General features: G+C 40.9%; 1 protein-coding gene, 2 long non-coding RNA genes and 1 other non-coding gene across 5 annotated transcripts; 3 read left to right on the forward strand and 1 right to left on the reverse strand.

Annotated features, from left to right (window-relative positions):
• Positions 1–2,222: 2,222 nt before the first annotated feature.
• IL12B (interleukin 12B) lies at positions 2,223–18,422 on the reverse strand. 2 transcript variants are annotated; one of them, XM_002816140.5, is made up of 8 exons: positions 17,869–18,422; positions 14,115–14,202; positions 10,486–10,761; positions 9,822–9,939; positions 7,744–7,958; positions 6,182–6,339; positions 4,129–4,260; positions 2,223–3,549 (listed from the first exon to the last, which is right to left on the reverse strand). In XM_002816140.5, the coding sequence occupies exons 2-7, from the start codon at positions 14,200–14,202 to the stop codon at positions 4,129–4,131; spliced, it is 987 nt and encodes a 328-aa protein (XP_002816186.1). In that variant the 5' UTR covers positions 17,869–18,422; the 3' UTR covers positions 2,223–3,549. The 2 variants fall into 2 exon arrangements, with proteins under 2 accessions (XP_002816186.1, XP_054412141.1); XM_054556166.2 differs by lacking the exon at positions 14,115–14,202.
• On the forward strand, positions 5,486–5,611 carry LOC112133635 (U4atac minor spliceosomal RNA). Its single transcript, XR_002915264.1, has one exon. It is a non-coding gene; the product is annotated as a U4atac minor spliceosomal RNA (small nuclear RNA).
• Positions 18,423–18,918: 496 nt separating the features above from the next.
• On the forward strand, positions 18,919–36,152 carry LOC103890763 (uncharacterized). The gene is made up of 3 exons (XR_008525589.2): positions 18,919–19,474; positions 20,211–20,432; positions 35,065–36,152. It is a non-coding gene; the product is annotated as an uncharacterized LOC103890763 (long non-coding RNA).
• Positions 36,153–40,827: 4,675 nt separating this feature from the next.
• LOC134761451 (uncharacterized) lies at positions 40,828–57,181 on the forward strand. Its single transcript, XR_010140064.1, has 2 exons — positions 40,828–41,745; positions 49,840–57,181. It is a non-coding gene; the product is annotated as an uncharacterized LOC134761451 (long non-coding RNA).
• The last annotated feature ends 3,767 nt before the right edge of the window (positions 57,182–60,948 follow it).

The raw sequence follows: 60,948 nt of genomic DNA on the forward strand, positions 1-60,948 counted from the left end.
GTATTTAATGCTACTGAACTGTACACCTGAAAATGGTTAAAATGCTACATTTTATGTTATGAATATTTCACCACAATAAAAAAAGAAAGAAATATGGATCTGTCTCTCTCACGTGTCAAGAAATCTGGGGTAGGTAGATACAGTGGTTGGTTCAGCTGCTCCATGATGCCATGAGGGTCTGGAGTATGGCTTTTTTCTTTTCTTTTCTTTCTTTTTTTTTTTTTTTTTTGAGACAAAGTCTCACTCTGTTGCCCAGGCTAGAGTGCAATTGTGTGATCTCTGCTTACTGCAACCTCTGCCTCCTGGGTTCAAGTGATTCTCCTGCCTCAGCCTCCCAAGTAGCTGGGATTATAGGAGTGTACCACCATGCCCAGCTAATTTTTGTACTTTTTTGGTAGAGACGGGGTTTCACCATGTTGACTAGGCTGGTCTTGAACTCCTGACCTCAGGTGATCTGCCCACCTCAGCCTCCCAAAGTGCTGGGATTACAGGCATGAGCCACAGGCGCCTAGCCTGAAGTCTCTAGCTTGAGTTTTTGCATGATGGCTTTCATGCTGGGCACAAGGTGTCCTCTGAAGCTTCTCGAGATTTTTTTCTGCTCAAGAGAGGAGGAAGGAAGGAAAGGGTGATACTAGCCATGGCTCTGTCTTTCATCAGAAAAGCCAAAGCCTCTCAGCAACGCTCCCAGCAGAATTTTCTTATATCTCATTGGCCGGAACTCAGTGTTTTGGCTCTGCTGGGCAACAAAGGTGGCTGAAAAAGTGGTCGCTAAACTTACCAACATTTAGAGCTGAAGAGGGCATCGGGGAGAAAACAGTTGGGAATGAGTATTGATTGGAAAACCAGCAGGCTGTTTCCAACACCCTGCTCAAGGTCACAAGTCTGTTACGTAACCATATTTGGGACTAGAGTCTGCTCCTCTGATTCCCAGTCCTGAGATCTTTGGCTTAGACATTTAATACATTTTGTAGTGGCTAGATTTACAATAAAAAGGACAGTCCTAGAGACTATCTTTACAGAAGAACAACTCTGCATTGCATGCACTGAAATTAATCGAATGCTAAGAAGTCATGTCGCAAAAGCGCTGGGCATGGTGGGAGCCAGCACATCTCAGCACGGCCCCAGGATGGCCAGAAATTTGGGGAAAAGTCCTAGTTCTCAGTGCTTATGAAATGTGATTAGTTATTTATTTTTTAAAAATCTGGTTAGTGTTGTTCATTAAATGTCCGTTAAGTACTTTGGTAACTGCAGATGAAAGACCTGTAGGGGGACAAACACTTGTTATTAACAACTATATACTGTCAAGTGTGGGCTTATAACACAGGACCATATGCTCCAAAGGTTGGTATAGAATGACAGAAGCCACCCACCATTCCTCCAGGCCAGGAGCAGAGTGGCATAGGGCTCCAGGGGACACTGAAAATCAGGAATGTAAACAAACACCCCTATTATAATTACCCTGCCATTGCAAGGAAGCCTGAATGTGCACACTTGGATTTTTGGCATAGCAGGAAATTGGACTGCATTCCCTCTGATCCCACCATCTGCTCCTTCCATGGGAAGCACCAAGGGGAATTTGCAGGCCCTGCCCATTCTTTAGCCCAAAGTTGGCACCCTCTCTTCTCTGATGAGTTCCTGGATGGTACTGGGTTACACAGATCCTTCTTTTTCATTCAGGATACCATATATCCTGAACATTTTAGCATGTAATGATAGTGAAGTTAACTTCTCATCCTGTCTTATAAGCAGTGTCAGGAGTGGGCACTGTTTGGGAGACAAAATGCAAGGCTTTTTGAAACTTCCCAACCCTGAGGGCTAGCACATGTCCATATATATGGCAAACCCTCAGTAAATACTAGAGCTGGACCTAAGAGCTGAGATGTCCATGGCTGTACCAGGTTAGAGTTTTATTTCATGATTCTGGGGATACCAGTAGAGTCGATTCCAGGATAGAGGGTGGAATAAGTGAGAGCATCCACCCCTAAAAAAGGCACAAAGCAGTTCAGTGCCCTTGCAAAGGACCCTTCCTTGTCAGATTACAGGGACATCCCCTGAGCTCAGGAAGACACTGACTTTGGAAATACTATAAGGGGAAAGAGCAACTCTGCAAAATTTGGAATGGCATCACTTCAAGAAAGGGCAATTCTTAAATGATAGGGGAAAAAATGCACCCCTGGTAGACTTGTAAGCAGAGTACTCAAATCAGCTGAGAATGCCCAAAATATGATTACAAAGAAGAGTTTTTATTAGTTCAGCCTCAGAATGCAAAAATAAATAAATAAATAAACAAATGGAAAACAAATGTAATCACTTTACAGAAAGCACATACATTACTTAAAAGTGGCACCTTCATGGAGCCATATTTTCTGGTCATAATTGTGTATCAGGTTCATTCATGCTAATGAGAAAGGGATTCCAGATTTTCATTGCATCTGTCTGCTTCTCACATGGCTGTTAAGAAGCCACCTGCCATTCTGACAATTTCATGTCCTTAGCCATAACTACTTGTCCTCTCTCTTGAATCTTAGGATCTTTTTGCCTTCCAGACACTTATGGTGTTTCTGTGTCACCCTCCTGTGTATTTTAGAGAGGTGGGGGTGAGAACTGCCATTGAAGCTAAAGCTGAATTTTAATTGCAATCTTTTTTTTTTTTTTTTTTTGAGACAGGGTCTCATTCTGTCACCTAGGCTGGTATGCAGTGGCACAATCACGGCTCACCGTAGCCTTGACCTCCTGGGCTCAAGAGATCCTCCTGCCTCATCCTCCTGAATAGCTGGGACCACAAGCATAAGCCACCATGCCTGGCTAATTTTAAATTTTTTGTAGAGACGGGGTCTTGTTATGTTTCCCAGGCTGGTCAATCATTTTTTTCTAGCCCTTTAAAAATTCAGGCATCCAAAGATTAAACTTGCTTAGAAGTGCAAGTGGCCCTAAATTGCTTTATCAACACCATCTCCAGGAAGTCTTCCCAGACATGGGAACTAGCATCTTGTTCTCCTGGATCTTCTCAACAGGTTTGCATTGTCAGGTTTCCATTTAAGTATCTCTTGCGTTCCCATCCATCACAAGTATATGATGGCGCTGGTATCAAAACACTGTGTTCTTCCTGATTGTCATAAAACTGATGTACTCGCAGCCTTGCTTGAAAAGTTGTCAGTATAAATAAAATTAAATTCACATTTTGCATAATAGGGACTGATCCTGATGGATCGGGTCATGAGAGTATGAAACATTCAATACATCCTGGCAGACAAACATTAAATAACAGTAATACACTAATAAATACATAAATTAGTTAAATATTTAAATAGAATGAAGGCCCATGGCAACTTCAGAGCTGGAAAATCTATACATAAATTAGCGATTGTTTCAATGAGCATTTAGCATCTAACTATACAAATACAGCAAAGATATCATTGTGATCCTGAAAAAAAACTTTTTAAAGCAAATCAGATAGAAATTATCTTTTTGGGTCTATTCCATTGTGTCTTTAAACATTTTGCTTAATATCTTCCACTTTTCCTCCAAATTTTCATCCTGGATCAGAACCTGGAAGAGAATGCCAAAAGTTGATGTGGGGTGACATTGCAACAGCAAACTCTTATTTCTCACAACATATGATCCTAGGCAACTGGGTTTCAGGGATTTCATGCCAGAAGGCCCAGGCCTTCCTTATGTGGCCTGGAATTTGGCTGGTACCATGCTTGCCAGAGGCTTTCTTGAGAGTTTTCTTAAAATAATAACTGATTGTGTTACTTCCTTGCTGAAAACCCTTCAGTGGGTTTCAGGGCCCAGGGCCCCCAGAACAAGGTTCTGAGTACTGTAAGCTTGCAAGTCCTCCATGCTCTGCCTCCTGGCTACCTCTCTCTCTTCTTTGCCTTTCTCTTTAGGAGGCCAGAACCCAGGTCTGTTTTCTTTCCTGCAATATCCCTGTGGCCAGCACAGTGTCCTACATAACACAGGCACCAAATAAATATCTGTTAGTGAATAAATGTATATTTCTGATTCTGGCAACTGGGTGCTGGCAACTCCATCCCCCTTTCCTCTCCAACACAGCCCCCAATCATATCCCTGCATCCAGGTGCACTGAGAGTGCAGGTCTGGGCTGGGCTTTGAGGGCCTGCTCACCTAACTGCAGGGCACAGATGCCCATTCGCTCCAAGATGAGCTATAGTAGCGGTCCTGGGCCCGCACGCTAAAGTTGGCATTTTTGCGGCAGATGACCGTGGCTGAAGTCTTGTCTGTGAAGACTCTATCTTTCTGCAAAAGAGAAGGAAAGCTGTGAAGGCCCCTTGGCAACATAATCACAGGGTAAGCCAAGCCTATTTCTGCAACACATACTCTCCTAAAACAAGCCCATCTTGGTCTTAGGGCACTGTGCTTGTAATTCACAGGGGCTTGCATAGAAGTTGCACCACCTACTGGCAGACACTCCACATGTAGGTGCAGCTTTTGTACTTTGTAAGCCCTTGAGGGAGAAATCGTTTGGCCCAGCTTTCATGTTTCTAGCACAGTTGTCTTGCCTCAAGACCCCATGGCCAGTCACCCAGTCCTGAGCTGATGGTGAGAGAGAGACAGATTTGCTCTAGCCATCCCTAAGATATTGAGAAATACCATATCCTGATCATTTCATCAGAAAACTTGCCTTCAAATCCTGGCACTGCTACTTAATAGCTGTGTAATTTCAGGAAAATGTCTTAGGTTCTCTGTGTCTGTTTCCTCACTTATAAATAGGGATAACAATAATGCCTACTTCATAGAATTGTAGTTCAAGGTAAAAATCACGTCAAACTCTTAGCAAGTCTTTAGCACATAGGAAGCACTCAGTATCACCTATTAATCATACAGATCTTAAATAGGGAAAGTACTTGCCAAGATGTAAAATAATATTTAGGTAAATATCTATTCCAGGATAGCCTCCCCACCTAATTTTTTTCCCAGAGAGTAACTAGCTCACTGAATTTCTACCACATGCTAAATGCTATGCTGAATTAGGGCTTTGTCCAGTGATTTTAAAAGTAGGGTGAAAGGAGTCTGGGGCTGTACAAAAGGGCCTCTGGAACCTTGCAACAGGCAAAGTAATTCTGCTGTAAGGCAAGGAAGCTGGGAAGCCAATATCTTAGCCTCTATAAGTGTAGACATTCTGTTTAGTAAAATAATTTTATAATATCTGGAACAGCCAGGAGCTATCCATTTTGGGGGCGATATCTCTTGCCTGTTCTATCATTCATTACATGCACTCAGTTGAAACAACAATTTTAGGCTTCTGGAGCCCAGGTTTCCTCTATCAGGACTAATTCTGAGTGCCAAGATCAATGACCAATATCAGAGGTAGTGGAGTGGTTAGGTGCATGGCCTTTCTGTCTGGCAGATTGAGTTTCTGTCCTGGTTATGTCATTTCCTAGCTGGGTAACCTTGGGAAAGTCACTTAACCTCTCTGAGTCTTCAATCACTTGTGAAATGATGATAATACTACTGGCTACCAACCATCCTTTTCTTGGGGTTGGGCTACTGTCCAATGAGCACGTAGTGAGGGCAGTGCTGCTAACACCTACACAAAATTCCTGCATCAGCTACAGCTTTGCTTTACCTTGCCACAGTTTCTGGAAAAAAGGAAAGCCTGTTTTCCACAAAAAAAGGGGGTTAAAAAAACAAGAATAACATCAGCTACCTTTGTTGCGTTAATTTTGTAGATTAAGTGAAATAAACATGGAAAACCCTTGGCACAGCTCTAGACACATAGAAAAGTGCTAAGAAAAGTAATTATGCATCACATAATAACATTTCAGTCAAAGAAGGATCACATATATGACCAGTGGTCCTATATTGTTATAATATTGTATTTTTGCTGTATCTTTTCTGTTTAGATATACAAACCATTGTGTTGTAATTGCCTACAGTATTCAGTACAGGAACATGCTGTACAGGTTTGCAGCCTAGGAGCAATAGGCTATACCATAAAGCCTAGATGTGTAGTAGGCTATACCATCTAGGTTTGTGTGAGTACACCATATATGTTTGCACAATGATATAACTGCCTAAAGATGAATTTCTCAGAATGTATCCCTGTTGTTAAGTGATACATGGATGTAGTTGTTATTATCATCATTCATCTTCTCACTTTATGGTGGCCCTCCATAAAACTGACCAAGGAATATACTGCACCTGAATCACTTCTTACCTTTTCTCTCTTGCTCTTGCCCTGGACCTGAACGCAGAATGTCAGGGAGAAGTAGGAATGTGGAGTACTCCAGGTGTCAGGGTACTCCCAGCTGACCTCCACCTGCCGAGAATTCTTTAATGGCTTCAGCTGCAAATTCTTGGGTGGGTCAGGTTTGACTGTGGAAGAGGATAAACACGCTTTATTCTCCTAATAAGGCTTTGGAGTTCAGTGGTTTTGGCTTATGATCTCACTTGCACCTTTGATCAGCTGTGAGTCCACTGGATAGTTACTTAACTTCTGTGAGCACTTGGCTGGCAAATGTGAGGCACCTCTGCCACAGGTGCTCACGCTGGTGCCTTGGGAAGGCAGTCGTTATCAATGGCCACATCTCAGATCCACATTTATTGCAGGATCTGAGAGATGCTCAGAATCCTCATCACTGAACAATCAGATGGGACTGCACAGTGAGAAGACCTCTACTTTAATGGTTATGGGCCATGCATTGAAGGACAACCCTGTCTGTGCTAATCCCTCACTTTGCACTGAACATGGAACTGAGCTGAGCCTCTCCCTGGGGATGAGATGATAGATTTTCTATTTACTGCCCTTTCTTTTGTCTTTTCATAGCTTTTGGTGCGGACATGTCTTGGAGCAGTTATAGTCCATTGTCTCTATGCTCAATTTGCTTGTTTATTCCATAAATACTGAGCACCCATTACGTTCCAGCCACTGGACTATGCATGAAGGATACAGCAGTGAGTTTCACAAAGACTCCTTCCTCAATTAGGTCTTCTAGATAAGAGGAGGGGGAGATATGCTAGGGTGTGTGGTTGGGCTCTGTAGGCCTGGCACTGCTCCACAGAAAGATCACGGCTCCTAGCAGGTGCTTCATAAATATGCTTCCCTCTGCCCCTAACACAACTGACGTCTTTCCTTTTGGTGTCAGCTAAACGTCACCTCCTCAGAGAGGCCTTCCTTGGCCACCCTATGTGAACGAGACCCCACCCACCAAGTACAAACCCTCCATAAGTTTTGAAGCAAGTTCTCTGGTTCTATTACACTTTATCATGTTGCCTGGTCAATGAATAAATAGTAAAGGAAATGACTTACGGTGAAATCCCTATCTGCCAATTAAAAAAAATAGATGTCCATTTTGGAAGAGTTTATATTCTAAGAAAGAAGTCCCTTTTCAAATGCTAAGGAAAGATTGGTTAGGAATAATTGCCATTAGGAGGGAAGCCCTGGTTCTAAGTATGAATATTATGCTTGATTAGGCTCTGGGATTCATCATGGAAACTATCTGGCAGCTGAATCAAAGTGCAGCAAAGAGCAGCTCTAGTGGAGTGGATCTGGATTTGAACTGCTATCTGTAAGATCTGAGATCTGAGAGCTGTAAGATCTAAGACTCAATTTCCTCTTCCTTAAGACGCAGATAACAGTATCTACATCGTATTTTGTTTTTGGATGCAGAATAAAAGAGATAATGCTTGTCAACCACCTACCCCAGTGCATGGGGCATTGTGAACATGTGACAAATAGTATCTTTCCTTATGGAGCACATATAATCATCCAAAACTCACTGATGTCCCTGATGAAGAAGCTGCTGGTGTAGTTTTCATACTTGAGCTTGTGAACAGCATCCACCATGACCTCAATGGGCAGCCTCTCCTCAGCAGCTGGGCAGGCACTGTCCTCCTGGCACTCTACTGAGTACTCATACTCCTTGTTGTCCCCTCTGACCCTCTCTGCAGAGAGTGTAGCAGCTCCGCACGTCACCCCTTGGGGGTCAGAAGAGCTGAAGTCAAAGACAGAAATTAGCCTGTGTTACACATTGGGAAGAGAGTTCCTAGTGATTGTAGCCAGTAAGGCAGGTAAGGCCTCAACTGTTGTCTGAGGACACAGTTTCTCCAACTGGGCTGATTTCTACCCAGAGGGTAAGAAACTGCCCTCCCCAGGAGAAAAAGCTTAAATTCAAGAGCACTTACATGTCTCTGGACTAAATGAATATGCGAGTTTTTGTTTGTTTGTTTTAGATCTAGAATCTCTGATTATTAAACCCCCTTGTTAAAAACTTAAATTCATTTTTTCCCATTTTAATTATAAAATCAATACACAAATCAGTACACACTAATTATAAAAGTAAAGATGATAAAGATCCATATAAAGGAAAGAAGTATATGTCTCCTTCATCCTTAACTGCTCTCCGCAGGTATAAGTACTAATAATAGCTTGTTGTATCCTTCCAGACCTTCCTTTTTCTTTTTCTTTCTCTCTCTTTTTTTTAAGAGAGAGGGTTTTGCTCTGTCACCCAGGCTGGAGTGCAGTGGTGGAATCAGACCCCACTGTAGCCTCCAACTCCTAGGTTCAAGTGATCCCCTCCCTCTGCCTCCCGAGTAGCTGGGACTACAGGTGTGTGCCACCACACCCACCTAATTTTTTTATTTTTAATATTTTCTGAGATGGGGTCTCACTGTGTTGCCTAGGCTGGTCTTGAACTCCTGGCCTCAAGCAATCATTCTGTCTCAGCCTCCCAAAGAGTTAGGATTTCAGGTGTGAGCCACTGTGCCTGGTCAGAACTTTTTCAATGAATATTCAAGATAATTGTATATCCGCATTATATATATATATATTATATATATATATATATGTACACACACACACGCATTATATATATAAAATCCATGTTATATACATCTCCACATTATATATATCCACTATATATATTTTACTTATACATATAGATTTTGTTTTTGTGAAGTAGGATCAAATTGTATACATATGATTATGTAACCATCCTTTTCCCCTCTGAACACATTATGGGGAGCTCTCCATGACAAAACACATGGGTTGGGTTATCCATTTCAATGACTGCACATTAAGCAAGAGTATAGTGCACCATGTTTTATTTAACCATTCCTTTGCTGATTATGTCTTTATGCACTTGGAGAAACATTTCTTTAGTAAGCATTTTCCTTTTAAAGATGAAAAAGTGAGACCCCAATGCTTAAGTTACTCAGTGAAATAATGGTAAAGTCAGGATGATCACCTGGGGTTTGCTTAGGTGATGATTAAAGTAAGCCACATGGGGGTTAACACATAGGTCTTGTATTTATGGAAGTTGCTTTCTTACGGAAAGTCCAAGTGCATTGGACCAACAGCGAACTTCAGATTAGTGGTGTCAGCAGAAGTAAAAGGAGTTGAGGTGGCCCTGGGAAAATTTTGGGAGGCCTCATCAAGTTTTTGAGCCTGCTTCAGGGCCCCTAAGATCTACGCCCTTGAGCTCTTGTTTTTATTTTTGACTCAAGGTGCAATTTCGGCAAGTCATTTGTAGCTTTGAATTCTCCTTTTATCCCTTTCTTTGGTGCTATGAGCCTTCAGGAAGTATGGCCAGGCAATTTGGATGAGTGAGTTCAAACACAGCAGAGACTATTCTCAGTTCCCAATAATATCCTGCCCCAACACATATATTTATTCAAGCAATCGGCTAAAATCTCCATGTTCTTTCTTCAATGTAGACAAGAAAGGGCAGTGGAAAAAATATGGGTTTGACTTTGCTTTTCCCCTTATCATTAACTGATAGGTCACTGAGAGGTTGCCCTTAATTTCTTAATGAAATAGTTCTAGCAAAATGCTGAGAAACCAGAGCAGTTTCACTCACCCTCTGCTGCTTTTGACACTGAATGTCAAATCAGTACTGATTGTTGTCAGCCACCAGCAGGTGAAACGTCCAGAATAATTCTTGGCCTCGCATCTTAGAAAGGTCTTATTTTTGGGTTCTGGATTTGAAAAAAACAAAAATTCAATATTTAGGAGTTTTTTGCAGGAAGGTTTTGATTGTGATGAATCACAGGTCACCAGATGGTACAGGGTGAAGTTCTTCCATGCGTTCCCTCTTGGGTAGCTCCATAAGGATTGGGAGCGTCCCAGTGGGGTGCTGATTCTGCAGAGTACACTACACACCTAACATGCCTGGCAGAGGCATTCATTTTCTGAAGGCTATCACCCCAGTGCAGAGTGATACACTATTGGTTAATTTCCATTAGTCATTAAATAATATCACCACTATTTAAAGAAAACATCAGGCTAAGCATTCAGACTGACCATGAAACTCCCTTAATATGAGATTTTGTTGGTTGATAACCCAAAGGGTCCAGGAAAGCAAAGGAAAATGGAGGTTAACATCAATTAACATCAATAAGATACTTGATGTTAATTCATTAACTACACTTACCATGACTTGGCTTTTCAATTTGTTGTTGTTGTTGTTTTTAACCCTTATGAGCGAAAGAGAAAATTGATACTATCCAAGGGCATAGAATTACCTTTCTGGTCCTTTAAAATATCAGTGGACCAAATTCCATCTTCCTTTTTGTGAAGCAGCAGGAACGAATGGCTTAGAGCCTCGCCTCCTTTGTGACAGGTGTACTGGCCAGCATCTCCAAACTCTTTGACTTGGATGGTCAGGGTTTTGCCAGAGCCTAAGACCTCACTGCTCCGGTCCAAGGTCCAGGTGATACCATCTTCTTCAGGGGTGTCACAGGTGAGGACCACCATTTCTCCAGGGGCATCCGGATACCAATCCAATTCTACGACATAAACTGGAATGCACAGGAAGTGGAGAACTAGGCTGTAAGCTCCAGGAACTCTGGGACTGTGTTTTATTAACCCTTTGGGCATCCCCATTGCCTAAACACAACCTTGTTTACAACAAGTATTTGGCAAATGCTTGCTGAGATGATCTCAAGGCATTAGACCCTTCTTGGGCTCAAGGTCATGGAAAAGAGAAACAGAAAGTTTTATAGCTGCCATCGACTCATTGACTGGAAGGCTGCCTTTAATAGTAACCTTTGATTATTTAGCAGATTGGAAACACCTTAATATACCAAAAACTGCAAACAGCACAAGACTCTTTGCCAAAGGTCTGGGGGAGAGAAACTTCCAGCACAATTTCAGTTTCATAGAGAATACGGCAGGGTACAATATTTAGCAGAATAACATAGTGGTTAAAAGCTCAGGGTGTCGAGAACAACTAACCAAGACTGTAATCCTGTCTCCACTAACCAGCTGGGGGATTTGGAACAAGGTATTTATCATGAGCCTCAGTTTCCTCCTCTGTAAAATGATAATAATAACAGTATCTGCCATACATTTGACTGAGGATTAGATGAGAAAAAAAAGCATGTAAAGTACTTAGCACAGTGTCTGCCACACAGTAAATTCTGTGTTAGTTATTGTTACTTATAGACTGAGGAGTCAGCCAACTGTACAGAGAAACTCTCTTAACAATTTTCCATGGATATTTAAGGATTTAGTTCCCTCTGTTTTAAATCACCAATGGACATTTTCATTCTCTCTGTATTATTATTATTATTATTATTATTTTTTTTTTTTTATTTTTAGCTATCTTACACTCTTATGAAGCAGTCCAGTAGATCTTAGTCTTCCCATTTAATGAAGAAGGGTACTGAGGCCAAGGATCTAAGCATGGTCACATCAAGTCAGAAGTACAAGGGCTACAGCTCAGACCTTCTGTCTCTTGGGCTTTGCAAGGGATGCCTAATGCTATTGTCTAAACCAGCCTTTGAGGAATGGCTTAGTATAGTATTTCAGAGTGTGTCATAGCAAAGCTTCATTCATTTTTTTTATCCATGCATAAATTATTAATTGAATAGAATTGTTTAATGTAGTAGTTCCCAAAGCATGATCGATGAAACACCATCAGCAGCATCACCTGGGAATACATCAGAAATGCAAATTCTCAGCTGCTGAATCAGAAACCTTGGGATGGATTTAGTCATATGGTTTTTAAGCTCTCCACTTGGTGTTGACGCCTGCTCAAGTTTATGAGTCACAGTGGTTGAGAGCCTGGATTTTGGAGTGGCAGAGGCCTGGATTTAGAAGCAGCTCTAGCCCTTGCTCCAGTCTTGTGGCCTTCGGCAAGACATTAAACTACTTTAAGCCTCAGTATCATCATCTTTAAAATGAGAAAAATATTAGCCCTTGCTTTAGAAGGTGGATATGTGGATTATATAAGCTCATTCACATAAGAGCTTAACACAGTGCCCTTACATGCTTTATAAATGGTGGTTCTTGTTATTGGCCTCCGGATGTAAAGCATTGTAGAATATAAAGTTTTCACTTTACATCAATCGGATTATAAGGACTGAATGGATAACAAAAATAAGAGGTCAAAAGCATTTGGGGTCCAACTCTGGGGAAATGATTAGCTGTGCTGTTGTAAAACCATGTGGCACTTTTGGCTTTTTCTTGTTTTTTTTTGTCCCCCTGACACCTGAACAGCATGGTTACTTTCCTGTCCCAACTGAGGCTCGGAAGCCCTAGAAGACATTTGCTCAACAGCAGGAGAAACAGCTGCAGGAGAAAAGCTGAAGAGGAGCATCAAGAACCTGGCACTTAGCTTCACTGCATCGTCTGCCCTCCTAAGTCACACCTCAGAGAGTTTCTCACACTGATTTTCTGGAATTTCTGTGGTTTACCAAATCAGAAGTCACTAAGGGGTCAAATTTGCCAGGGCCAAGGTTCCTGAGCTCGCTAACAATCCTAGGGTTGGAAGGGATCTGCCATATACCCCTGGCTCAGGCCTTTGCCTTTACTTAAGAGAGTGTCTAAATCTCTCAGACTCTCATGGAGAAGGGGTGGCTGGATTCTGTCTTCCTAAAATTCTTGAGAAGACAGGAGTGGTCCCAAATTTCTTTCAGGTACCCATTTCAAGATGGTACTCTCCAGAATATCAAAAGATTATTTCTGATCATCAGCTGAAATATTTTCATCCTTAATTTATGTCCATTTCCTCTTATTCAGCTCTCCAAAGACCTGGGAAAAAATTACTTCATGTCCTTGTAAAAATGTTTTCACAAATTTAAGTGCACCAGGTTTGAAGCAAGACAGAATTGGGATCAAGTCCCTGTTCCACCCTTACCAGGTATGTGACATTGGGCAAGTTACTTAATCTCTCTGGCCTCAGTTTCCAACATCTGTAAAATGGGATACAGACAGTCTCTACTTCATATGGCTCTTGTGAGAATTAAGTGAGACACTGCACTCAATAAACATTAACTATTATTATTATACAATTAAAGATCGTAATTGCCAACATTATGATGTTAGCTTCAGTGATAAAAATCTGAGGGTCTTTCAGGTACAGCCAATGGTCAGAATGCACATTTACTGAGAGTGAGATGCTAGAAGGATGGGCAGAACTCCTTATTTTACCATTAACTATTCTATTAGTCTACTAATAATTTTTACTGATCATTGAGATAATAAAAAGTATCTCTTGAATCATGAGAGATATTTTAAACAACCAAAATAGTAACACTAGCTGACATTTACTTTCACTTTACTATCTGTCGAGTTGTATTCTGCATTCATTAACCCATTAAATAACCCATGTGGTAGGCATCCACTTTGTAACATCCAGTTTACAGTTGAGGAAATTCAGGATCAGAGGTGACCTAGCTCAAAGTCACATAACCAGTCATTGACAGACCTAGGACTTGAACCCAAGTCAATGTGAGTCTGAATCCTATGCTTCCTCCAAAGTGCTTGGTCAGAGGTAAGTCATCACAGTGCCAACTGAGGGGCCAGTATCATGTGGTGGAATGAGAAATGAACACAGTTGTTATACTTTGCAAATCCTCTACTTTGGAATTTTAATTGTGTGAAACAGCTGGTTTTTAGTAATACTGGAAAATATCATATGTCTTTTTACACCGTAGTGTACCAATGTCATCCAATGTGAAAACCAAACAATATAGATACCATCAAGGTGGAAAAGAGAGATATGGCATTGCATTTTCCCAGAGTGATGGCTTTCTCTAGAGGACCCAGTGCATGGTTGCCCATTTAAGTTTGATTTCCCACCAGTGGCTGCCCAAGAGTCCTGGCTTAGAAGTGGGGCCTCCACAGAGAATAATGAGAGGCTGGTTACCATCTTTCTTCAGTTCCCATATGGCCACGAGGGGAGATGCCAGAAAAACCAGGGAAAACCAAGAGATGACCAACTGCTGGTGACACATCTATAAGAAGGGAGAGAAGCAGGGGGAAGAGAAGGAGGAAAAGAGAAGGAAGAGGAAGGAAAAAGAGAAGAAAGAATGTCAATAATTCTTGTCACCTTTGCGAACCATATACACATTCTAGCTACTTTTTTTTTTTAAATAAAATCTTGACTCTCCCCTTTCTTCTCCATACTGTCAAGCAAATACTAAGTAAATTACAGGAGTTCTATGGCAGTCTGTGGGGAAGAACATCTCCAAATAGAGAACCATAGGTTATTTGGGGCTGTGGAGCTGAAAGAGACCTAAGGCAAGCCATCTGATACATTCCTCTTATTTTTAAGATGAGAAACTTAAAGCTTAGAGAAGGAATGTGACTTTCTGGATCAACATCTAGCAGTTGTTTATTTAGTGCTTACTACATAAAGAGCACTGGGCTAGAAGCAGTTGAGAGAGAAAAAAAGGGCTTACCTGGATCCCGCTTCCTAGGAGCAAATACTTTTACTCAATAAATATTTATTAAGTCAGTGTGTTAAATGCCTCCCTGCCAGCTGGGGAAATGAGCCACACATCTGTATCACTGCAGCACAAAGCAGTGTGTGCTGGAGCACCCAGAACTGAAGGACTTGGGTTAGGGACAGGAAAGGTAATACAGAGGCGAACTTTCAAGTTTTGGCAACGACCTGGTCACCAGCCCTTGCTGTAGGGGTTTAGCTTCTCTTGTTTTCCAAGTTCAAAGATTACTCTCTCCCACATAGAGAACCTAGTGGTTCTAAAATTTGAGTGACTGTCAGGATAATCTGGAAGCACTGCTACAACAGACGGCTGAGTCCCACCCCCAGAGTGTCTGATTCAGCAGGCATGAGGGCCTGAGAATATGCATTTCTAGAAAGTTTCCAGGGGAAGCAGATGCTGCTGGTGCTGAGACCACACCTTGAGAACCACTGGTTTAACCCATGTTCAGGGTCCAGAACCCCTGAAAATCAAAGTGTTCATTGGGAAAAGACCACAACATATTAATATATCCACCATAAAATAATGAAATGCATAATTTTATGTTAAATCAGCCACCATCTGATATAGAAACCAGTCTAGTTTAGTATCCAGGGTTTATGAAAATCTTCAGATTGCAAAAATTACATGCCACTTACAAATGAGGTAGAGATGATTATTGAAACATTCTGAAACAACTCCATTCACCTTGCAGAGCACCATGGTCTGGAGGAAAGTGGTTCTGAAACCACTGTTTTAAATTATGTGACGGGCAATGCTCAACTGTTTCAGTCAAATACCTTAAAAATGAGCATTCCTGGGTTGGGTGACTGAATATTGACAAATCACAGCTTTGTCAGAACTGCTGCTAACTCTAGGGGGACCTTGCTATGTACTTTATTCCCTTATAAAGTTTGTGAGTGGCAGAGACAGGACTAGAAGTCAAGCCTTCTTGGACACTGCTCAGTGCTGTCACCACACCATAGAGTTTTAGAGGCATGGCTATCACTTCAGTCTAGGTTATGACTGTAGCAAAGTACTAGCTGGCACAGGGCACCGGTTAGTACATTCACAGGCTTGAAGTTAAACAGACACAGGCTTGAATTTTGGTCCCACCGCTCATTTGCTGTTGAGCAGTGGGAGCAGCTTGTTGGCCAAGTTACTCTCTGAGCCTCAATCTCTTTGTCTATAAAATGGACATAATACTTATCTCAAAGGCTTGTTGGGAAAGGCAATGAGATAGCATATTATAGAAGGCAACCAATAACATATTAACTTGAACCTAGAGGAAGAGGTAAGGGAACAATTTTATATATCATGGTTAGTCAAGAAAGTCATTCTAGGCAGTAGGGAAATGCACACAGAGGTACTGCAATTACATGGGCCTGTAAAACCCAGAGGCTGGCACACTGGAAGGCAAACAGTAGAGATTCCTGGCATCTCCTGGTGATTTCTTTATACCCACTTAAGCTGAGGTTTTCCCACTAGCTGTGTGCCCAGCACTTCCTCTGCATGCCTCAGATGCATTTGACAATCTCAGGTGAACTGCACTTCTGGGTCAAGGGAACCCTGGTCATGGTTCTAAGAAACAACTCCCATTTTAGTATCACCTACATTTGAAACCACAGAGCACTGTCCAGGAGAGGTGATGGTAGTGGGTCACCTCCTTTGGCTCTCTGGCGGATCGGCTGATACTAGGGAGCTCTATCCCTCAGCCCACATTTCCTCAGCATGGTAAGTTTGAGAGTCTTGAGGATTAAAACAAATTTTTGTGTGTACAATTTCATAAGTTTTCTAAACTCTTGAAACCCTTGCATGAAGGACAAAGGGACCCCATGTTACACACTCCTACTTCCTGGGGTATGCTAAGGGCTTCCCAGCACTGGTGCCAACATCAGCATGCCAATGATGCTTGGGTAGGCATCTCTTTTTTAAGTTTTGTTTGTTACCTTTAATTAGAAAAGGGAGTTATTATTAAAGAATAAAAAGATAATAGTCACAGATGGCATGGGTGGCACATGCTAAGATCCCTAGTTTGAGGGCCAGGCAGACTTCTAGAACTGTGTGACTCTGGGTGAGTCACTTGGCCTCTTTAAACCCCACACTCCTGATCTATAAAATGGGCATGCTACTGTGGTAAGGAGTTAGTGACATAATTCACGTAAAGTGTCATGGTGCCTAGATGAAGTCAGGACCCATTATTTGCTCCCCTCCTTCCATAACATTTACTACAATGGCAACAATACAGTGTCTTCTTTACTGTTTGTCTTCTCTGCCACACTGAGTGAACTCTCTTATGCCATGGATCATGTCTATCTTGTTTTGCACTTTACCCCCAGAGTCCAGCACAGAGGGATTCCATGACTTATCAGTAGAATGAAGGAATGTACGGAAATCATACAATTTCAGATTCCAGTAAACTAAACTCTAAGAGGTTACCCACATTCCATCTAGTATCTTGAAATTCCTTGTTTGAAAAAGTGGGTCATCACCTGGGGTTTAGTAATCCCTTTGTTAAAATGACATTGTTGTTGCACACAATTTTACCTGGGCAAGTATCAGATACCAGTACAGTAAAGGTTAACCTTTTTTTCCCCCTTCTCACAGATTTAAACTCTTCAGGAAGCAATAATAGCTTTTTATTTTTTAAGTGGGGCCAAAGTTAGTTAATCCACAAGAATGGGGAACCCAGCTATCATTTTGGTTGATATCACAACTGATGACCAAGACCATCACAAATATGGGAGCAAGTCTGATTTGTAACATTATTATAATTATGAATTCAATTAAGGAATGCATGAACGGCTTTTTAAAAATTTCAATAGTAAGGCAGGCACCACTCACTTTAGCTCTATATAATCCTTTAACTGATGGGCATTAACATTTAGGAATATACTTTTATACATCAATACACACCACTTCAAAATAAGATAAAACAAACATTTCCATAAACTATGCATACACACAGATCTTGCTATACAGTTATTATTAGTTGACTTTTAAAATGGACACTGTACATCAGTCCCTAAAGTACTAAGTTTTCTCTAATGTTCCAGCAGGTAACTCACCAGGGGTGCTTCCAGGAATCCACCAACTCCCTGCTGCCAGGTGCTGGGGTAGCACACTAACGGTTTCTACACCTGGACAGCTGCAGGCCCACAGGGAGGGGACGGAGGCAGGGGCTTGGGAAGTGCTTACCTTGCTCTGGGCAGGATGTAGAGTCCAATGGCCCTGAAACAGATGTTGTTTCTTCTGCTGCTGTTGCTGCTACTGGAGCTTATATACTCTACTTCTTTCTGATGGAAACTTAAACTAGAAACTGACTTGTTGCAACATTGAAAACAACTCTCAAAACCTTCTGGGGGAATTTCAAGTTCCTTTTTTGTTTGTCTCTCTCTGTGTGTGTATCAATAACGAGGAGGGAACATAGACATCAAAATCCCAGGTAATGAACTAAGAGGAAATGACTTTTGGGTGGGGAAAAAGGAAGGAGATGGAGATGCTAATTTCTTTGGGTTTACATCATGGCCAAGGTGCTTAGAGACAGCACTAGGCAGATTCCCTGGGTTCCACAGATGGAGGAAGAAGGAAGGCCAAGGGGCGGTCAGACGGGAGGCTGAGTTCATGTCAGAATGGAACAACTGTATGCCCGAGGGATTAAAAGCAAAATCCTGGTTCTTCCCAAGTCAGAGAGGATGAGATGAAGGGCAAAGGGTTTAGTACATCTGGGGCACCTTCCTCCACATTAGTCCTTTAATTTCAGAAACATACTATTTACCACCCATCTTGGCTCCATGCACCTCTCCTCACATTCCCCGAGTGGGAACACACGCGTGCACACACACACCCATGCACATTTCATACAGACACAGCCCTGGGGAGATGATAAAACTGCGTGTACCACTAATAAGACTCAAATATGTGCACATCCTGTGCTCATAGGTACTCGCTCATAGTGGCGGATGGGAGCAGAAAGTGAAATACCCTCAGGGAGGCATACAGACAACCACACTCAAGGCACCCCCACTTAGGCACCCAGACTACATCTTCTTTTCATTTGCACACAAATCTATGGCCCTAGGGGCTCCGTGCAGATGCACAGGAATAGCGGAATAAAGATATCTCTCGTGGTGGAATTTCAAGTTGCTAAGAGGTATGCAAAGGTGTACACCGGTGTGGACCCCCCCACCCCCAGCCCAGTCTGCACGTGAACAGGAACACGTACCTGCACGTACACCAGGTACACGCAGACAGATGCGGGCCATCCCCAGAGCCGCCGACAGAGGTCGCTGCGAGACGGTACCCGCGCCCCACAGTCCACCCGCGCCTCGGAGTCCCCCCGCGCCCCGGAGTCCACCCGCGCCCCGGAGTCCACCCGCGCGGGTCCACTTCTCCATCCCTGCTCTCGACCTCGGCCCCTGAGGCGGGGGAAGTTCCTGGGGCGGTGGCTGGGACCAGGCCGGGTTTTAGGAGGGCGGAGATTTCCGGGCTAACTTTCCTCGCCGTCTCAGCGCGGGAAGGGGGAAATGGGAAACCCGGGCGAGAGCAGCGGAGCTTCCCAGCCGCACACTTCCTCCCTCCAGCCGTTTGTCTCCGCAGGGGAGGGCCCTGGCAGCCAAGCCGGCAGCCCCACTGGTTATCCGACCTTGTGCTCTGGCGGGGGGTGGAGACCTTACATCCAGCTCAGAGCGCCTCCTCCCATCCCCTGTGTCCTCTAGGCCTCCCCAGACTTTGCCTTTTAGCCTTCCAGTGAAACAAGTTCTGTATCCAAGATATACAATTAAGTGGACAAAGCAGATTGCAGGTATGTTTTTTGTATGATACCATTTATGGGGTGTGTGTGTATGTGTGTAAGTGCACCTGCACTTTTCACAACTGGTATCTCAGGCATATGTAACAACTGGGGGAGGGGCTTTTTGTAAACATGTATTAATTTCCTCCGATCCATCACTAAAGTGTACTGAACAGAAGTTGACGTGAAGTAGTTTCACTAATTTATTTACAGTGGCTGCACCACTGCAGATGAGTCCTTGTGCCCCCCCATAAATAAATACATGCATAAAATAAGACAAGTAAGGTTCAAAATGACACAAATATTTTATTCATGTGTTCATAAAAGCACCTTCAAAATTAGAAAAAAACAACTGTAACGTAAAGTCTCAATAAAAATCCAGCGCCAGTTATGCAAAAGAAGCTTCGAAGTATGCCCTCATCCTCCCTTTTCCGCTCAGATTGCAGCCCGAGGGCTAGTCCTATATGAAAGGGCCCCCAGTGTTCACCTCCACCTGGGACAAGTAATAGGGTTTTAAGAGCATGGGCTCTGGAGTTAGAGAGCTGGCTACCCGCACCTGCAAGTTACTTACCTTCGTTAAGCCTCAGTTCCTCACATCTGTAAAATCGGGTTAGTAATAGTACCTGATCTTAGGACTGATGTGAAGATTAATGAGATATGATGGGATGCATTTAAAGCAGCATCCTGGCTAAATGTTTAATGAATGGCTGCTTGCACTTATTTATTTTTTTATCCTGTCGTGTCCCAGAAAGTCTTTTCGTAGCTCACAAGGGGACATCAAAGATGACAAAGAGGAGTGGAAGAAGACAGAGAGAATCAATGTGAGGAGCCTGGAACAGGGCTCTGAATTGTCTTCCCACAATGAAATCACTTGGCTATTGCTGAGCCACGAATTTGACTCTGAGCATCTAGGATGAGAAAGAAGAAATGGCACCTACACCATCTCTGCCCCTCGGGACTGACTATTTTGGTAAGTTCAGTTCACCCATGGAGGAAGTGGTTCTCGTACTTTATCTGCATGTAACAACAAAATTCAGGTTCTTGGGGCTGATGCTCGGAGATTGTGATTCAGATCTGGGATGGGGCTCAGGAACCTGCATTTTAACAATGGAGGTTCTAATGTGGTCATTGGCAGGTTGTTCTAATGTGGGGGCCACAGCCCACTCTCTGAGACAGGCTGTACACTTGTATTCCATTGCCTGGAGATAAAACCTATGCTTCACTCATCTCTGGACACCCTGCATGGCCAGCCAGCATTCTGGTAATATCAGCTGAATGCCCATTGACCTGATTTTGGAGAAGAGGTTTATCAACATGTCCCACTTCACAATCCAGACCCTGACCCCAGGCAAAATGAACTGATACACATAAGCTTTCTATGGCTTACCCTATGGGCGAGGAAGGTCTGCTGACAAACAGAGGGTGTGCTGAGCTGCAAGGTTAATGTGACTGATGATTAAGCTGTGAGATGGAGGCAACCCCCTAAAAACCAAAAGTAACTTAAAGAATTTTTTTGGCCACAAAAACTTATTTTCTCCTAGAAGAATGCTTTGATCATCTAGTACACATTTCAAATAAAGGAGAAGCCATGTGTACTTATAAAAATTAAAATCTTTAGAAGATTATATAAGCAATACATGCATGCATGCTATTGTAAAAACTTCAAACAATACAAATGTACATAGAATACAATGTTGAAGCCCTGATTCCTGTGGCTTCCAGAGGTTACCAGTGCCAGCATTCCTGCAGAGCTTCTCAATGCTTTTCTATGTATTTATATCTATCTGGCCATATAAATGGGCTCATACTATACATATTGTTCTGCAAGTTGCTCTTTTCTTGCAACAGTCTATTTTGTATTCAGTCGCTTGCAGTGATTTGCTAGAGGTCACTTGAACAGATTTCACGTCTGCATCAATTAGCTTGCCCTGGGCTTAGTTTTCCAAGGAGCTCTGCAGTTCCAGGCATCAATCCACTAAGGACTGATAACATCTGGGATAAGAAAAGACTATCTTGTCCTGTTGATGTTCTTAGGAGCAAATAATTTGCCCTACAAACTCCATAGCCTTTTCACGAAGTCTCGCTTATCACCTGTATACCACTCCCTGACAAGGAGAATGGGCTTATTACAAGGAAAATGATAGACAAGGCAGGTTTGCCCTACTAGGTGGAAAGTGGTAGGCCATTGAGAGTCATGAAACCACCCTCACAGGGTTGACAAGAATTGCATGCTGGGTTCTGGACAGAAATATAGTTATAATTAAGCATTGATTAGGTTGCACGTTGGCCCACTTCCTTGTTGCTCAAAGTCACGTAGCACTAGATCCTGACCATTTGCATCTGCATTATTCCTGCAGATAGGATTTCTGACATTAGGGTCATAAGACTGTGTAGGAATTGATTTGTATCCCTATTGTTCCTTTAGATGGGATCTCTGACATTACAATCAGAACGCTTTTGTTTAAGAATCACTTAAGTTGTTTTTCAGGTCCCCAATTCTACCACATTTCAGTTTGAAAACCCCCACAAAGAAAGGGGATCAGGTTGAAAGTACAGCTTCACCCTGTCCCATGACTTCACCATGCACTCTTCAACCAGTCAACCATCTCCAACACATCGGCCCACTCCCAAACTCTTAAAAACCCTAGCTCCAAATGCCACAAGGAGATAGATTTAAGGTTTCTTCCTGTCTTCTCATTTGGTGACCCTATGATTAAACCTCTTTCTCTGCTGCAATCTGGCCTCTCGGTGTATCGACTTGCCGTGTGCAATGGGCAATGAACCTATTATGGATACAGTCACATGCGTCTGTTACGTGAGTACAGGTGATTTGTGTGGCCAGTGAAGTGCAGAAATAGGGCAGTTCTGTAGATAATGAAAACTAAGTCTTCTTCCCCCAAATGGTCAGTTGCTTTTGAAGGGATACTTCTAGCCTAGGGGTATGGGAAGTAGCTTCTACCTCCTGCCTCATACATACATGCTCTTACCAAAAAAAGAGTGGAAGTGTCACAGCAGATAGTTAGTCAGACATGAGCAGGGCAGAAGAGGGTCCCCCCTCCACTCCCTGCCCACCACCACCAGGAATGTCGGGCAACCATCAGGTGAGGGTCAGATGGTTATTAAACTGTCTCTCTAAAATAATAATTGGTCACAGCTGGTACCAGGGAAAGGCAGTCGCCCAATAGATAGAACACCTGAAGCTGGTGATCAGCAGCTTCCTGATAAGATCTTAGGAGTTGGGCGAATGGGCTCAAGCATGCGCACTAGGAGGGAAAATGGTCAAATTTAACTGGTGTATGAGCTTCTTCTAAGAACACTCAACTGGTAAGGGAAGAATGCCTCAAGTGAACATGCGTACAATTTCAGTAAACATACTGCGTATGTGGCCCCTCCCAAGTGCTGGCAGTCCACTGTGCATGCAGGCAGCCCACTCCAAGGGAAGAATCAGGGGAGAAGGGAGGCAACCCCCCAGAAGCATGCCAGCATATGCAACCCCAAATCAAAGGTTAAACCATACACTTGAATCTCTCAAGTCACCCTGCCTCTTCCAAGTGTACTTCCTTTTGTTCCTGCTCTAAAACTTTCTCTTTTTTTTTTTTTTTTAACTTTTTTTGAGACGGATTCGTGCTCTGTCTCCCAGGCTGGAGTGCAGTGGCGCAATCTCGGCTCACTGCAACCTCCACCTCCTGGGTTCAAGCCATTCTCGTGCCTCAGCCTCCTGAGTAGCTGAGATTACAGCTACCACGCCTGGCTAATTTTTATATTTTTAGTAGAGATGGGGTCTCATCAGGTTGGCCAGGGTGTTCTCGAACTCCTGACCTCAAGGGATCCACCCGCCTCGGCCTCCCAAAGTGCTGGGATTACAGGCGTGAGCCACTGTGTCTGGCCTCCTGCTCTAAAACTTTCTAAATAAACTTTCACTCCTGCTCTAAAACTTGCCTGGGTCTCTCACTCTGTCTTAAGCCCTTTGGTCAAATTCTTTCTTCTGAGTAATAGGGACAGGAGACAGAGAAATTCTAGACAGAAAAGGGTGGGGGTCTTTGGCAAAGACCCACCCTCAAGCCTGGTGCTGCGGCCCAAAGTGAGAACATGTATTGCTGTTTTCCCACTCCAATTTTGCCGTTTCCCAAACCACCCATGGCCCACCCTGCCCCCACATCCTGCACCCATTAAAAACTCCAGGCTCCACTGGCAGAGAGCAGAGAAGGGGAGGAGAGAAGAAGCAGCTGAATGCTGGAGAGAAGCAATTTGACTTCAGAGGGATGACTTGACCGCAGGACTTCAGGGGAAGTATACCTTCCCGGTCCCTCCCCTTTCCACCTCCCCTTCCTGTGGAGAGCCACTTCCACTGGCAATAAAATCCTCCACATTTACCACCCTTCAATTCGTTCATGCAACCTGATTTTTCCTGGACACCAAACGAGATCTCAGGTGCCACAGGTGAGGATGCTAAAGGCTGTCACACTGACCCTCTGCCCTTGCAAAAAGGCAGAGGGTTCACTGAGTTGTTAAACACTTAATCCAACCATGGATAGCAAAGCTAAAAAAGTGCACTGTAACATATGTCCTCTGGGGCTCCAGGGGTCATGGGTACTCCACCCTAGATGCTGCTGTGGGGCCTGTACAGAGTTTTGGTCCTGCCGGTGCCGAAAAGCATTTGCTCTGGCTCCTGCACCTGCTCACCTGTGTGCTCCCCCTCCCATGAGGGGTTGAGAACTGTGGACTGAGTGAGGCATTCCTGTCACGAGGACTGCGAAGGGGTCAAGGAAAACCTCATGTTTCATGAGGAGGCAAGAACTGAAGTTAGCTCACCACCACTAACATACTTTGGTGCCACGTGATTTTGGTGCCACGTGACTTGGATACGTTCCCTAGTGGTAACAGAAAGTTCTAGAGCACAAAATTTAACAGTGTATATGTGAGTGGTATGAGGGCGAATGATTTTTGTTTTCTTTTTAATGATGTCTTAAATTTTCCAGAATGTCTACAATGACCTTGTATTACTTTTCTAATCAGAAAAAAAGAAAAAAGTTACGAAAGAAGAGATAAGTGAAGCACACACAAAACACAGAATATGTAGTGCATCAAGAATTTGTGTTTTATAATCTGACAGACCTAGTTAGACCATAGTCCATATTTCAAATATAACTACATGTGCTCATAGCTGAGAACCTTCTCCTGGGATGGATGCAAGTTACCAGGTCACTGCTGAAATGTACTTTTATGGATGGTGATGAGGAAGCATCTGTTTTAGGTGTGGTATTTCCTGGAGGCAGAAAACTGCTTGAGTTAGCTCATTCAGTTTTTCAGTGGCCCTTCTAATACATGTTTTGTTTTGTTTTAATGCTCTGCAAAAGATTCCTAGAGTGGAAATTGCCTTTGCAAAAATTATAACAGTGAGAAAATTATGACAGTGAAAGGGATCTGACCTAACTGTCCCCATCTTGCTTCTGGGTATCTTTGCTCATTCCTGGTTGTGGGCCAAGCTAACTTTGGGAGAAATTTAATTAAATGATAATGGCCCTTCCCAGATACTCAATTGCCCTTGTAAAACTAATCAAAGACCACCAAGTTAGGAGGATGAGAGGGGCCTGAATTCTGTTAGGAAGTATGCCTAGCCAGCCATTACTTACGAGGTATAAAGATTTGCAACTTCCCCAATTACTCCAGCAGATAACATCACTATTTTAGAATCTAAGACTGGCCTTTGGAGATGTCTTTTCAGGTTTTTGCATTTCTGACCACCGGATGGGCCCCACCCGGAACCGACTCAACACAAGAAGACAGTTTCCACTCCCTATGATTTCATCTCCAACCCAACCAACCAGCATTCCTTACTCCCTGGCTCCCTACTCACCAAGCTATCTTTGAAAAACCACTGATCTCTGAGCCTTCAGTGAGACTGATTTGAGTGATAATAAAACTCCAGTCTCCTGTACATCCAGCTCTGTATGAAATAAACTTTTTCTCTGTTGCAACTCCCCTGTCTGGATAAATCAGCTCTGTCTGAGCAGTGGTTCAAGGAGAACCTACTGGGTGGTTAGAATCAGCTTCACTTTCAAAGGGCCTACGATGTCCTCATTAATTTCTTCCCCTTCAAAGACGACTCTGATCACATGTTTACAATATCGTCCTTCCACCCTTGGCCCATGATAAGGGCAGAGGGTGATAGATGCAGTCACTACTGAATTTCATTTTCCCAGTGGGCATTTTTGGCCTGCTCAACTGGACTGACTGCAGAGCAAGTGTTCCACCTTGACCTTGATTTTGCCATTTGCATATGGAAACCTTTTTTTTTTTCCTTTCTAAATGCAACTCTTTGGTAATCCTAGTGAAAGAAATGGGTGTGTGGGCAACTGGAAGGAAGTGGGTGCGTCCTAGGTTGTAGGATTGCTGAGATGTAGAAATGCTTATGCTAGAAATGTATGAGAACAGTTGGTCTGGTTTTGCTGTTAGTAGAGACAGGTAGAACAAGACAAGGTGGGAACAACATGGAGTGGGCAGATGTTTGTGGTGAAGTCCTGGCATCTATTGTCTGAGGGTCCCCTATCAACATCAACTCCAACCAACAATTATTTAATATTAACCAGCACCCCCTGCATTTATAGGATGAATTGTTAAAGCACCATCCAATAAAGTACATTCCTGCTGCTACTCACCCTACAGCACATAGAATTCTCCTGGAGAGAAATAGATTGACCAAAAATCGGGGCCTGCAATTTGGAGAATCTTCCATTGTGACAGTTGATTTGGGACTCATATTTAAGGCTGCATTTGTTTCTCCATTCACAGAAAATTTATATTAATATTCATCAGGCTTTTATTGTATCTTGTTCTGGAAATCTGCTCTGGGAAATAACTATGACCCCTGGTCTTCTGCCCTGTCATTTTCTCTCTAATTTTTGACTTTGAAAATTTATCTATCTATCTATCTATCTATCTACCTATCTATCTATCATCTATCTATCTATCTATCTATCTATCTATCTATCTATCTTTATTCTTGATGGTACTTTAAAAAAGTAACTCATGCCTCTAGTTTAAAATAAACTATGCTGGGCATGGTGGCTCACACCTGTAATCCCAGCACTTTGGGAGGCTGAGGAGGGAGGATTGTTTGAGGCCAGGAGTTTGAGATCAGCCTGGGCAACATGGAGAAACTCCACCTCTACAAAAAAAATTTAAAAAATTAGCCAGGTGTGGTGGCACATGCCTGTGGTCCCAGCTACTTAGGAGGCTGAGGCAGGAATATCACTTGAGCCCAGATGGCTGAGGTTACAGTGAGCTGTGATTGCACCACTGCACTCCAGCCTGGGTCACAGAGAGAGACTCTGTCTCAAAAAAAAAAAAAAAAAAAGTCAAATAATACAAAGGTTACTAAGTGTGTCTATCTTCTTGAGGTGCCTCCCTGGTCCCCCAGTGTGAAAGCTGTGTATACCACAGATCCAAATCAAGCTGTCCCAAATACCCTTCAGACTTGGTGATGATCTTCTAGTCATTTTACTTGAACATAGAACAGCCAAATAGACAGAAACCCAATTTCATTTATGTTTTTTAGTAGGTGAGAGATGTTCCTTTTAGACCTGGGGAGACAGAAAGAATCTTAAGACCTTGGCACCATCACCAACTGGTTACACTCCAGTTAAGGAGACTTGACAAGGCATGAAAGTTAAATAGTGCCAAAGACAAAAATATGGCAAGGTGGGGTTGATTAGTCACCAAAGGAATTTACATCAAAGGCATTACCATGTTTGTTATGTAGGTGCCAATAATAATGAAATGCCACTCTACAGTATTTGGGAGGCCAGAAAATTTAACAAAAAGGAAAGTGACATCCTCAGTCTTATTGGAGGCAGCAAAGCAAACAGACACTGGAGATGAACGGTCTTGGGTTTGGGTCCCAGCTCTGTTCTACTAGCTGGATGATCTTGGGCAAATTACTTCAATTCTCTGAGCCTCATTTTCCTTATAAGATGGGACTACTGATAATATCTACCTCAGAGAACTGATAGAAGGATTAAGTTACATTTGGCATAGAAGACGGATCAATATATGGTAACTCTTATTAAAATTAAATAATATAAAAAAGAATGTGTTTGGTTGCCAAGGGAGTCTAGTCTTACAATGTAGCAATAATAAGTGTATAACACAGCAAAATTTCATCTTTATTAGATTGCTTGTTTAAATAGCTTTTTTTTTTTTTTTTTTGAGATGGAGTCTTGCTGTGTAGCCCAGGCTGGAGTGCAGTGGCTCAATCTCGGCTCACTGCAAGCTCCGCCTCCTGGGTTCACACCATTCTCCTGCCTCAGCCTCCTGAGTAGCTGGGACTACAGGTGCCCGCCATCACGCCCGGCTAATTTTTTTGTATTTTTAGTAGAGACGGGGTTTCACCATGTTAGCCAGGATGGTCTCGATCGCCTGACCTCATGATCCGCCCACCTCGGCCTCCCAAAGTGCTGGGATTAAAGGCATGAGCCACCACGCCCGGCCTAAATGGCTATTTTTAATATGACAGAATATGTCCTGAGCACTTACTTTGTGCCAGGTGCTCTGCCACCGTAGAAGGAACACTGCCCCCACCAGTAATGTGCTCACAGTATTCTAGGGGGCAAAAGAAAAAAAAGCTAAGAGGCAATGACATGGCAGTGTGACACACCTTGCAATGACAATCACAGCAAGGGTGCTTTAGATGGACACACATCTTTGGGGTGGTGGTGAGGGAAGGTTTTCCAGAAGAGATGATTTCTAAGCTGAGACCTGCCAAATGAGGGGTTGACCTGAGAAACCACAGTAGTAGACGTTTTGGGTGTGCTTTCTGTGGACCAGTTACTGTGGTGTGTGTTTCGTGTGAGTTTTCTCATCTCATACTCACAACAAAGCTATGAGGTGGAAAGTATTCTGACCACTTTATAGGTGAGGAGACTGAGGCTCAGAGATGTAAAGCTAACTTTCCATGAAAAATGTAGCTAGTAGATGGAGAATCTGGGATTGAAACACATCACATGTTTGACTCCATCAGTACCATCTGTCTTGTAAGACCATCGTATATAAAGTTTATAAAGTGACAGCAACTCAGGTTAGCAGAAAAGACATTACCCTTAGCTAGGCCATCTGTGGGAAGCCAGTGGGAGAAATGGTTTTCTAAGATGTGGGTATGCATGAAATAGGAAGTGTAGATAGCGCTTGGGGAGGAGAGTGATGTGATTCCAGGGGGTTGTGAAAATGAGGCATCCAGACATGAGGATCAGGTAGGGGAAAGGTTGGGCGAAGGAGACCCAGGAAAGAGAGCAACAGTAACTAAGGTGTGGACAGATGAAGGCTGATACTCATGCTTCTTCCCACTGCAAGAAGAGGAGCCATGTGGCATTTCCTCTCCATGATTGTGAGCAGCCCTTGGCCCCTGGAGCTCCCCAGATACAACCAGAACAACATCACGGTGCACTGGGCTTACTTTTAAGCCTAGAACATGAGGAGAGCTGGTTAGAAGGGGACAAGCAAAGGACTGGAAGGATTAGGCACACACATTCCACCATGTGCTTGGTGCCATAGAGCAGTTTGAGTCTAGACAAATTGACAGTCACTGCCTAACATTCTCCATTTCTGTTGTCCAGCTGGATAATCAAAGTTCCATAACAGATTCCTTTTGGTTTTAATCATGAGTTGTGTGGGGGACACCAATGGGGCTAAGAATTAATTGTCCATGTATCATTTTTTGAATTGAGCCTTTTATTCTAAAACAAGAAAGAAGCATTGGACCTGTCAGTTTCTGAGGCAGAAACTTCCTCTCAGAATGGTGTGTGGGCATTCATGGGATAGTCCTTGAACACTGTCCTTGTCCTAATAAAAGCAGCTTACTTTTATTTAGAGTGCTTGTTTCTTGACAGACTTTACTTAAGAGCTTTATAGTTAGTCCTTTTAACAACCCTTTTCCAGGCAAAGACATGGCTGGTAGAGGCAGAATGAGTAACTTGCCCAATGTCTGCCAGCAAGGAGATGGCAGAGCTGGGATTCTTGATCGCAAACACCGCCCTTGACTGTCTCTGCCTGTGGCTAGTGATGCAATTGTCCCACGTGTCTATCTGATGGGCTGTTTGCCAGAAAAGCCTTCTGAAATGCTTTGGGCTGCACAGGGCCCCAGTTAAAATGTGTGTATGATTTAAACTGGCACTTGTTAACCTTGCGGTTATTTATTGAGTGACAATTACATATCAGGCACCCAGCTAAATTCTGTGAATGTAGTAAGCAGATCAGACCTGGACTCTGTCCTCATAGAGCTAAATAGATATGTGCAGAGGACAAAATGCTGTGAAGGAAATGAATGGGTGGTGAGACAGAGAATCACAGGGGAGGGCTCTCTGATGAGGTGGCATTTAAGATGGGACCTACAGGTGAACCAGGATGAGAATCAGTAAGAAGCCCCTATGATGGGACAGGGGTTGGTGGATTGGAGGAACGGAAAGGAGGTTGGTGTGACTTAAGCACAGAGGAAAGGGAGAGATGCCCAGGGAGGCTGAGGCAGGTGCTGGCCGAGGCACGTGGTTGCACAGGCCCCATGTAGTAGGCACATTTAGCACCAAAAATATGTAAAAGTCTCTGAGATGAACCAGCCACAATAACCAAAACCAAGACTCAAGTATGCTTTGTCATGGGATCAGGTACCAATGAAGTTCTTGGGAGCTGTGAAACATGGCTGACTTGACCAGACCAGAAGTTTCCAAATCTTCCTCGGTCGCAGAATGCTTAGTGCTTCAGTAATTTTTTCATGGCATCTGTAGGACAAAAGAAATACCAAACAGATTCATTGATTAACTAGTTAGGGTCAAATTGCTTAAAAGTCTTTATGTGTAACAACTTTTTATTGTTATTAAAAAACATTGTTTTTTAATTAATTAAATTGTTTTATTAAAAAAAGATACATTGAAACAAAAAATATATATTTTTTGTATTCTCAAATCATCACAATTACTTACTCATGGGATGTGTGGCCTGTTGGGCACTGTGCAACTCCTTAAACTTTGGAATCAGAGTGGGCACTGCCACCTTCATTCCTGTTCCACACTGATTTCCTTGTGGCACTTGCTTTTTGTCACAGTAACTGCCAGAAACACAGCTTCCCCAAAATATGCCATCACTGAAAGGAATATGACATAATCTAATGTTGAAACCATGAACAACCCTGAGTCTGTGCAGTGTTCAACAGATATGGAGGATCCTGTCTTTCCCTTGGAAAATTTAAAATACCTCACAGCAGTCCTGTGAATTTACTATGCTACCCCAGGGTGACCTGGTAGACAGTTTGGAACCACAGCTAGCCATAGTACTTTCAAACTACTAAACTCAGATATCTCTTTGCCACCCAATCCCTCCTCAGGGCCATATGTGACCCTGCATTTTGTGCAGGGATTCCAGGAAGCAAAGTTGTCACTCTTTCTGGAAACTGTATCCTATTTGCCCAACCATCAATAGGGGTACCTTTGGAGTGCTAACCCAGCCTGGCTTATTTGAATAGAGGAAAGGAGGAAAGGGGTGAGTAACATGTACAGATGGTCAGCAGTAGTATGAAAGCATGTGAGGTTGAACCAAGAGGAAATGAGTAGGTGATATGCAACCATAATTTTGGGGCCCTTGATGAAGAAATGAGTGCTGAAATTCTGAAGGGTTTGTTATTGTGCAGACCTGCAGTTAAGCTGGCTAAGCTTTAGGTGTTGCCTCTGCAGTTAGGAACATCCTGCCAGAAAGCAATTAAAGAGCAGAAGAGCAGAAATGCAGAGAAGGAATTCAACACCTGCTCCACCAGCACGTTCCTTGGTTGCTCTCATCTGTTTCCTTAGCTGGATCATATTCTTGGTGAATGAGAGAAAGTATGAGGATTAATGAGCAGACCTGTCTTTGGAATACCCTAGAACCATGATGCAATGCAAATATCATAGTATCTCAAAGGACAGTAGCCAGTAGAGCCAGTTGACTTCAAGTCAGTTTAACTTTCTCTTTCTGCATAAAGTCATGTATTCAAATCATCTAGGATGGCTGAGATGCTGATGAAATGAGTTTCCATGGCAACTGGAAGATTATCCTTACATCATCTTTGTGATGAGCAAAGTTCAGTGAAGACCAGAGGGAAGTAAAATTCTTGCTTGTCACTGAACTTGGACTGTTTACTCAACCTCTATTGCTTGGTTTTCTCATCTATAAGATGAGAATAATACTGAGATGGGATTGTTCCCTTGACTTCCTCATGGGACTTGCAACATTGGTGGCTTGTTTACTTGGCCACTGCACTCAAACCCCTTGCATGAGGGGGAGCACACAGGAGAGCAGGAGCAGGAGCTGGGGTGATTGCCTTTGGAAGCCATTAGGAAAAAACTGTGTACCAGCCTGTGGCAGTGTCTAGGGGTTGTCCATGACGTCTGGAGCCCAAGGGGGCATGTGTTACAAACAATGCTCTTTTAGCATTTGCTGTCCACAGACAGCTAAGTATTTCCCAGCTCAGTGGAGGGTTGGGGTGACAGCCTTTCACACCCTGCCCTCTTGGTACCCAGGTTCTTGTCCTATGTCCAAGTAGAATCAGGTCACAGGGACTTGAAGGATGGTGAATGTGGAGACTTTATTGAGTGGTGGAGGTGGCTGTCAGTGGGATGGGGAGCTAGAAAAGGGATGGAGTGGGAAGATACTCTTCCTCTGGAGTTCAGCCATTCCTGGCCAAATTCCTCTCCAACCATAGTCTCCAATGTCCAGCTGCCTCTTCTCCTCTTGATGTTCAGACACTTCTTCCCTTCTCTCCTTCTCTGCTGCACTGCTCTGCTCCTGTGCCAGTGGAACTTGGAGTTTTTATGGGTACAGGGTGGGGAGGGGAGTGTGGCGTGCCAGGGTGGTTTTAGAAAAGGCAACATTCAAGCGGGAAAACAGGGATGTGAAGTTCTCATCTAGGGCTGCGGGTCCAGGCTTGAGGGTGGAGTCCTTGCCAGGGACCCTGCCCTCTTCTACCCAGTATTTCCCTTCCTCCTGTCCTTATCAGTACAAACACAGACCTTTAAGTTGTTACAAGAAGTAATGATACTCACTAAGCCAAAACCATAGTGTCAGGTACTATGCTGATGCTTTATATACACTAGCTTATTTTATGCCTAAAACAATCTTATAAGGAAGACATATTATAATCCCCATTGATATCTGAGAAAAATGAGGCACAGAGAGAACAGGTGAGTTGATATCAAAAATGGCAGGGCAGGGATAATGAGATACGTCTAGTGTAAGATTTGGTTAAGATTATGCGTATGAGATCTTAGTCCATTGCCTGCCCACAGCAGCACTCAGTAAATGCTAGGCTATTATTATTACTGTTATTTTTTGTTAATTCCATTACTGTTATTATTTGACCAGGGGAATCATCTTAGGCTTTATGGAGGAGGTGACATTTTCAATCAGCTTTGAGGGTGGGTAGGCTTTGGACAGACAGGGATGGGGCAGCAGAACATTCTGGACTATGGGCACAACAAGAGCTAAGGCTAGGAGGTGGGACTGTGTAACTTTGAGATGGAGAATAGGGAGGAGACCTTAAAGCAGGACCTTAGGCTCTAAGGGAAACAAGACAGAAGGATTCTGCTGACAAGACAGTAAAGTAGCCTGCTCGTCTGGTGGTAGGCACTGTGTCAGCATTCTAGGTTGTAAATGTAGGAAGTAAGCAGATCAGAGGTTTGCTCAACAACCTGCCTAGTGAGCCAAACTGCTTGCTCTTGAGGCCATGTAGTCCTTCTGGGGCAGCTCTTCAAACCCTAGTCCACAGAGGCAGGTACCCAGTTCTTGCAGTGATGCCCCAAGCCAGATAAGAAAATGATGTTATGGAGATCTGGAATCCCCACCCAAAAGTCCAGCTTTCATTCTAAATGCATCCCTCCATCAGGACAGTCTTGTGTGTGTTCAGAGGTGAGAGATGAAAGAGAAACTTCACAGCAGAAGGCCCTCTCAAAGTCATGTGCGGATCTGCACCAAGTCTCCTGTTTCTCCCTCTTCCCTAGCTATACCTCTTTTTAAGATCCAAAAGGGCAGGGCTGACTTAAGCCTTCTCTAGGGCCAGATATTCCTAGATGAAAACAAGGGGCTTCTTGAGAGGAAATGAAAGGAGACAGAGATGTGGTTTTGCCTTAAGGTTTTTAATGTGAACCACTGAGAAGATTCATTTTGAAATAGAAAGATGTGTCTGACAGTATGATGTAAATGCAGGCATTTTGGAGTCCCTGCTGGAGAACACACAGAGGTGAGTAGGGGTTCTCCAGTGACCTTGTGGGAGTCTTTGGCTGGGAAGCTAGCTGCTGGAGCTGAAAGGGCACAGGAATAGAAACCACACCACCTGGGGTCTTCTGATCCAGTGTTTTCCAAAGGGCAAGTGCCATGTGAGCTGGTTTTAGACTGCAAAGGAGCAACCCATTCAACAGTAACAAATCACAAATGAGAACTTTTCCCATTTCAAAGTTACTTTTCAGTTCTTCTGATGCTAAGGAGAAAGTGTCGGTTTTAAGCTATTGTCTCTTTTTTTTTTTTCTTTTTTTTTGAGTCGGAGTCTCGCTCTGTTGCCCAGGCTGGAGTGCAGTGGCGCGATCTCGGCTCATTGCAAGCTCCGGCTCCTGGGTTCACGCCATTCTTCTGCCTCAGCCTCCCAAGTAGCTGGGACTACAGGTGCCCACCACCAAGCCCGGCTAATTTTTTGTATTTTTAGTAGAGAAAGGGTTTCACCGTGTTAGCCAGGATGGTCTCGATCTCCTGACCTCGTGATCCACCCGCCTTGGCCTCCCAAAGTGCTGGGATTACAGGCGTGAGGCACCGCACCCAGCCTATTGTCTCTTTAATACCTCTCTATCACTTGTTGATCTCTCTTCTTAAGGAGGGCAAGCACTCTTCAGCCTTAGAGGCATTAGCAGGCAATAGCATCTATTCTAGTGGGTCTCATCCTTGGCTGCATTATGCTATTTCCTGGGGAGAGCTTTAACAAATTACTTATGCCTAATTGCTTCCTCCCCAGAGGAATTCCAGTTTAATAGCTCTAAGGTCTGGCTTGGGCATTAGGATTTTTAGAAGCTCTCCAGACAACAGTTTCTAATTAGAATTGTTTTGTATTATATTTATTAACCTTCTATTAATGGCACGTGATACTAGTTTTCCACTGAAGGCATTGAAGTAAAATTTCCTTTCAACATCAGTTGACTTACATAAAAACAGTAAGTGCCTGTTAAAGGAAAATAAAAACTAAAGGCAGGAGGATCACTTGAGGCCAGGAGTTTGAGACCAGTCTGGGCAACGTAGTGAGACCCCGTCTCTTAAAAATAAAAGCCAGGCATAGTGGTACATACCTGTAGTCCCAGCTGCTGAGGAGGCTGGGGTGGGAGGAGTGGGAAGATCACTTGAGACAGGGTGTTTGAGGCTGCAGTGAGCTATGATCATACTACTGCACTGGTGTGACAGAGCAAAAAAAAAAGAAGAAAAAGAAAGATAACTAAATAATGCAGGTGGTATTTGCATATGGCAAAAAAAAAAAAATATGCATTCAGTGAACTTTGCCAAACTCTCTTCTGGTCCTGGCTTAGCTCTCCCATTCGTGTCTTCTTTAGGCCCAGTTTCCTCAACAATGAAATGGGAATAATTATCCCAGGTCGCATTTCTCTATGGGCTTACCCTGGGAATCAAATGATTGAGCTTTGGTAAGTATTATTTGATAAAGAAATATGAGGAAGGAAATAAAAGAGAGAAGATCAGTGCTGCAGAGATGGCTAATTGGCAGATTTACACAGAACTGGATTTTTCAGGTATGTTAAACCAGGCTATTTGGAACTTCTGAGTTCCAAGTACCATCTTCTCTCCCTCTGCATCAGAATGATCCACTGGTCTCCATTAAAGGTATCATGAGTGCCAGTAATGATTTATTTCTCCAGTGGCAATAAACTAAAGAACATTGGAAGTCCCACCAAGACTCCCAAGGATAGTGTGTTAGTATACAAGCTGAACAGCCTGTATTGCAGTCCCCGTTAGTCAGGGTCTTCTGGACAATGCATTGCATGTGTGAGGACTGGCCTGGTCCTCTGCAGGCTGAATTCTGCATTTAGTAGCTCAGTGTCCCTTGCACGGTCCCCAGTTTCTTCATCAGGAAGGTGAGGGGCTTGGACTAGTGTAGGATCAAGTATAAACGCAAATACCTCCAATACCAAGGAGGTAACTCAGGTGTGAGGCTCTGCTAAGGGAATAGGGAGTGGTCAGGCCTACAGCAAAGTAGAGAGTGCAGTCCCACAATAAAGATACTCAGATTCAAGTTTTGAAAACCATGGGGTTGTTAAACAACAGTTTGGCAAGGTGACAGTTGGTGATTCCTGGATGTGATGGTTTCTAAGATTCATTTCTAAAAATAATTTTATAATAGTAAAATAAATCCAAGGAGTCTACTGGGGGTTTTTTATATGACTGCTGTACTCAATGGTACCCAGAGGCTTCCCTGATAATAAGAACCAACACTTAGAATAAAAGCTAACATCCAAATGCTAAGTTCTTTAAAACAATTTAATCCTCACCATAACTGTGTGAAGCCAGTAGTATTACTACAGCCTTACAACATATAAGGAAATTAGAGTTCAGAGTGTTTTTTTACACACATTTTACAAATGTGTGTAGAATCTCTAGAGCAGCACTATCCAATAGAAATATAAAATGAGCCGTATATGTAATTTTGAATTTTTTAGTAGCCATATTAAAAAATAAAAAGAAACATGACATTAATTTTAATGATATATTTTATGTAAACCAATATATATAAAATATTATCATCTTAATATGTAATCAATGTAAAAATTAATGAGATGCCTTGTGTATTTTTTGTATTGTCTTTAAAATTTAGAGTTTCTTCTTTTTTTTAAACAAATAGCCTTATTGAGATATAATTCATATAGTTTGCCCATTTACAGTATACAATTCAGTGGCTTTTAATATATTTACATATGTGTAACAATTTTAAATTAAAATTGTGTAAAATTTAGTATATTCACATATGGTTACACACATATGGTTACACATATATTAATATACTAAATTTTACACAATTTTATATTGATTATTTGATATATAAATATTACTATTTGTTTGAGACAGGGTCTTGCTCTGTTGTCCAGGCTGGAGTGCAGCATTGCAGTCATAACTCACTGAAGCCTAGACCTCCTGGGCTCAAGCAGTCCTCCTGCCTCAGCTCCTGAGTAGATGGGACTACAGGCATCTACCACCATACTCGGCTAATTTTTTAATTTTTTGTAGAGACAGGGTCTCACTCTGTTGCCCAGGCTGGTCTTAAATTCCTGGGCTCAAGTGATTCTCCCGCCTCAGCCTGCCAAAATGTTGGGATTATAGGTGTGAGCCACTTCAATTTTAGAAACTTTTCATCCCCTTGAGATGAAATCTCCTGTCTTTTGGCTAGCACTCACCTACCACTCTGGCCCCATCCTCAGCCATAAACTACCCCTAATCTAATTTCAATCTCTATGGATGTCCCTATTCTTTTTCATGTAACTATTCAGTTATCCCAGCACCATTTGTTGGAAAGACCATTTTTCCCCCACTGAAGGGTCTTGGCACCCTTGCCAAAATCAGTTGACCATAGACATATGGGTTTATTTCTGTGGTCTCAATGTTCTGTTCCATTGATCTGTATGCCTATCCTTATGCCAGTACCATACCATCTTGATTATTGTTTTGTAGTAAGTTTTGAAATAGAGAAGTTTGAGTCCTCATACTTTATTCTTCTTTTTAAGGATTATTATGGCTATTCCAGGTCTCTTTTAATTCCATGTAAGTTTCTAAATCAACTTGTTAATTTGTACAAAGAAGTCAGTTTGGATTCTGATAGGGAATGTGTTGAATTTACACATCAGTTTGGGAAGTATAACAATGTTAAGGATTGGAAAATCCATGATTATAGGGTTTTCTCCATTTACTTAGACCTTCTTTATTTTCTCAACAATGTTTTGCAGTTCTCAGCATATAACTTTGCATTTCTTTTGTTCAATTTATTCCTAAGTATTTAATACTTTTTGATGCTATTGCAGATGAATTTTCCTATTAATTTTCATATTGTTCATTGCAATTGTATAAAAATACAATTATTTTTGTATATTGATCTTGTTTCATGCAATCTTGCTGTGATGGTTATTTTTTTGTGTCAACTTCACTGGGACATAAGGTGCCCACATATTTGGTCAAACATTATTCTATGTGCTTCTGGAAGGATGTTTTGGATTAGTTTGACATTTAAATTGATAGATTGAGTAAAGTAGATTTCCCTTCATAATGTAGCTGAGCCTCTTTTAATAAGTTAAAAGTCTGAATAGAAAAAAAGGCTGACCCTGCCCACAAATAAAAAGGAATTTCTTCTGCCTGACTACCTTTGAGCAGTAACATCTGTTTTTTCTTGCCTTTGGACTTGAATTGAAACATTAGCTCTTTCTGGGTCTTGAGTCTGCTGGCTTTCAAACTAGAACTACAACATTAGCTTTCCTGAATGCAAATCAAAACCACAATGAGATGCCATCTCACACCAGTTAGAATGGCGATCATTAAAAAGTCAGCAAACAACAGGTGCTAGAGAGGATGTGGAGAAATAGGAACACTTTTACACTGTTGGTGGGACTGTAAACTAGTTCAACCATTGTGTAAGACAGTGTGGCAATTCCTCAAGGATCTAGAACTAGAAATACTATTTGTCCCAGCCATCCCATTACTGGGTATATACCCAAAGAATTATAAATCATGCTACTATAAAGACACATGCACATGTATGTTTATTGTGGCATTATTCACAATAGCAAAGACTTGGAACCAACCCAAATGTCCATCAATGATAGACTGGATTAAGAAAATGTGGCACATATATGCCATGGAATACTATGCAGCCATAAAAAATGATGAGTTCATGTCCTTTGTAAGGACATGGATGAAGCTGGAAACCATCATTCTGAGCAAACTATCACAAGGACAGAAAACCAAACACCGCATGTTGTCACTCATAGGTGGGAATTGAACAATGAGAACACTTGGACACAGGATGGGGAACATCACACACAGGCCTGTCGTCGGGTGGCGGGAGAGGGGAGGGATAGCATTAGGAGATATACCTAAAGTAAATGATGAGTTAATCAGTGCAGCACACCAACATGGCACACGTATACATATGTAACAAACCTGCACGTTGTCTTCATGTACCTTAGAACTTAAAGTTATTTTAAATAAAGCCACAGAATTCTTTTGTAAGTAAATAAAAAATTAGCTTTCCTGGTTCTCAGACATTTGGACTAGGACTAGAACTAAGCCATTAGCTCCCCTGGGCCCCCAGCTTGTAGGCTTCAGATTTTAGGACTAGTCAGCTTCCATAATCACATGAGCGAATTTCTTATAATAAATCTCTTTCTGTGTGTGTGTGTGTGTATGTGTGCATTATATATATATTCTCTTGGTTCTGTTTCTCTGGAAACCCTGATAAATTATACTTGTTGACTCAAATAATTTCTTGCTGGTCTTAGAATTTTTTATATTCAAGATTATGTCATGTTTGAATAGAGATAATTTTACTTCTCTTTTTCCCAATCTGAATACCTTTAAGTTCCTTTTTTTTGTTGTTGTCTAATTGCACTGGCTACTAGTTTCAGTATAATGTTAAATAGAAATGGTGAGAATAGATATTCTTGTCTCATTTCTGATCTTAGGAGAAAACATCCAGTTTTTCATCACTAAGTATGATGTTAGCTGTGAGTTTTTTCACAGATTCTCTTTATTAGGTTGAGGAAATTCCCTTCCATTCCTAGGTTTTTTGAGTTTTTATTCTTTTTAATATTATAGAAGAGTTTGGGTTTTGTAAAATCTTTTTAAAACATCTATTGAGAAGATTATGTGGCTTTTTTTTATTCTATTGATATGGTGTATTATATTGATTGATTTTTCGATGTTAAACCAACCAATCTTTCATTCCAGGGATGAGTCTCACTTGGTCATGAAATGCAGTCTTTTTGTATGTTGCTGGATTTAGTTTGCTAGTACTTTGTTGAGAATTTGTGCCTCCATATTCTTAAGTGATTTTGGTCTGTAGTTTTTTTTTGAGATGTGTTTGTCTGGTTTTGATATCAGGGTAATACTAATTTCATAGAATAAGTTAAGAAGTCTTTCCTCCTCTTTTATTTTCTTGGAAGAGCTTGTGAAAAATTGACGTTAGTTCTTTAAATGTTTGGTACAATTCAGCAGTGAAGCCATTTGGTCTTGAGCTTTTCTTTGTGGGTAATTTTTTGATCACAAATTCAATTTCTTTAGTTGTTAGAGGTCTACTGAGATTGTTGGTCTAAGATGGTCTAAGTTATTTAATTTATTGACATATAATTGTTCATAAGAATATTATAATTATTTTGAATCCTTTATAATCCTTTTTATTTCTATAAGGTTGGTAGTAATGTTCCATCTTTTGTTTCTGGTTCTAGTAATTTGAGTTTTCTCTCTTTTTTTCTCAGCAGTCTAATTAAAGATTTGCCAATTTTGTTGATCATTACAAAGAACCAGTTTTTGATTTCATCAATTTTTGTAATGGTTTCTTTTTCCTCTATTTTATCATTTTCCACTCTAATCTTTATAATGTCCATCCTTATGCTCGCTTTAAGTTTCATTTGCTTTTCTTCTTCCAATGTTTTAAGGTTAGGTTATTGCTTAGAGGTCTTTCTTCTTTTTCTAATATATGCATTTACAGCCCTAAATTGTCCTCTGAGCAGTGATCCAGCTACATTTCTTAGGTTTTGGTATGCCATATCTTTATTTTCTTCTATCTCAAAGTACTTTTAATTTCCCTTTTATTTCTTTGACCCATTGGTTATTTAGGAGCATTGTATTTAGCACCTCTTAAACTGGAATAGTTACATTTCAAGTGCCTAATAGCCACTATGGCTGGTTGTTAGCATATTGAACAGTGCAACTTTATAGAGTTATTCAGTGATGCAAGTTGGGAGTTGAACCTGGTTTATCTGATTCCAAGGAAATAATCTTTGCAAACTGTCTCTCCAATATGTTAAATGTGTAAAATAGCAAGCCTTGCTAATTAGCTACTTTAGGAAGTTTAATTACTTTATTTTGGGAAAGTAATTTTAAACATTTTACCTTTTAAATTATTAAATGTATATATTGTATATACTTTATATATATATTTGTATATACTTTAGGCATATATATTTGTATATACTTCAGGAATACAACAAATATATATTTGTATATACTTTATATATATATTTGTATATACTTTAGGCATACAACATAATATTTTAATATCCTTATATATAGTGAAATGATTACTACAGTCAAATGAATTAGCATATCTGTCACCTTTTATAGTTACCTTTTAAGCTTTAAAAAAATTTTAAACATAGCACACATATAGAAAAATGCACAAAGTATAAATGTACAGCTCAATAAATTATCACAAAACAAACACGCATGCATCCACTACTTAGTTCAAGAAATGGAACATTGCCAATCACTTCAGATGTCCCCTCTGTGCCACTGCCCAATCTGTATCCTTCTCTTCCTTCCAAAAGTGATCATCTCACTTCTAACCAGAGTTGGATTTACCATTAAGACAATAGAGCCTAAGCTATAGGGGCCCTCATTTACACAGACCTCTTCCAAAGCCCTAAGGTGGGGTGGGGTGCTCAATAAAGTGTTCATATGGTCATTTGTCATCATTTTTATGTGTTTTTGTAAATTTTACATAAGGAGAGTATTTTGACCATAGTTACTTAAGGTGGTGGTGCTTTCTACTTTGACTTTCCTGCCTTCACATTTTGCCTTTTGTTGAGTGGTAATGAGATAGCTATTGATGTTTTTGGGATTTGTCCAAGCCTTAGACTCTGAGGGTAGGGGAGTTGAGGATATATTTTATTGAGGTCAGCAAGATTTATGTGACTCCAAGTCACTTCCATATTCAAACAGTGAAGTTTATGTAGGATTATATATCATAATTTATTTATATATTGTCCTGCTGATGAACATTGGTCTTATTTTGAGTTTTTGGTTATGACAAATTATACTGACACATCATTTTTGTATATTTCTTTTGGCAAATATATGTATGCATTTCTTTTTCCTTTTCTTTCTTTTTTTTTTGAGACAGGATCTCACCCTGTTGCCCAGGCTGGAATGCAGTGATATGATCATGACTCACTGCAGCCTCAAACTCCTGGGTTCAAGTAACCCTCCCACCTCAGCTTTCTCAGTAACTGGGACTACAGGTATGTGCATCCCCACTCAGTTAATTTTTAGATTTTTTATAGAGACGGAGGTATCCCTCTATTGCCCAGGCTTGTCTTGAACTCCTGGGCTCAAATGATTCTCCTGCCTTGGCATCCCAAAATGCTGGGGTTACAGGCTATGCATTTCTTTTTGCTATACCTCTCTAGGAATGAAACAACCAGCTCATAGGGGTCATTTGTATGTTCAACTTTGGTAGACATACCAAACTGGTTTCCAAAGTGGGTATAAACACATATGTTCCTACAAGTAAGCACATGAGGGTTTCCTTTGCTTTACACCTTTGCCAAAAAAAAAAAGAATGGGTAGTTTTTACATTTCAGCAATTCTGATGAGGTTGTAATGTTATTTCATTCTCATTTAAATTTGTATATCCCTGATTATTTTTGAGGCCAGGCACCTTGTCAGTCTATCAGTTATCTGTTAAATTTTGAATCCATTTGTTCATTGGCTGTCTTACCTTATTGATTGGTAGAAGCCGTTAATTTTGGCATCAGCTCTTTATCAGTTACATGTGTGGCAAATATTTTCTCCCACTCAGGGACTTGCTGTTTCACTCTCTTCATGGTAGGTTTTGATAACCAGAAGTTCTTAAATTTAATTTAGGCTAGTTTATTAATCCTTTTGTTTCAGGTTACTATTGTTTTATTTAAAAACTGTTTCCTGGGCTGGCTCACATCCCAGCACATTTGGAGACTGAGGCAGGAGGACTGCTTGAGCCCAGGAGCTTGAGACCAGCCTGGGCAACATAGAGAGACCCCATCTCTACAAAAAATTAAAAAATTAGCCAGGCATGGTAGCTCGTGCTAGCTACTCGGGAGGCTGAGGTGGGAGGATCTGCTTGAACCCAAGAGGTTGAAGCTACAGTGAGCCATGATGGCACTACTGCACCCCAGCCTGGGCAACAGGGCAAGACCCTGTCTCAAAAAATACAAAATAATAAAAAATAAAAACTATTTCCACACTGTAAAATTATGAAGATATTCTCCTATTACCATAGGATAATGCTTCCTTTCTAAAGCATTATTGGTTTGTCTTTCACATTTAGATATATAATTCACATAGACTTGATTTTTATGTATGATGTGAAGTAAAGGTCAAGTTTCATTTTTGTTATGTGGATATGCAGTTAACTTAGTACTACTTATTGAAAAGATTGTTTTTTCTCCACTAGTTTGCAGTGACTCATCATTAGACAAGTATCTATACATTCATGAGTTATCTCTTCTTCTTCATGGATCTACTGGTCTACTCTTGTGCCAATACTATGTTATCTTAAAATAAATCTTTTTTTTTTTTTTTGAGATGAAGTCTTACTCTGTCACCCAAGCTGGAGTTCAGTGGCACGATCTTGGCTCACTGCAAACTCCACCTCCTGGGTTCAAACAATTCTTCTCCCTCAGCCTCCAGATTAGCTGGGATTACAGGCATGTGCCACCACACTGGGCTAATTTTTGTATTTTTAATAGAGACGGGGTTTCACTATGTTGGCCAGACTGGCCTCAAACTCCTGACCTCAGGTGATCCGCCCGCCTCAGCCTCCCGAAATGCTGGGATTACAGGGGTAAGCCACTGCACCTGGCCTAAAATAAATCTTTTAATGAGCAGAAGCAGTCATTCTATCTTATTTTTTCTCTTTCAGAATGTCTTGATTATCGTTGGTCCTTCACATTTCCATATCAGTTTTAGAGTCAGCCTGTCAATTTTCATACAAATCCTATTGAAACTTTATTAGGATTACATTGTATCAGTAGATCAATTTGGACAGAATTGGTACATGGATGATACCCAATATCATAAATTTATTATATTTGTAATTTACAAACCAATACATGTAATCTACCACATGCTTAATTTATTTGTCTATTCCTGACTTCTTGAGATGAAAGCATAGATCATTGTTTTTTCTCCAGCCTTTCTTGTTTCTTAACATATTCATTTTAAGGTTGCCCTATGAGCATGACCTTAGTTGGATTCCTCAAAATAATTAGTTAGTTAATTAATTTGTTGACTGATTGATTGTCACATTGCTAGCTCCTCTCAGACTGCCCAGTCTTCCTCATGCCCAAAGTGCTCTCATTCCATTCACGATAATGCCCAAAATCTTTACCTTGGCACACTCATTTCTCCATGATCTGCCCCTACTCCCTAATCGCTGTCACCTCCTGCAATTTGTCCCCTTATCTACCTTGCTCCAACCACACTGGCCTCCTTACTGTTCCTCAACAACATCAAACACACTCCTGTCTCAGAGCCTTTGCCGTTGCTGCAACCCCTATCTGGAAGGTTTATATTTTAAATAGCCAAAAGGCTTTTCCTCTTCCTTCATTCAGGTATCAGCTGAAATGCACCTGTTTTTGGAAAGACCTTCCATGACTACGCTATATAAAATGGCATTCTCTAGCACCCACTATCACCCCTACTTTGATTTTATTTTTCTTCATAATGATACTTCCCAACTGACACAAAATAAATTTACATGTTTATTTATTGTTTGGCTACCGTTTTCTTCTCTCTCTAGAATATAAACTTTATGAGAATAAGCATTTTTTTTCTGTTTTATTTACTTCTGTGTCTCCAAAGCCCACAAAATGTGTGGTACATGGTAGATGATTTATAAATACTTGAGTGATGGATTCTGTACTTGGCGTCAGAAGATCTGGATTAAATAGTTCTGAATCTGCCACTTATTAGTCATGTGACCTTGAGCAACCAAATGAAACTTTCTAAGCCTCGATTCCTTTAATGGTATAGTGGAATAATAATTATTGCCCCTGAGATACTGAGTGTAAAAGTACTTTATGAAGTATACAAAATCATCATAGACTTTTGTTTATATTATAGTCAGAAAATGTCTTGATTGTCCCAAATTTCTTTCTATTTGGATTTCCTCGGTGATAAAAATTCTCCTGTGGGAGAATTTTTGTTGTGAACATTTTGGACATTTTGTTGTGTTCAGCTCTAGCTAAAACATGAGCATTTGTTCCTAGAAAGGATAACGTTCTTACACTTCTGTTGCCATTAGTATGTGAGCAAGAATTAATATATGAACTCATTGTCACTGATGACATCTGATATGGGTGGGTAGGTTTTGGTGGAGAAAGCACTAAGCAAATGTCTAGAGCATTGTGGGGAGGGGTGTGCTGGAAAGGCCATTCTAAGTGGGTGCCTGGGGGAAAAAATTAAAAAGTTCTTCATTAGTCAGGTTAGGCTGACAACACAACCTCAAATTGCAGCACAAAAACCTCAAATTCTCAGAAGCATATCAAGAAAGGTTAATTTCTTATCCAAATAGTTGTCTGTGGTTTCATACTACTCTCCAGGGGTTGGGAGGAGATAGTCGTATTATTTCACGTGCCTGTGTGGGGACTTTTTAGGGAGTCTTAGTTAAACAACTTGGATAAATTTAATAAAGTTTTATAAGACTACCACAGTACAAATCTATCTTGGCAAAAGACTTTACAGTTTACACAGGAATATGCTTGAAAATACTATTGTTATTTTGTAGGTTTTGGCATAGAGTTTAGGTATAATTATCACATTTTCAACTGCAAGTTGTATCATGTGTTTTGATGGATATGTATGTTTTTGGGGAAATGGGACTTATTATTTGAATTAGAACCTTTAAAAGAACGCTACCATTTATTGAGCAATTATTGTGTACCAAGTAGCACAGTAAAAGCTTTGAATACCTTATCTCATTTGATATTCCTGAGGGAGATACTATTACTATATTCACCTTATAGTGAGGAAACTGATGTTCAGAGATGTGGAGTAATTTGTCTCCAGTCACACAAATAAGTGGAAGAACTCAGGCCAAATTCAGGTCTGTTTGGCTTCAGAACTTGTGGTCTTTACCACAACGCAATGCTATCTATCTCTCCCCAGATAATATATTCTGCATGTATGATTGCCATAGGTCTATCAGCAGCCCAAAATAGATGATGACAATGAATATATTAATATAGTAGGGTTATATTAATGATTTCACAGCATTTGGGCCTGAGTGTAGAATCCCAAAGATGTTCTGTTGTGTATGTTTAACATTCCCAGTGTCACAATCACTCCTTTGGGTTAAGACTTTGCCTGTGATAGACCCAGGTAAAATGCAAATATCCTTCATGGGAGCAAAAATAAATTAACATGATCACTATGACCAGCAAGAAATAACTGATTTCTATCACCAGGGAATAACCAAATGCAGAAGACAAATTTAAAATAGTTTGTTAGCAATTTAATATAACATATAATCAAATGAGAACTTAAATATAACTGAGTGGAAGTTATATTTTGTATAACTATAATGGGTAGGCCAGTGAGGGAAGGGTTTTATAATTGAAAATAGTTATCAGGAAAGGATTCTTGGAGTAGCTGGCACTTGGTATGAGTCTTGAGTCACTTGGAAACCATGTACTATATGTGTCTAATAATCCTGATTTTAAAAACCTATAATAAGTCTCTCTTTTTTTTCTGCCCATAAGAGTCCACCTGTTTCCATCTTCTGTTTCTCTGCAAAAATGCTGCTGCTTTTCACTCTAATCATGTGACTTGAATGGGAGCTGCCATCTTTTTAGAGCTCTTTCTCCTAGACAGTGTTGATTGGCTCAGAGATAGGCACTTGATTTAGTCCAGGCTAATCAGAATACTCAAACTTATGTCCACAGTTGGTAAGTTCAGTGATAAGTACCTGACCCAAGATTGGTCAATTCTATCAAGTTGTAGGATATTTGAATTTGAGACTAGAAAAAGTGAATCTCAATTCTTCTATGGGTTTTGCTTCTGTGTTGTAAGATTTGAGGTACTAGAGCTCTGGGTAGCCATGTTCCTGGTTGGTCTATTCTAAGAAAGAATGAGGTGCCCTGTGGGGTTGAAACAGAAATGAGAGATGCAAAGAGAGTAAGGTGGCATTTCCATTTCTGGTCTCTGAGCTCTACCTTTATGCACTGTTTTGGCTGTTCAATCTTCATCTAAATAACTTCTAATAACTCCACTGCCACCGCCATCTAGCTATGCTTTCGGTTAATTTGAGTTGAATTTTTGTCACATGCAACTGAGAGTCCTGACTAGTGTTTCATTGTGATTTATATTGAAATAGGCAGAATAAAAATTATCTTTATTTTGCAGAGAGAAAATGAGGCTCAGAAAAAATATGTAACCAAGATACTAAAAAAAGTATAGGAGTTAATCCAAAACAAACATTAAATCTTTTCTCACTGGAGAAAACATTTGTAGGTACAAGGAGCTAGGTCATGAAAAGTCTACTGGCTTAGGAGACTCAGTATATGAACTATGAATAAAATAGCTTCCCACCTCTTAGGGTATTCTGAATGTTCTGACACCAGATTTTGGTATCATTTTAGGTTGGGTTTTTTTGTTGTTGTTGTTTTTGTCAGTAAAATCCTGGCTTTTGAGGAAAAAGGAGGAAGTCCAATTCCACCACAGAACCCACTTCCCTTTTTACTTTAGGTCCATGGGGTTGCCCAGGTCTGAAATAAGTTAATAACTATCTCTTTTGTACTGTAGTGATGTAACCCTGAAAAGAATGGGCTTTTGGTAAGGATTAATTTCAAAATGATACCAAATGATTGATTGTTCCATTCTTATCAAAGCATGCTCAAATCTGTACTAACCCAGGGATACAGAAAGATTCAGAAAGCACAATCCTTTGAATTTTAGGACAAACTTTACTTAGATAAATATATCCTTAATAAACAAAAAAAGAAAATAAACTTGGGACATTTAAAACTTTACATTTTGCCATATTTCAAATAAGATTTAAGATAGCTTAAAAAAATATAAACATATAAGAAGACAATTTAAGTTGAAAGTGGAAGAGAGTCCGGGTGCGGTGACTCATGCCTGTAATCCCAGCACTTTGGGAGGCTGAGGTGGGTAGATTACTTGAGGCCAGGAGTTCATTCAATACCAGCCTGGCCAACATGGCGAAACCCCATCTCCACTAAAAATACAAAAGTCGGGCATGGTGGCACATGCCTGTAGTCCCAGCTACTTGGGTGGCTGTGGCAGGCGAATCGCTTGAGCCCGGGAGATGGAGGTTGCAGTGAGTCAAGATCGCACCACTACATTCCAGCCTAGGTGACAGAGTGAGACTCTGTTTCAAAAATAAATAAAATAAAATAAAGTAGAAAAGAAACAAAAATTATAAGATAGGGACATTAAATGGAGTTAGAAATGAGGCTAATAAATAATGAATATGCTGCACCATGGAATACTACTCAGCCATAAAGCAGAACAAAATAATGGACTTTGCAGCAACTTGGATGGAGCTGGAAGCCATTATCTTAAGTGAAATAATTCACAAATGGAAAACCAAAGATTGTATGTTCTCACTTGTAAGTGGGAGCTAAGCTATGAGGATGCAAAGGCATAAGAATGACTTTGGGGACTCAGAGGGAAGAGTGGGAGGGAGGTGAGGAATAAAAGACTACATATATTGGGTACAGTGCATACTGCTCAGGTGATGGGTGCATCAAAATTTCAGAAATCCGGCCAGGCCTGGTGGCTCACGCCTGTAATCCCAGCACTTTGGGAGGCCGAGGCGGGCAGATCATGAGGTCAGGAGATCGAGACCATCCTGGCTAACATGGTGAAACCCTGTCTCTACTAAAAATACAAAAAATTAGCCGGGCATGGTGGCAGGCACCTGTGGTTCCAGCTACTTGGGAGGCTGAGGCAGGAGAATGGTGTGAACCCGGGAGGTGGAGGTTGCAGTGAGTCAAGATCAAGCCACTGCACTCCAGCCTGGGTGACAGAGCAAGACTCTGTCTCAAAAAACAAACAAACAAACAAACAAACAAAAAAACCTCAGAAATCCCCACTAAAGAATGGATCCATGTAATCAAAAACTATCTGTACCCGCAAAACTATTGAAATAAAAAAAAAGAATGTGACACAGTCCTATATGTATTTGACAACTAGCCCCAAGTTGGGTTGGGCTTTAAGCTTTCTTGTTAGTGCAAATAGAGAAACTCAACCAAGTACACAGTTTTGCAATATCCATGAGACAAATGTTTAGGAAAAGTACAACTGCATCTAATACTATGTCCAGAAATAATGTGTCCCTGGGTTCTTACAAAGAGAGCACTGTATTATAAAATACAGAAGGCCTGAAGATCTTCCTTCCAGGAGACCCAAGGATGAGGTTCACAGGCCTGGTTCTTATAGGTGGAAGCATTATTTTTCAAATTTCAATTGTCTTTATTATTTCTGCCATATATACTTACTAAATTTTAGAAATTATTATTATTATCGTTATTATTATTTTTTGAGAGTGAGTCTCACTCTGTCACCCAGACTGGAGTGCAGTGGCATGATTTCAGCTCCCTGCAACCTCTACCTCCTGGGTTCAAGTGATTCTTTTGCCTCAGTCTCCCAAGTAGCTGGGATTATAGGTGGGCGCCACCACACCCAGCTAATTTTTTATATTTTTTTGGTAGAAACGGGGTTTCACCATGTTGGCCAGGCTGGTCCCGAACTCCTGACGTCAAGTGATCCGACTGCCTCGGCCTCCCAAAGTGCTGGGATTACAGGCATGAGCCACTGTGCCCGGCTAGAAATTATTAACCTAATGTTTTTTTAATGTAGATTTTATTTTGACTCAGTTTTAAACTTAACCTAATCTTAGCAAGATAGATAAGCTAGTTATGTTTTTTTCTAATATCCTTTAAGTCAAGTTTCTAAGGATTAAAATTAAAAAGTCCATTTTAATCTAAAATTTTCTTATGTACCATTAATAGTTTGTAGGCCACACCTTGGGAAACACTGACTTAAGGAAAAGGAAAAATCCAGTATTTGAATATCCATGACCTCATTGCATTTTAATATTTCTTGAGAGATGTCATCTTAATATTTCTTGAGAGGTATTATTATCACCAACAGAGGTGGGGAAACAGGTTAAAGAACTTTTGTAAGGTTCCACAATAACTGAGCAGAGATGAAACTCAAGTCTTCTGATGAAAATCAAGTTCTGGCTTCTAGATGGGTGTAGAGAAGGCCTTTTTCCCAAACTGAAGTTCAGACTCTCTTTGACTGTTTACCCCTTTGCTTCCTGCCAGAATGCCCCACCCCACTTAGTCCATAGTGATGCCCACCTGTGGTTAATGGAGCTGAGGCTGCTGGACCAAAGGGAGGAAGTCTGTCAGGCATATGTGGAACCCAAAAGAGGAACTTCATCAACTGTCATGGACAGCTCTGCCACTTTGTGACCCTGTGGATTTTTTGGGAAGTGTTTTTGTGGTTCACCAGTCTCTCATTAGGCAAGGCCACTTGTCCTGGGTTGGTCTTCTTCATTGGTGGAAAGTACAGCTGGGAGATTTGGAATGGTTGCAGATTGACTTGACTCTCGTCAGGAACTGCCACCATGAGCTTCTGGGGAAAGACCTCAAGCTGTGGTGTATTGCTGAGGATTGTGGGATTCCTCCAAATCTTGGGGAACATTTTGAGTCATCACTGGCAGCCGATTTCTGTTGACAACTTGAGCAACCTCAGAATGAAGAAGCCGTCTTCATCTCTCACATGAGTATGACTTTGGGTAAATCATCTTGAAATCTGAACCCATGGTTGTGATCCGCACTCCTCCTGAGTTCTGATTTTTAGTGTAACCTTTTTCTTCTCATTTTTTCTTCTTTGTGCATCTCTTAAGGAGGTTTTTAAAATCTCATAATTAAAAAATTTATTTCTTCAAAACTTTTTATTTTGAAATCACTGTAAATTCACATACATTTGTATAAAATGCCACAGAAAAATCCTGTATGCCTTTTACTCAGTTTATTCTAATGATAACATCCTTAAAGAGATTTAAAAATTACTGAGATATAATTTAAATATGATAAAATGCACTCTTTTATGCATTTAAATATCCTTTATGTTTTTCATAGCTTATTAGCTCATTTCTTTTCAGTGCTGAATAATTCTTAATTATCTGAATGTATCATAGCTTATTTATCCATTCACCTATTGAAGGATGTTCTAGTTGCTTTTAAGTTTTGGCAATTATGAATAAAGCTGCTGTATACATTCATGTTTAGGTTTTTGTGTAGATATAAATTTTCAAGCTCTTTGGGTAAATATTCCAAGAGCGCTTGCTGAGTTGAATGGTAAGAAACTACCCAACTGTCTTCTAAAGTAGTTATACCATTTTGCATTCCCACCAACAATGAATGGGAGTTCCAGTTTCTCCACATTTTTGTCAACATTTGGTGGTGCCCGTGTTTTGGTGCCATTCTAATAGGTATGTAGTGGTATCTCATTGTTTTATTATTCGTATATATTCATTGGGTAAAGTGCAATTTTGCTGTTGACATATTGCACTGTGGTGAAGTCAGGGCCTTCAGTGCATCGTTTATCACTAGAGCAAGGCACATTGTACCCACCAAGCAACCTCCCATCACCCCCCAACCTTCTATCCTTCTGAGTCTCAATTGTTCATTATCCGAGACTCCACATTCTGCTTTGTGTGTACACATTATTTCGTTTCCTCTTATAAGTGAGAACATGAGGAACATGTCTCTTTGTATCTGGGTTGTTTCATGTCAGAAAATGGCCCCCAGTTCTATCCATGTTTCTGCACAAGATATAATTTCATTCTTTTTATGGTTGAATAGTATTCCATTGTGTATATATGCCACATTTTCTTTATCCAGTCCTCCATCGATGAACACTTAGATTGATTCTGTATCTTTGCTATTGTGAGTAATGCTGTGATAAACATGAGTGCAGGTATCTCTTTGATATAATGATTTCTTATCCTTTGGGTAGATACTCAGCTGGGTAGGACTGCTGGATTGTATGGTGGTTCTATTTTTTAGTTCGTTGAGAAATCTTCATACTGTTTTCCATAGAGGTTGTCCTAATTTACATTCCCACCAACAGTGTGTAAGAGTTCCCTTTTCTCCAAATCGTCTCCAACATCTGTTTTTTTTTTGTCTTTTTAGTAATAGTCATTCTGATTGGTGTAAGATGATATTTCATTGTGGTTTTAATTTGCATTTCTCTGATGATTAGTAATGTGTAACATTTTTTCATATACATGTTGGCTATTTGTTTATCTTGTTTTGAAAAATGTCTACTCATATCTTTAGCCCACTTTTTAATGGGATTATTTTTTGTTGTTGAGTTGTTTGAGTTCCTTGTAAATTCTGGATATTAGTCCCCTCCTGGATGTGTTGTTTGCAAATATTCTCTCCCATTCCACAGATTGTTTATCACTCTGTCGATTATTTCTTTTGCTATGCAGAAGCTTTTAACTTTAAGTCCCATTTGTCTATTTTTGTTTTCATTGCTTGTGCTTTTGAGGTGTTCTTCATGAATTCTTGACTAGCCCAAAGTCTACAAGAGTTTTCCCTATTTTTTTCTAGCATTTTTATAGTGTCAGGTCTTACATTCAAGTCTTTAATCTATTGTGAGTTGATTTTTGTATTTGGTGAGTGATAGGGGTCCAGTTTCATTCTTCCACATATGGCAATTCGATTTTTCCAAGCACAATTTATTGAAAAGGATGTTCTTTCTCTAGTATATGTTCTGGTCAACTTTGTCAAAGATCCGTTGGCTATAAGTATGTGGTTTTATTTCTGCGTTCTGTATTTTGTTCTATTAATCTATGTCTTGATTTTTATATAAGTATCATGCTGTTTTGGTAACTATAGCCTTGTAATATAATTTGAAGTTAGGCAATGTGATACCTTCAGCTTTTTTTTTTTTCCCCCCTTAGAATTGCTTTGGCTATTTGGGCTCCTTTTTGGCTCCATATGAATTCATTTTTTCTAACTCTGAATCCTGAATTATTTCTTCTAATTCTGTGAAAATTGACATAGGTATTTTTTTTAGACCTCCTGTGTGGACATGACATTGGCATTTTGATAGGGATTGCATTGAACTTGTAGATTACTTTGGGCTGTGTGGTCATTTTAAGACCATTAATTCAGCCAGGCATGGCAGCTCACACCTGTAATCCCAGCACTTTGGGAAGCTGAGGCGGGTGGTTCACCTGAGGTCAGGAGTTCGAGACCAGCCTGGCCAACATGGCAAAACTCCGTCTCTACTGAAAATACAAAAATTAGCCAGCCATGGTGGTGCATGTCTGTAGTCCCAGTTACCTGGGAGACTGAGACTGGAGAGTCGCTTGAACCCAGGAGGTGGAGGTTGCAGTGAGCCGAGATCATGGCACTGTACTCTAGCCTGGGTGATAGAGTGAGACTCCATCTCAAAAATAAAATTAATTTTTCCAATCCATAAGCATGGGATGTTTTTCCATTTCTTTGTGTCATCTATAATTTCTTTCACCAGTATTTTGTAATTCTCCTTTAAAAGATTTTTTACATCCTTGGTTAAATATATCCCCAGATATTTTATTAATTTTTTTGGTAGCTATTATAAGTGGGATTGCCTTCTTAATTTGGTTCATGGATAGACCACTATAGAAATGCTACTGCATATTAATTTTATATCCTGAAACTTTACTGAGTTCATTTATCAAATCCAAAAGTTTTTTGGTGGAGTCTTTAGGGTTTTCTAGATATAAGATTATATAATCAATCAGTGAACAAAAATAATATGACTTTCTCTTTTCCAGTTTAGATAACTTTTATTATTTCTCTTGCTTGATTGCTCTGGCAAGGACTTGCAGTACTGTGTTAAATATGAGTGGTGAAAGTGGGCATCTTGTCTTGTTCCAGTTCTTAGAGGTAATGCTTTCAATTTTCCCCATTAAGTGTGATATTTGCTGTAGGTTTGTCATATATGGGCTTTATTATGTTGAGGCATGTTCCTTTATGCCTAGTTGGTTGAAGATTTTTATAATGAAGTGGTACTGAATTTTATCAAATGCTTTTGCTGCATCTATTGAGATGATTACATGTTTTTTGTCCTTAATTCTGTTTATGTGATGTATCACATTTATTGATTTGTGTATGTTGAACTATTCTTGCATCCTCTTTTTTTGTTGTTTTCTGTTTTTTTTTTTTTTTTTTTTTTTTGAGACATGGTCTTGCTTTGTTATCCAGGATGGAGTGCAGTGACACAATCATAGCTGACTTTAAACTCAAACTCCTGAGCTCAAGCTAAGGGAGGAGACCACCCTCATATTGTCTTATGCGCAATTTCTGCCTCCAAAGACAGAAGTAAAAACTAAAAGGCAGAGATGAAATCCACAGGCAGAGAGCCCAGTGCCACACCCTGGGCCTAGTTAAAGATTGACCCCTGACCTAACCGGTTATGTTATCTACAGATTCCAGACATTGTATGGAAAAGTGTTGTGAAAATCCCTGTCTTGTTATGTTCCGTTCTAATTACCGGTGCATGCAGCCCCCAGTCACGGACCCACTGCTTGCTTAATCGATCATGACCCTCTCACGCAGACCCCCTTAGAGTTGTGAGCCCTTAAAAGACACAGGAATTGCTCACTCAGGGAGCTCAGTTGTTGGAGACGTGAGTTTTGCCAAAGCTCCCAGCCGAATAAAGCCCTTCCTTCTTTAACTCGGTGTCTGAGGGGTTTTGTTCGTGGCTCGTCCTGCTGCATTTCTTGGTTCCCTGACTGGGAAGTGAGGTGATTAATGGACGGTCAAGGCAGCCACTTAGACAGCTTAGGCCTGCCCTGTGAAGCATCCCTGCGGGGGACTCCGGCCAGCTTGAGCGACACGGATCCTGAGAGCACTCCTGGGTAGGCAATTGCCCTGGTGGAATGCCTCGCCAGAGCAGCGCATGGCAGACCCCCATGGAGGATCAATGCAGTGACTGAACACTGGGAAGGAACTGACACTTGGAGTCTGGACATTTGAAACTTCGTAAGACTAGTCTTTGGAACTTGCCCTCTCTATTTGAGTGGAAGTGTGGTCTGATCACCCACAGTGTGCCTATACCAGCACTTTGGTTTTTGTTTTTGATTTGACTTGAATTGCTTAATACTTTGGTTTTGGTTTTGACCTGGCTTGGATTTCTTGATACTCTAATTTTGGTTTTGATTCTGCTTTGGTGTAAACTGTAAAAGTGTGTGTGTGCTCTTTTTACCCGTTCTTTGTTTTGTGGTATGCGTGTGGTGTGAGTGTGGTGTTTTGTCTCAAAGAAGCATGGGTCAGGCACAAAGTAAGCCACCCCACTAGGAACTATGTTGAAAAATTTCAAGAAAGGATTGAAAGGAGATAACAGTGTTACTATGACACCAGGAAAACTTAGAACTTTGTGTAAATAGACTGGCCAGCATTAGAGGTAGGTTGGCCATCAGAAGGAAGCCTGGACAGGTCTCTTGTTTCAAAGGTATGACACAAGGTAGCCTGTAAGCCAGGGCACCCAGACCAGTTCCTGTATATAGACACTTGGTTACAGCTGGTTTTAGACACCCCCCCAACAGTGGTTGAGAGAACAGCAGCATAAGCAGCTGGCAGAGGCAAGGAAAGACCAGCAGAGAGAGAGAGAGAAAGAGGCAAAGAGAGAGAAAGAGACAGAGGCAAAAGGAAAGTCAAAGAGAAAAACAGACAGAAAATCAAAAAGAGAAAGAAAGAAAGAGATATACAAGTAGTTAAGAAAAAAAAACAACAGTGTACCCTATTCCTTTAAAAGCCAAGGTAAATTTAAAACCTATAATTGATAATTAAAGGTATTCTCCATAACCCTATAACACTCTAATACCACTTTGTTGTCAGTGTAAACAAGGGCATATCCCAAAAGCACTGAGGCCTTCCTATCAAAAATCCTTAACCCAGTAACCCACAGATGGCCCAGATGCATTCCACCTGTAGTGGCAACTGCTTTGCTAACAGAAGAAAGTAAAAAAAAATAACTTCTAGAGGAAACCTCATTGTGAGCACACCTCACCACTTCAGAAGTTTCCTAAAAAGAAAAAAAAAAAGGGATAATTTAACATTAACCACTGAAAATTCCCTTAACCCAGCAGGTTTTCTAACAGGGGATCTAAATCTTAATTACTGTACAAAGGTCCAACCAGACGTAGGAGGAACTCCCATCAGGACAGGACAATGGATGGTTCCTCCCAGGTAATTGAAGGAAAAAGAAAGCCATCTATACCAATTCTACGTTAATTTGGACAAAACAAGATCTTATTAATAGCAAAGGATAATTAAAATCCCAAACTTACAAGGTTTTCAACAAAAGTAAAGTTTGCTAAAAGTTAACAGTGTAACATGTATTATAGTAACTTCTAATCTTGTGGCCTTGGACAGTCTAGTCCACAGACATAAAGCAAAGAATGGTTATCGTCTTTGAAAAAAAAAAAAGGAAAAGAAGGGGGCGCAGAATTTATGTAAAAAGCATGTTATATGGTAAATTCTTGTCCTGAAATAAATTAACTGGTTGTTTAAAAAAAGAAATGTTTGTAATAAGTCAGAAAGTTGAGACATGTCGAAGAATTGTCTGCAAAAGTTGTGAAAGAGAAAAATGTTATAAAAAAAGAATTTATGCAAGAAATGTTGTATAATTTAAAAGTAACTAGGCCTCCTGAATGTAAAACTATTGAGAAAGAAAACAGTTTATGTGCACGGTGTATAAGGAAGATAAAATATACCTTTAGTAAGAGGATTATAAAGAGGCATAAGAATGTAAATTTTTACCTATATTAAAAGGTTAAAAAAGTTATTGTTTTGAAGGTTTAAGCAAGTTTTAAAACGTTAATTGTAAAGAAAATTCTGTGTGTAAACATATTTGCTAAAGTTAAAAAGCTATCATCCAGTTTTTCTGTGAACTGGACATTAAAGTAAAACTACAATGGGTTTTTCTTAAAGCACTAACCTGCTCTTTAACAAAGATTATAAAAGGTTAAAAAGAGTCTATAAAAATCTTACCTTATGGTCCAACATTAAAAATTGAATATGTATGTATACAAAGTTTTATTAAAACTAAGTTTAACATTAATAGCACACTAATATAAAGGTGAAATTTAGCTTATCTGATATAAAAACCATACAAGAAGCATTATTAAATATAAAATGATGTTTGGCTTTCTTTGGTCTAAAAACTAATAAAAATAGGTGCTAAAAGAAATTTCTCAGTAAGAAGGCACCAAGGACTATAAAGTCCACTGATGTCCCCACATTTAAAACAAAAGGTCAATTTCTTAGAAATTATATACTTGGCTTATCTTCCACTTTCCTTTCCCTCAAAACTGAAAGTGTTTTAGCACAGGTACCACCCCTAGAATTTCCAGTAAACCATCACCAGCCTGAAGATCACCTTCTCATCAAAGGGTGGAAAGAAGAAAAACTCGAGCCAGCCTAGGAAGGACCCTACCTTGTGCTGCTGACCACCGAGACTGCTGTTCATAGAGCGAAAGAAGGATGGACTCATCACACCTGAGTCAAGAAAGCACCACCCCCTCCAGAGTCGTGGGCCATAGTCCCAGGGGAAAACGTTATCAAACTAAAGCTAAGATAAATTTAACTCTTTCATCTATTCTATTACTCTTTCTTCTTTCCTCACTCTATTGCTGACCATCTAGTTATTAACATAACCAAGTCAATTTTGCCTCACACTATTCCATTTAATGCTTGCCTTGTTATACCCTGTGGGGACTTGCCAAGTCAAAGACAACTCTCTACTTCAGAAAAGTACTTCTGTCCTTCCTGACTCTCCTCAGACTGGGCATTAGTAAATTAGGACCATTTAATCTGGGGAAATTTTGATAAAGACTCCAGTGTCAACCAGGAGTCTTGCCCCCCAATGTAGAGCTTTTATTGCCATAGTTGGTCCAACGTTCTGTGGACCACTAAAGAGCAAGGATGGACTGCCCTAACTGGTTTTTATAATTTCCTAAAATCACACATTCATTTTACTAGAGGATCATAGAAGTTAAAGACTTAAAACAAACTTTGGCAATTAAGACAGCATACCAAGTTGCGAATGCCTGGTGGGAATGGATCAAATATTCCATCTGCACGTTAAACAAAAGCAATTGTTATGCTTGTGCACATGGAAGGCCAGAGGCCCAGGTTGTCCCTTTTCCTCTAAGGTGGTCCTCCAGTCGACCAGGCGTGGGCTGCATGGTGGCTCTTTTCCAGGATTCTACAGCCTGGAGTAATAAGTCATGCCAAGCTCTCTCTGCTATATCCCAAAGTCCAGCACCTTGCGGGTCAGCCCCTGAGGGCTATCCAGCCTCCATCTCTGAACACTAAGTTCACTTCATGTCTCTCACCACAGGGAGGAAACTTAACATTCCTTGGAGACCTGAAGAGATGCAGTGAGCTTAAAAATTTTCAAGAGCTTATCAATCAGTCAGCCCTTGTTCATCCCTGAGCGGATGTGTGGTGTTATTGTGGTGGACCTTTATTGGGCACTCTGCTGAATAACTGGAGTGGCACTTGTACTTTAGTCCAATTGGCTATCCCTTTCACCCTGGCATTTCATCAACTAGAGGGAGGAAAAATAAGACATCATAAAGCAAGAGAAGCCCCTTATTGGTCTTTCAACTCTCACATCTATTTAGACACAATTAGATTTCCACAGGGAATACCAGATCAATTTAAAGCTTGAAATCAAATAGCTGCAGGATTTGAGTCAATATTTTGGTGGGTGATAGTTAATAAAAATGTAAATTGGATAAACTACATCTATTATGACCAGCAGCAATGAGCTTTTCATGAGTTAAAAGAAAAACTCATGTCAGCCCCAGCCCTGGGACTACCTGACCTAACAAAACCCTTTACACCCTATGCATCAGAAAGAAAAAAAAATGGCAGTTGGAGTTTTAACTCAGACTGTGGGGCCCTGGCCAAGGCCAGTGGCCTAGCTCTCAAAACAACTAGACGGGGTTTCCAAAGGCTGACCCCCATGTCTAAGGGCCCTGGCAGCAATGGCCGTGTTAGCACAAGAAGCAGATAAACTAACCCTTAGGCAAAACCTGAATATAAAGGCCCCCCATGCTGTGGTAACTTTAATGACTACCAAAGGACATCACTGATTAACAAATGCTAGATTAACCAAGTACCAAAGCTTGCTATGTGAAATGGTGATAACCATTGAAGTTTGCAACACCCTAAACCCCGCCACCTTGCTCCTGGTATCAGAGAGTCCAGTTGAACATAACTGTGTAGAGGTGTTGGACTCAGTTTATTCTAGCAGGCCCAACCTCCGAAACCATCCTTGAACATCAGTAGACTGTGAGCAGTACGTGGATGGCAGCAGCTTTGCCAATCCCTGCAAAGTGACTCTGAAGAAGACAACAAGCCCTGCTCCAGTCACACCTGGAAGCTGACTGGTCCATGCATGGCAGAAGCATGAGAAAACTCATCATGGGACTCATTTTCCTTAAAATTTGGACTTGTACAGTAAGGACTTTAACTGACCTTCCTCAGACTGAGGACTGTTCCCAGTGTATACATCAAGTCACTGAGGTAGGACAAAAATTGCTACAGTCCTATTGTTTTATGATTATTATAAGTGTACTGGGACTCTAAAAAAAAAAAAAACTTGTTTGTATAATGCTATTCTATTGAAAGTATGTAGCCCAGGAAATGACCAATCTGATGTGTGTTATGACCCATCTGAGCCTCCCATGAACACAGTTTTTGAAATAAGATTAAGGACTGAGGACTAGTAAGGGCTTGTAAGTGATATGAGTAAAATGTTAGCCAAAACAAAAGAAAAAGGGGTGCCCAAACAAGTCACCTTGAAGTTTGATGCCTGTGCTGTCATTAATAGTAATAAGTTAGAAATAAAATGTGGTTCTCTTAATTAAAAAAGAGGCTATATAGCAGAAAATAAGTACATTTGTCATGAACTAGGACTGTGTAAATATAAATGTGGATACTGGTTTTGTGTCATTTAGGCTACTTAGATAAAAAATAAAAAGGATCCTGTCCATCCTCAGAAAAAAAAAGTGGCCCTTCCTGTACCAGTGGTCAGTGTAACCCCTTAGAACTAGTAATAACCAACCCCCTTGATCCTTGCTGAAAAAAGGGGAGTGTGTAACCCTAGGAATTTATGGCGCTGGACTGGATCCTTGAGTAAATATCATGGTTTGAGGAGAAGTTTATAAACGCTGTCCTGAGCCAGTAGTTTAAACCTCCTGTGATAAACTGAATGTGCCAGTACCAGAAATTCCAGGAAAAATAAGAAATTTGTTTTTGCAATTAGCTGAGCATGTAGCCCAGTCTCTCAATGTCATTTCATGTTATGTATGTAGAAGAACTGTAATAGGAGATCAATGGCCATGGGAAGCCGGAGAATTAGTACCTACAGACACAGTTCCTGATGAATTCCCAGCTCAGAAGAATCACCCTGATAACTTCTGGGTCCTAAAAGCCTCAATCATTAGATAATACTGTATAGCAAAAGTGAGGAAGGACTTCACCCTTCCTGTAGGAAGACTCAGCTGCCTTAGGCAAAAACTGTATAATAATACTACAAAAACAGCCACCTAGTGGAGTTCAAACCACACTAAGAAAAATCCATTTAGTAAATTCCAAAAGTTGCAAACTGTGTGAACCCACCCAGAGTCCCACCAGGACTGGACAGCCCCCACTGGATTACAGTGGATATGTGGGTCTAGAGCTTACACCAAATTACCCAACCAGTGGGCAGGTAGTTGTGTTATTGGCACTATTAAACCATCTTTCTTCCTACTGCCCATAAAGACAGGTGAACTAGGCTTCCCTGTCTGTGCTTCCCGTAAAAAGAGAAGCATAGCTATAAAAAATTAAAAAGATGATAAATGGCCCCCTGAGAGGATCATACAATATTATAGGCCTGGTACTTGGGCACAAGACAGCTTGTGAGGATACCTGACCCCCATTTACATGCTCAACTGAATCATGTGGTTACAAGCTATCTTAGAAATAATCACTAATAAGACCGGCAAAGCCTTGACTCTTCTGGCCTGGCAAGAAACTCAGATGAGAAATGCTATCTATCAAAATAGATTAGCTCTCGACTACTTGCTAGCAGCTGAAAGAGGGGTCTGTAGAAAATTTAACCTTACTAATTGCTGTCTACACATAGGTGATCAAAGGTAAGTAGTTGAAGACATAGTTAGAAATATGACAAAACTGGCACATGTGCCCATGCAAGTGTGGCCTGGATTTGATCCTAAGGCTATGTTTGGAAAATGGTTCCCAGCACTAAAAATATTTAAAACTCTTATAATAAGAGTTATAATAGTAATAAAAACCTGCTTATTGCTCCCTTGTTTGCTACCTGTACCTCTTTAAATGATAAAAAGCTTC

This window comes from Pongo abelii, chromosome 4 (assembly GCF_028885655.2).
Source record: "Pongo abelii isolate AG06213 chromosome 4, NHGRI_mPonAbe1-v2.0_pri, whole genome shotgun sequence".
Classification (NCBI taxonomy): domain Eukaryota; kingdom Metazoa; phylum Chordata; class Mammalia; order Primates; family Hominidae; genus Pongo; species Pongo abelii.

Excerpts from the sequence above, each read along its gene's own strand:
- IL12B (XM_002816140.5), bottom strand. The coding sequence starts at position 14,202 with ATGTGTCACCAGCAGTTGGTCATCTCTTGGTTTTCCCTGGTTTTTCTG. Across the intron at positions 7,959-9,821 it reads AGTGTCAAAAGCAGCAGAGG|CTCTTCTGACCCCCAAGGGG; the intron begins GTGAGTGAAACT and ends CTTTGACTTCAG. Across the intron at positions 6,340-7,743 it reads CTTCTTCATCAGGGACATCA|TCAAACCTGACCCACCCAAG; the intron begins GTGAGTTTTGGA and ends CCTCTTCCACAG.